Raw genomic sequence first — 72,089 nt, 5'->3', positions numbered from 1 at the left:
GGTGCCTCAGTGCCCTCTGTGGGCCGTTTTTTTTCTCCCCTGTCCCAGTCCACAGAGAGTGGACTAGGAAAGGGGAGAAAAAAACGGCCCACAGAGTGCACGAAAGCAGCCTCGCAGTGCGGCCAAACAGCGATTGTCAGCTGTGGCCTCTCCTTCACCCCTACCCTGCCAAGCAATCAGGCTGAGGCTGGGCTGGGGAGGGGTGATTGTTTGCAATAAGCGGCCTCCCTGGGGGCCAGGGGTTTCTCAGGCCTTTGAGCCATTTGCACCTCGGCCCCCTGGCGCCCATGCAGCCCAGAAACGGTGTTAGTCTTAACACCTCGCCCACAGCCCTTCACATTCAGGGCATAGTGGGCGAGGAAGAATGGGTCTTGCTGTGGGGGGCTGGTGATGTTTGGAATTTTTTTGTTTTATTTATTTATTTATGCGATTTTTTATAGCGAGGACTTTACCGAAGGTGTCAGAGCGCTTCACACTAGGAACAGCAATAATACATGAGGAGAAAATTATAAGTGGACAAATTACAAAAGCAAACGTTAAGTTACATGAATCAAAAGTGACAATAGTGAGCAACCAAAATCCAAGAGGAGCAAACGATACATTACAGGAGGAAAAAGTGATATGTGTGCAGGTTACAAAAGCGTACAAAATACAAGTAGAGGTATAATACTGCAATTAATGGCAGACACTCCAGCACAAGAACAAACGTTACGTAGGCAATGGTGGCACTTGTGCAAGTATCTAAAGCAAACAAAAGTGAGAGGAGCAAACAGTGTGTTACAAGAGAAAAGTGACTTGTGCAAGTTACAAAAGGGTACCATAGACAGGTACAAGGGTAATACTACAGTAAATGGTAAACACTCAAACTGCCAGAAAACACTGGGAAGGCACTTCCCATGCACCAGCTTCACCTCAGCCTCCCCCTGGCTACCTGGCTACCTTGGATGACCCAGAAAGCTGTGTTTTGTGCTCCCCTGCCAGGACATTTTCCCAAGGCGTGGAGGGTTGATTAATTTACTAATTGCAGGGGCCTTACCTCTGTTCATGTGCTCCTGAGCTGAAGGTCTGGGGAGGGCTGAGTAGGTTAGTAATAGCAGGGGCTTTGCTGCTTTTCAGGTGCTCCTGGGCTGGAATAATTTTGTGACAAAAAGGGGCCTTGCTATTTTTTTTAGTTGCTCAGCATGTAGGCCATTGTCACCTTGGCCCTGTGTCGTATGCAAGAACAGTATCCTCCCACTTTCATTCCTTGGGCCTTATTTATGAAGGACTTGCGCCGCCGGTGCGTCACTTTTATAATGGGAAAAAGAGACGCACCGATGGCGCAAGGCCTTCATAAATAAGGCCCCTTGTCTGCGCAAATGGTGTTTCATGAAAGGGCACGCCCCTTGAATGTGGGCCACGCCCCTTAAATATGGGCCACGCCTCTTGAATGTGGGCCACTTTTTTCGTCAGTGCCCGGGCCGAATTGTGATCCCAATCCGACCCTGCTGATGGCGGAGGGGTGTTGAAGTAGCCCGGGACTGACAAGTCGGCCCCGCAGGGGACCAGTACTCAAGGCCCTTGTTTCGAGACAGAAAAGACTCTGTCAATTAGCAGAACACCTCTTCATTTAATTATTTGTAAAGCGCGGGCACGTCATTGCTGACGTCAGTGCGCTTAAATATCTGGTAAGGTCGGTTTCGTGTTGCCCTTTTGTGTTTCTAGGACCGGGAGGATCAAGTGGTTTGCCTAGAATCACAGGGTGTGAATAGACGCTGGGATCCAAACCTAGTTCACCAATCTCAAAGTCGACAGCTGAGGCAGTGTTAGGCCACAACTTCTCGGTACTTCAGAAGCAGACGAGTAGTGCACAACCTAACTCTAACATGGGTTACAGGTGGAAAGTGTTTCACTTTTTACACAGACTGCAGCGCTGAGCGTGTGTCATGCGTGTCCTGTATATATGACATGTGTGTAGTTAGATTGTCATTGTCACAATCAGAGCCAGGGCTGCGATGGTCACAGTGTATAAATAGCTAATGTCTTAGATCTGCGCTTTCTTCTGAAAACGACTTGGGCCCCTCACCATTTGCTGAGTCAGAGCGTGTGTACTGTCACATGTTTGCAGAAAGAGGAAAACTTTGCAGTTTTTCACCTACAAGTCCTGTCCATCTACGAACCCTTGAGGTCACTCTCGGTGTCTGAAGCCTGTAGCCGGAAGTGTCATATGGAGACTGCAAATGTCCCAACCAATGCACTGTGGGCCTCCTTAGGTCAGCGCTGCAAGCCTTCCTGCTGCACTGCCTTAGGGCAGAAGAAAAGGACAGGAATGCACCCTATCCATCAGCTACGGTGCATTCCTGTCCTCTTTCTCTATGCTTGAGCTCAATTGGCTGCCACGCACCAACACAGGCACCCTTGCACCAACCATGGGCACAGGCACCCTTGCACCAACCATGGTCACAGGCACCCTTGCACCAACCATGGTCACAGGCACCCTTGCACCAACCATGGTCACAGGCACCCTTACACCAACCATGGTCACAGGGACCCTTGCACCAACCATGGTCACAGGCACCCTTGCACCAACCATGGTCACAGGCACCCTTACACCAACCATGGTCACAGGGACCCTTGCACCAACCATGGTCACAGGCGCCCTTGCACCAACCATGGTCACAGGCACCCTTGCACCAACCATGGTCACAGGTGCCCTTGCACCAACCATGGTCGCATGCACACTTGCACCAACCATGGTCACAGGCACCCTTGCACCAACCATGGTCACAGGCGCCCTTGCACCAACCATGGTCACATGCACCCTTGCACCAACCATGGTCACAGGCGCCCTTGCACCAACCATGGTCACAGGCGCCCTTGCACCAACCATGGTCACAGGCGCCCTTGCACCAACCATGGTCACAGGCACCCAGGCACACTTGCACCAACCATGGTCACAGGCACCCTTGCACCAACCATGGTCACAGGCGCCCTTGCACCAACCATGGTCACATGCACCCTTTCACCAACCATGGTCACAGGCGCCCTTGCACCAACCATGGTCACAGGCACCCTTGCACCAACCATGGTCACAGGCACCCTTGCACCAACCATGGTCACAGGCACCGTTGCACCAACCATGGTCACAGGCACCCTTGTACCAACCATGGTCACAGGCATCCTTGCACCAACCATGGTCACAGGCACCGTTGCACCAACCATGGTCACAGGCGCCTTTGTGGTCTTTAGTCAGTCTCGTGGGTAGCTGATCGAGGCAGTGGGAAGAGGGTTTAGCGGAGGCGATTAGATTGCTTATCACTTCTTCCTGGATGGGCCGGAAGGATGACCAACAGGTAGACGTGATCACTGGGGTATTGCAATTTGTTGCTGGAGTCGGGATTTCCGTGGGGGACTAGGGCTTAGTGCTGAGCGATCGATCAATTTTGGTGATTTTTTCATTGAAAAAGCTTGTACAGTTGTCGCAGTGGGTTTTGGATGCCACCAAGTTGGCTGTCACTAGGTTGGATGTTTGGCTCTTAATGATATTAAAGAGTTCTTTGGGGCGGTTTTTTGCATTGTCAAAGGTGGAACAGAAGAAGGTTGTCTTTTTGCTCTTGATGTGTATATAGTAGTTTCTGTGTGCTGCCTTGAGTTGATCCCGGTGGAGGGAGGAGGGGTTATTCCTCCAGGCTCTTTCTAGGGTTCTGAGGTGTCTTCTTTCCTCATTTATGTCCGTGGTGAACCAGGACCTGGAGGGGATGCTTCTAGGTTTTTTAAGTTTCAAGGGTGCCAGCTGGTCCAAGGTGAGTGCCAAGTTGGAATGGTAGAGCGAGGTGAGTTCTGTGGTTGAGAGGTGCTCCGCCGTGTGTGGGAGAAGCGTGCTTAGTCCTTCTTCTAGCTTTTCTCAGGGGACTTGGGATGTGTTCCTGACCCATTTAGGAGAGGCTTGAATAGATGGTTGGGATAGGGCCGGTTAGTTGATATGAAAAAGTATGATGTGGTGGTCAGACCAGTCCACTAGGATGATGTGGTCAATGGTGATTTAATTTTTGTCCGCAAAGATTGCATCCAGGATCGCTCCTCTGGTGTGTTTCTTCTGAGCAGTGTTGGATCATATTGTTGTCTTGCAGGAGGTTGTTGAGAGATTGGCTGAGCAGGTTTTTTGTTTCGTTCCATCTTAGGTTGAGGTCGCCCAGAATTATGCTGTTGTCGCTGTTGAGTGCGGATTGGGTGATCAGGTCCGACAGCTGAGCTCCAAATTAGTTGGAGTTGCCTGGAGGGTGGTATAGGAGGTGGCATTGTAGTGAACTGTTTGTGGGCGATTTGATGTTGACCGATAGGCATTCGAAAGAGTTATACAGGCAGGAGGGACTTTCTAAGATGGAGATGTCACCTTTGTGAATAATTGCTATGCCGCCACCTTTTTGCTCGGGCCTGTCTTTGTGGATAATTGATAAACCAGACGGCACTAGCAGGTCCATATTGGGGTAGGACAGGGGGCTCAGCCAGGTCTCTATGATGAAAGCTAGGTCCAGGTTGTGGGAGAGGATGGCTTCTGCTATTTCCGTTGCATTTTTGACGGCAGAACGTCTGTTGATACGCATACAGTTAATGGAAGGTTTATCATTTTCGGATTGTCAGGCTGGGCTCTGGGTATGGAGGAAAGATACTTTGGGGGTCTGGTGGCTCTTCGGTGGGGAGGGTCCCTACCCATTCCAGTAATTACTTGGAACAAGGAGATGGGAGTAGAGTTTGGCGACGGAGCCTGAGCTAGCTGGTTGATGGGCTGTTCGTATGATGAGGCGAGTGCAGTCGCTTCCTGGGGGGAGAGGATGGGATTTGTTCTTCTGGGTCTGTCATCTCGGGACTCAGTCCAGGGTTTGGTGAGTGATGGCCGAGAACCTGGGGGTGTCAGGGTCCAATTGGGGGGAGGAGATTCATTGCTTCTGGGAAGCGTTGGGATGGGGGTGTTGCGGAGTGAGGGGTCGGCAGCTGGATTTTCCCTAGGGATCATAAGGTTTCCTTCAGGCGGTGAATCAGGGTTGCGAGCTGCGTTTCCAGAAGATCAAGGCGTTGCGTCAGCTTGCGTGGGGGGAGGGGAGGGGAGGATGGGCAGAGCTGAGCCCTGTGGGCGAGGGGCTGTAGGTCGTGTCAGTTCTGGAGGGGTTAGGAGGAGGAGGGGGTGTTAACTCTGGCTTAGAGTTCAACTGTGGAAAGACTGGAGGGGGAGGGGGGTTATGGCCTAGTTGGGGATGGGAGTAGTGTTCCCCTCTGGAGGGGTGGCTGTGTACTTGAGGAGTGGGGGTTAGCGGGGGGCTGTGAATCGTATTTGCTTGGGAGTCTGGTTTCTCTATGGGCGGGTGACTGTGTTCTGGGAGTGATTTGGGTGCTGGGGGAAGGGGGGCTGAGGGTCAGTCTAGTTTCTCTATGGGCGGGTGACTGTTCTCGGAGTGCTTCGGGTGCTGGGGGAAGGTGGACTGAAGGTCAGTTGAGGATGGCAGGGGGCTGAGTTCTGGGAGGCTGGTTGAGATGGGTGGTAAAGGGGGGTTGAGTGATAGAGGGGGCTATGGATGAGGGTGACGCAGGGTTGGCGGAATTATGAAACTCGGGGGGATGAGGTCGCTGCGCTAGCGAAAGCGGGGTCAGATGGCTTGGTGATTGTAAGGAGCTGCTTGGGGGGGGTCTTTGAAAGGTGTGAGTAGTGAGATGTTAACTACAAATATTTCGGGGCTTCTCTTTGCCCCGAAAACAGTGGCGATAGCCTCTTTTCATTGCGCATTTGCATTCAGTATTTATAAATTGAAACTTTCCATTTCTTCCTTTTCAAATCCATGATTCTTTCTGTTATTCAATGTTCACTTAATGTTAACTTTCTCCTCTCGAGATGTCAATCACATCACTATGCAAGATCAGTGCCATTTTCCATAGTTTCTCATATTCCTGTCGGCCTTCCGAACCTTTCCTCCAAGAATACGCACAAGAAGCACCATTCATAAAAAGCAGTTTATTTGTGATCCAATGCATTTCGGACCTCACAGGGTCCTTCGTCAGGGAAAACTGTAATGACAACATCAAGAACATCCTATTAGACTTATATCCCAACTCGCTCATGTTTACAAAACTTATTTTTAAAGAAACATTTGTTGCGCATGTTTAGCTGCACTAATTTGCTCGGTGATAAACAACCCTCTCTTTGCTGTAACCTTCCACTTCACCATAACCAACTCTTTCCACCCTTCTATTCCTTCTGTTCCGCGTTAAGCAAATCTTAAATATCACATTCTTTCCTAACATACACTCATGTTGCCATCTTTAGTGTGGGGAAGAGAGTCGAAGAACTCTAGGTTCTCGTCTTTAGCCTGAATTAGGATGGTGCCGTTCTCAAAAATGGTAATGGAAATATCTCCTGTCAGGGACTGTTGTTTCAGGGGGGAGATTGTTAGGTTACGGTTGTGGTCGGTGGTGGTGGTTTTGGAAATGGGGAGATGTGAGTTGAAGATAGTGACCCAAAGGTCGGGCCTGTTGGTATGGAAAATGAAGTCCTTTTTCCTCTGCCCTCTAGATGAGCAATGGTAGGTGTCAACAACTAGTGTTTCGGAATGTTGCCTAATTAAATTCTGTTTAAAGCATTTTTTCGCTTTGAAGGAGAGACTGTGGGGGACATTTATAGCGAAGGTGTTCTGTCCATGTGGTGTCAGGTAGTTGAGTGAAGGGAGGGGATAAGTGTCCAATTGCATGGGGCATCTTAGCTTTCTGATCAAACCGACGATGGGAAATCAATCTAGTGATCCCACGTCTCACTCTAACTCCTCGCCTTCGCCTTCAGACTTCTTGAGCTCATGAGCGATTGCGATAATGGAGTGCGCTGAACACAGCAACCGTAGCTAAGTTACGAGCCCACAGGTTTCCCATGATTGCCCAACCGCCATAACGAGATCGAACAAAAGAATAGGGTTTGCATAAAACGTATCGGACGAAAAGAAGTCTGAAGGCGAAGGCGAGGAGTTAGAGTGAGACGTGGGATCACTAGATTGATTTCCCATTGTCGGTTTGATCAGAAAGCTTGTTCAGATAAGCTATTGGGTCCTGAAGAGAACTCTACAGCTACTAAGCGTTCAAAACGCATAGACCAGTCTTTTCTAGCCATAAGAAAGTCCAACAAAGCTTTGAATTGTGTTTAAAAAGAATAAAAGATGATTTAGGTTTCTATGGCATTTTTCCAAATCAAAAAGATTGAATTGTTAATAGAAAGTGACAGCTGTGAATGTAGTGGATGTATGTTTGAATGTGTGTAAAGGTTGAATGAGACATTGAATGGGGGAAATATGTAAATGTAAATGTTTTACTGAGATATTTGTGTTACAATCATGATGTGAAAAATGTAAATGTTTTGTAAATTTGAAAATGTTTTCGTCTTGACAAAAAGCTAATTAAAAAGAAAAAGATTTATTCATGACAGAACTAGAAGTCTATAGCACATGCTGTTTGGTCTTTTAAATATGGTTTCACTAATTAGGCTATAATTAAAAGAACAGTATTGGCATTTGCTTAGTTTAATCTACGCCTATTGTTTCAGCATCCCTCTCCCAGCTCTAACGCCCGACAACGCCGCCAGTTGCAACGTTGGTGACCGTTACTTCTCCCACCTGGTTCTTTTGTCCCCCGACGTCACTGAGTATCGGGACACCGGTGTGCGGACTGGTAGACAGAGTTTGGGCAACAGTCAGGGAGCGTCTGAGATGGACACTGATACAATCTGATGTGGGGAAAGTAGAGACAGAGGTAGTAGCCAATCAGGCTGCCCAGTGGGCTTGTAACCCTGTTATAACGTTTTAAATACTTGTAACCCTGTTTACAGTGTGGAAGATGTGTGGAGTGTGATGAAGGACTATGAGCCTTTTGTACAGCAGCGTGCCCTTAAGCACATGTCTGCTACTTTGATCGGACTTTGTGAGCAGTGAATCAAGAATGCAGCACCAAGGATTATCAATGAAATGAAGGATCATGTGTACTTTGCTGATATGGCTCCCGGTCAAGTTTTTGGTAATGTTGCAATGTTAGTTGGTTATTGAAGTAGGTTGCTTGAGAAGAGCCCAAGGACAGTATTTCAGTTTCCGATGACGGAGGTCCACCCCATATATCACCCTGAAATACCAGAGCTGTGGGTTCAGCATGATGTTGTTACTAGACCATGGGTAGAGGCCCATTTCCAAAAACAGTGGGTTTATACTCCATGGAACAGAAGTGAAGTTCTGTCTCTTAAGACTCAGTCACCTGATCCTATGAAAAATCTTACTGCTTATTATAAGGAGCTGACAGAGGCAGCCTCTTCAAGAGTAATGACACTTGCTGATATTGAAATGTTTTTTGGTCTGCTAGTTACGGTTGATATTTTGAGACAGGTGCAACCACAAGACCATGTTGCAGAATTAGGGGGTACCTGGGACCAAATAAAGGCATGGGATCAGGATAGGAAGCCTGGCAATAAGCCTAGGGCAGACTTACTCTCTTTGCCAGTCTGTATTATCACGTATAAGCATACTCCTATTCCACCAAGAAAGGTTGATTGGGACAAATTGTCGGCTTGTCAACAGAAGAAGGATGAGAGTGTGTCAGAGTTTTTCACTCGGTTTGTAGGTGTATTCCTGGATTACAGTTGACGGAGTTGTCCGGTTGTTTGTTAATAGGTTTGTATCAAATTTACTCCCGGAGATCATGACTCGGTTGCAGGCGTCTGAAAGCGATTGGTCCATAGGGACAATGAGGATAAGGAGAAGACGGAGAAAAAATCATAAGGATTCGAAGACAAAGTTGTTGTTACAGCAGGTTTCCCTGGGGCACGGTTGAGGACGTGGTGGTTCGGACCAGCAGCTTTAGCGTACTATCTGGAATACTATGCCAGTGGGGCCAAATCAGTGTGCGTTTTGCAAGGGGGAGGGACATTGGTGTAGAGAGTGTCCAGTGTTGTTGCAGAAAGTCGTGGCCCCTAGAGGACAAGGTTATCATGGACAGGGTGGGAAGCTGGCAGACAGGACAGAGCTCAGCATGCCACGGCCTCACAGGATGGCCCAGATAGTAACTATTTAGATGACGCTTGGGGCGGACAGTATTATCATGATGACTATGACATGGATGAGGTGACAGGAATGTCTCACAGCTAGGACTGCCAGGGACAGTTCAGATACTTGTAGATCAGCGTGGTCCTTACATTACTGCGGATTTGCATAGCTCCACTAAGGAGTTTTTGCTGGATACAGGTGTAACAAATAGCTCTATTTCTCGTTCTTTGGTCCCTGGGGTAGCTCTGTCTGGCCATAATAACATTTTGGTCCGATTTTCTGGTGTACCGGTTGTAAGCCCCATTTCTAAACACCTCGCATTGACTATAGGTCCTTTTACTGTAGATTCGCCATTTTTGTTGATGTGTAAATGTGGAGAAAATTTGATGGATTTGGATTTGTTGAAGAAGTTGCATGCTACAATTTATTGCTCTCCAGAAGGTGTTTACATAACTACGGGCCTAAACATAGTATGTGCTAGACAGTGTTTGTTTAAGGATGCACCCCTTCCAGCTGAATTTAAGGACATGCCCCCCACTGTGTGGGTGACAGGTGACACAGACGTGGGATTGTTAAAAGTACCACCTGTTTCGATTTGAGTTAAAGACTATGCCAGTTTGCCCTGCATCCCTCAGTATAAAATACAGCAGGTAGGAGTGCGAGCTCTATTGCAGATTATACAGGATTTGTTTAAAAAAGATGTGGTTGAGGAGACTAATGATAATGTTTGCAATACTGCTCTTTTTACAATGATTCCTTCTACAGCTAAATTCTTTTCTGTCATTGGTTTAAAAAATGCATTCTTCAGTACTCCGATCCATCCAGACAGCGGGTAATTGTTCAGTTTTACACTAGCTGGCAGAAGCTTTAGATTCTCTCGAGCTCCTCAGGGCTATCCTGAGAGCCCTAGTAGCTATACTCAATCTTTAAAAGCCCAATTGGACTCCCTTGCGCTTCCTGCAGGTAACGTATTACTCCAATATGTAGACGATATTCTTATAGCTTCCGACACTGATCAAGGTTGCAAGGATAGTACGGTTAAATTGTTGTTGCATTTTGCACACAACGGACATCAAGTGTCCCTTTTCAAATTTCAGTATTGTTGACACTAGGTCATCTATTTAGGTCAACTACTATCGAAGGAGGGTAGGCGATTGACCCCTGAGCGCATCAGTACCATTGTTAAAATGTCTATTCCTCAAACTCAGAAAGATGTGCATGGTTTTATTGGCATTACTTCCTACTGCAATGATTGTTTGGTCTGTTCTCTTGGGCCAGCCAATCAGTGATAGTCATGTGCATGTTACCCACCAGGCTGCATTACACAGCCTGGTGAGGAACATGCACAGGCTCCCTGTCACCATCTGAGCACTGAACCATGGTGCTCAGATCAATCACAGCACTGCATTGCAGTGTTGTGATTGGCTAAGAGGAGGGAACTTGTGTTCTTACTGCTTCCACTGAAGCTGAGGAGAAGTTGGCATGGGAAGGGACCGAAGCAGAGGGGAGACTGTGGCCGGCAAACGGTAAGTGTTTTTAAAAAACATTTTGGGCCACCCCGCAACCCCTATTCCCTGCTAACCACCACTGCCTCATATGGATAAAAACAAGCATTGTCAAAGCCTATAGCTCTGGCAATGGGAGTCACCCTATTGGCTTTGTCAGTGCTTGTTTTGCTTTATCATGGATTTTACACACTTTTATAGATGGGGAAACTGCTCTCCGTCATCCATGTGCTCAAAAAAGTAAGTATTACCACAGTAGTTTTAGGCACTTAAGGAATCTGCTTGGTTTATAGTTAAGCTCATTGTGCAACGACAGAATACCACCCCTCATAGTGAATTTAGCCAGTGGCAGAAGTGGGCTGAACCATTGTCCCATGTGTGAGAAGTTGGCCTGGCATATGAAGTCCACTATTCTAGTGGGAACCTTGCACCAGTCCAAAGTACGTTGTAGGTTTAAAGACAACGTATGTGGAAAGCTATCCTAGTGGTAGCTGTGGAGAGCAGCCTTCAGGCTAAGTCTTGAAGCAGCTTGTTTTACCAGTCTATAATCTCTTGAATGACCAAATGAAAGAGCACCACACCAGGTATATATCAAATATATATGTATTTATTCCAAACACAACCCCTCTAGCCTCTGGGTGAGGTTAGGGGCAAAAATACAATACAAGAACTTAAATAGCACACAGTAAATAGCACAGTATACGTTTTGCCCTAGGGGCCTCACAAACCATATACTAAGAAAGTGGTACAGGTACCGCTGTGAACATAGAGACAAGACCTAGGACCTGTAGAACCGCTGGGGCAGCCAGGAACCACCCAAGGTAGGGCCGCAGGAGACCCACAGGGGACGCGTGCAGTGTCTAAACACAGCCGCAAATCACCATTGCCTTCTTTGGCGAAAGTTAAAGTTACAAAGTTAAAGATTAGGGATACTTAGGAATGGACTACAAGGGAACCCCTTCAGTACTGGACACTTCGAGAGTCACGACCCACGGGAGCACCGAAGTATTCGTGTTACCTCACCAGGGAAGCCGGGTGCATAGGTGTCTTTTTGTGTCGGGTTTCGACGTTGTTTCCTATGGAGAACTGCAAAGAAGTGCTGCAGGCGACCAGGAGAAAAGTGTCCGGATGTATCCAAGGGTGGATCGGAGATCTGGAGAACCTGAAAGCAGAGAGGATAGAGTATGGGTCAGTAGCCAGTGCCCAGGATGGCGACAAGAAGATGCCAGCCGATGTTGGGTGCTTTCAAGTGAAGTAGGTGAAGCTTGACTCTTCAACCACGAAGACCAGGAGGCCTCCATGACAACCAGGAGCTGGAATTGAACTGTACCACAAAGGATATTGAGTGCTGCAGGGTCGGTATCCGGATTAGACCCAACAAGCTCTGGCAACAGCAACCCACGCAAGATGCAAAGATTGGCTTGGGTGCAGACCAGCAAGGTCTGAGGGATTCACTCTTTGGAGGGGAGTCAGGGAATGTTTGGAGCAAGCAGGAAAGCCCAAGAAATAGAAGAGTTACCTTCATGGGGACCCACCAGTCGACGGACCTTGCATCGCAAAGGTACCTCAAGCAGAAATGTTAGAAGCGGGCCCACGGAACACTTGTGGAGTGTAGGCTCATGATCTTCGATGCAAAAGATGCTCAGGGATTGGTCTACAAGTATCCCAATGCACAACTTTGGAAATGCTTGGAAAGTTGATGAACTAGCAAATGTGCTAGATGTCCAGGAGTTCCGGTACCATGTCTCTCGGGATGGCTACAGGTCTCAGCTTAGCTGGGGACTCGTGTCAGCCTCGGAGATGTCTGAACGTCCATGTCCTGTGTCGCGAATTCTGCAGGGTCTGGCAAGAGCCTCGAAAATGCAGACCGGCAAGATGCTTCTTTGGTGCCTGTTTGAACAAGGGAGTCACTCCTTGACCCCAAGGGAGATTTCCACCGTCTTCCAGTCGATATGGAATGTCGAAGGTCCAAGATTTCTTCTTCAGAGTTTTGTAATCTAAAGTCCTAGGGACTGGGTTCCTATACTTATACTAAGTTTAGGGGTTGGACTAACTCTAGGGTCCCACCTATGGGAGGACCTGGGGAGGGGGGGTTTACACCCCTTGCCCTTTGTCCAGTTTCGCGCCAGAGCTGGGGCTGAATGCCCCAGCATCCGATTTGAACGGGGAAATACATGGGACACCTTGTGTGCCCCAGCCAGTGTCTGAAAAGCATTCACTGAATGCAACCCACCCTGCCCGAATACACTAAAGCCTGTCTGGGGACGTGCTGGCACCTCCCTGGAAGAGAAACCTATTGTCCAGGCCTCCCCTGCCGGAGTTTCATCCAGCAGCAGGAGGTCAGACTAGTGTCTGTGGCAGTAGCATCCATTTTGTGATGCTAGGGTTCTTTTAAACTTTTACCGGGAAAGTAAGTGTGTACATGCCTTCTCCCTCTAGAAGGGTGGAATGCTACCCCCGCCACCAGAACTGGTGGGGGGCTAGTAATTCAAAGTGTTTGACACCAAACACGACATGTTTTGATGAAGCCAAACCAAAGTTAGCATGAGCCGAGAGGATTATAATGCACTTAAGAGTAGGGCCATATTTAAGACCAGCTATAAGGAAGGTATTCTGAAAGCTGCAGAGGGGCTCTGCTCATGCTAGGGCACCCTCTCACACAAAATAAAGCACTCTGCCTGCAGGATTGTTAAGGCCTGCCATAGGAGTGACTTATAGGTTTATATATGTCTGTTTTAAAAGGTAGATATAGGTATACTATATATCAGTAAGGGGTGCTTACACCACCATACCCAGGCTGCAAGTGCAGACCTGTGGTGCAATTTTGGAAGGCTTCCCAGGGGTGGCATAATACATGCTTCAGCCCCTGGTAGGCCTCTGGGGTACCTATGCCCTTGGTACCTAATGTACCATATACTGGGGACTCACAGGGGTAACCCAGTAACCAATCTGGTGTGTACCTAATGTACAGGATATCAATTTACAGGGAGAACAGGATGGGGTCCTAATTAGCAGGGCCACAGCCAGACTTTAGTCAATAAACACAGCAAAAAGTGGGGGTAACCATAGTAAGCATATCCTACTCTCCTACGCCCCCCCCCAAACGCAGGGACATTAAAGTAACCTTGACCAGTTGAGTATTCATGTTCTAAGTTGAAATATCTGGAGAGTCCATCTGCCTTGGCATGTTGATGGTTACTCCCAGGTCAATGTTCCACTGTATAGTCCATCCGCTGTAGGGAAATGGACCACCTGAGAAGTTTGGGGTTTTCACCCTTCATCTGTTTTAGCCATAAGAGGGGCTTATGGTCTGAACAGTGAAGTGAGTACCAAACAAGTATGGCCTCAGCTTCTTCAGAGTCCAAACCACAGCAAAGGCCTCCCTCTCAATAGCTGAATAATGAGGTGTGGTGTATGCACTACCTACTCTAGTTGGTTTCCTACAAAACCTCTCTTGAGTTGTGGTGAGGGTGTGCTAGGCCCTTACCACATACAACTCCAAGTTCGGTAGAACTTACTGTATTATAAGCTTGGATTATATGTACCTACTGGTACCTTTAGTGGTTTTTCAAATGATATCCACAAGATTATCTGGTAAAACAATGCAAGCTGGAATCCCACAGGCTGCACACCAATGTGAGAGGTTGGCCTGGCACATGATGCCCATTATTCTAGTGGGCACCTTGCACCAGTCCAAACAACCTTGGTTGATGGTAGGGTTAAAGACAACTTATATAGAAAGCTATCCTAGTGGTAGCTGTGGAGAGCATCCTTCAGGTTAAATCTTGAAGGAATGTAAAGCTGCTTGTTTTACCAGTCTATAATCTCTTGAATGACCAAATGAAAGAGCACCACACCATGTATATATCAAATATATATGTTTTTATTCTAAACACAACCCCTCTAGTCTCGGGATGAGGCTAGAGGCAAAAGTACAATACAAGAACTTAAATAGCACACAGTAAATAGCACGGTATACGTTTTGCCCTAGGGGCCTCACAAACCGTATAATAAGAAAGTGGTATAAGTACCACTGTGAACATAGAGACAAGGCCTAGGTTCTGTAGAACCGCTGGGGCAACCAGGAACCACCAATGGTAGGGACACAGGAGACCCACGGGGACGCGTGCAGTGTCTAAACACAGCCGCAAATCACCATTGCCTTCCATGGCGAAAGTTAAAGTTACAAAGTTAAAGATTAGGGACACTTAGGAATGGACTACGAGGGAACCCCTTCAGTACTGGACACTTCGAGAGACAAGACCCACGGGAGCACTGAAGAACTTGTGTTACCTCACCCAGGCAAGCCGGGTGCATAGGTGTCTTTTCGTGTCGGGTCTGGTCGTCGTTTCCTATGGAGAGCTGCAAAGAAGTGCTGCAGGCGACCAGGATAAAAGTGTCTGGATGGATATGCGGGTGGATCGGAGATCTGAAGAACCTGAAAGCAGAGGGGACAGAGTCTGGGTCACTAGCCAGTGACCAGGATGGAGACAAGAAGATGCCAACCGATGTTGGGTGCTTTCAAGGGAAGTAGGTAAAGCTTGACTCTTCAGCCACGAGGACCAGGAGGCGCGACAACAACCAGAAGCTGGATTCGAGCTGTCCCACAAAGGATGTCTTGTGCCGCAGCATCGGTATCTGGATTGGACAAAACAAGCCTTGGCAACAGCAACGCACGCAAGATGCAAAGATTTGCTTCGGTGCAGATCAGCAAAGTCTGAGGGACTCACCCTTTGGAAGGGAGTCAGGGCACGTCTGGAGCAACCAGGAAAGCCCAAGAAGTAGAAGAGCTACCTTTGTGGGGACCCACCAGTCAACGGACCAGTGATCGTGAAGGCGCCTCGAACAGAAATGTTAGAAGCGAGCCCACGGAACACTCGTGGAGTGTAGGCTCGTGATGTTCGCTGCAAAAGATGCTCAGGGCTTGTACTATAAGTAGCCCAATGCACAACTTCGGAAAATCTAGGGAAGTCAATGCGCTAGCAAATGTGTTGGATGTCCAGGAATTCCGGTTCCATGTCTCTCGTGATGGCTACAGGTCTCAGCTTCGCTGGGGACTCGTGTCAGCCTCGGAGATGTCTGAAGGTCCGTGTCCAGTGTCACAGATTCTTCAGGGTCCGGCAGGAGCCTCAAAAATGCAGACCAGCAAGATGTTTCTTTGGTGCCTGTTTGAACAGGGGAGTCATTCCTTGAACCCAAGGGAGATTTCTTCCGTCTTCCAGTCGATATGTAATGTCGAAGGTCCAAGATTTCTTCTTCAGAATTTTGTCCAGGGAATTCTAAAGTCCTAGGGACTGGGTTCCTATACTTATACTAAGTTTGGGGGTTGGACTAACTCTAAGGTCCTGTTAGAAATGGGGATCTCTGGTTGGCTAAGGCTTGCGCCAAAGCCAGGCAGAGACCACCACTCTAGTCAGGGAAAGGGAGTTACACGTCAAAGATAACTCCTGCTCACCTCCTTGGTAGCTTGGCACAAGCAGTTAGGCTTATCTCGCTGGCGATGTGTACAGCATTTGCACAACTCACACAGTAACAACATACTAGGCACACCACAAAAGGAACTCCACACAAGATTATATATAAAAACAGCCTTTGTATTGTAATAAAACACATTAGATAGTAAACACACCATATACATTGTGCCAACTGGAATGGGTAATATTTACAAGGAATTATTTACACATGACAGGGCAACTTGGGCCACTGTCAGATTCAGCACTTCGTAAAAATAGTAAAAGCAAGAATATATCATGAACTTAGAACACAGCCAGTAATCACTGGCAGACACTATACTCAGTGTCAACCTGTAACATAAATCATAATAGGCACACTATCACATAAGGCGAGGACTCTATTCTGCGCCAACCTTATAAGCTAAAATCTGGTAGACCATAATCTCCCAAACATAACTTGCATTAGAAACTAAACTTAATAACATAACCTGTAGTAGGGAATAAATCAAACCTAGACCACAATAGAGAACCAAATAAAACATAAGACAATAGGTAAAACCTTAATAAGCATAAAAGCACACCTATAAGCATAAATCAAGGTGCATAAACCATACTACATAAACATTGCATTTCCTAGCACCTAAATATTCACACTAGGGCCTGGCCCTATAAATCTAGCAGTCGTGAGGGCCAACTGGCCATCTCTAAGGGGCTCAAATGTCCTCTGTCCAAAGTCAGGGCGCGCTGCCAATGCAGTGACAGTTAAAGGGGTGCACTTGGTGCAAACCTGACCGTTACAGCTTCCCACTACTTGCTGGGCAGCTGGTAGTCCTCAATGAAGGGCCTAAATGTAGCAGCTGGCACTAAGTGCTGCGCAGCTGTGCAGGCCAAGGTAGGGCAAAGGAGTCTGTCTCACTCCTTGACTTAACACATGTCCCCTAAAATGCAAAAAGACCTAAAGGGTCCAGCTGCCCACTACTTGCTGGGCAGCTGGGAAGTTAGAAAATGCTGCATGGGCTCACAGTAGCCCTTAGGTCAAAATGTGCAAAGCGTTGGAGTCACTCAGGGCTCAGTAAATAAATAATGTCACCCTGGGAGCCATCTGGCTCTGAAAACAAGTCAAGTCAAGTCAAGAGATTTATATATAGCGCTACATACCCATAGGGTCTCAAGGCGCTTGAAGAAGGGAGGGGAATTACTTGTCGAATATCCAAGTTTTAAGTTGCTTTCTGAATGCTAGGTGGTTATGAGTAAGGCGAAGGTTAGTGGGAAGTGAGTTCCAGGATTTAGCTGCCATGTAGGAGAAAGATCTACCTCCCATGGTGATTTTGTTGATGCGAGGTACAGTAGCAAGGGCTTGGTTGGAGGATCGTAGCTGACGGGAGGGGGTGTAGAAGGACAGTCGTGTGTTGAGGCATTCGGGTCCAAGTTCGTAAAGTGCTTTGTGTGCGTGGGTTAGGAGGCGGAAAGTAATCCTCTTATTTACGGGGAGCCAGTGGAGGTTTTTCAGGTGACCAGAGATGTGTTCTCTACGCGGGATGTCTAGTATGAGCCTGGCTGAAGCGTTCTGGATGCGTTGGAGTTTTTTCTGGAGTTTTGCGGTGGTACCAGCGTATAGGGTGTTTCCGTAGTCCAGGCGGCTCGTGACCAGTGCGTGGGTGACCGTTTTTCTAGTTTCGGTGGGGATCCAACGAAATGTTTTTTGAGCATGCGGAGAATGTTGAAGCAAGATGAAGAAACGGCGTTGACTTGCCTGGTCATCGAGAGTGAGGAGTCCAGGATGACGCCCAGGTTCCGTGCGTGGTCCGTCGGGATGGGTGCTTTTCCAAGGGCCTCTGGCCACCAAGAGTCGTCCCAGGCGGAGGGGGAGGTGCCTAATATGAGGACTTCTGTTTTGTCTGAGTTCAGTTTCAGACGGCTGTGCTTCATCCACTCGGCTACTTCTTTCATTCCTTCGTGTAAGTTGGTTTTGGCGGTGTTAGGGTCTTCGGTGAGTGAGAGGATCAGTTGAGTGTCGTCAGCGTAGGAGATGATGTTGAGATTGTGTTGGCGAGCGATGGCCGCAAGGGGGCTCATGTATACGTTGAAGAGGGTGGGGCTGAGTGACGATCCTTGTGGCACGCCGCAGATGACTTCAGAGGCCACTGACTTGAATGGTGGGAGGCGGACTCTCTGGGTTCTTCCGGTGAGGAACGAGGTGATCCATTCCAGTGCTTTTCCTTGGATTCCGACGTTACTGAGGCGATGTAGAAGGGTGCTATGACAGACTGTGTCGAAGGCAGCGGAGAGGTCGAGGAGGATGAGGGCGACTGTGTCTCCATTGTCCAGTAGAGTACGAATGTCGTCTGTTGCTGCGATAAGTGCGGTCTCAGTGCTGTGTTTGGCTCGGAAGCCGGACTGTGAGGGGTCGAGGGATTTGTTGGTTTCGAGGAAGGCGGCGAGCTGGTTGTTGACAGCTTTCTCAATGACTTTGGCCGGGAAAGGAAGAAGCGAGATGGGGCGGTAGTTTTTGAGTTCGGTGGGGTCAGCTGTGGGTTTTTTCAGAAGGGCGCTGAGTTCTGCGTGTTTCCAGCTTTCCGGGAAGGTGGCGGTGTTGAGGGAGCAGTTGATGACATCTCGGAGGTGTGGTGCTATGATGGAGTCTGCTTTGTTGAAGATGTGGTGAGGGCATGGGTCAGTTGGGGATCCTGAGTGGATGGAGTTCATCAGGCGGATGGTGTCCAAGTGGAGATTGGGTTCCAGTCGTTAAGGATGTTCAAGGGGGGTGAAGGTCCTGTAGAAGGTTGGGTGGGTTGGTCACCGAGTCGGTTGTCGAAGCTGTTGTGGATGTCTGCGATTTTGTTGTGGAAGAAGGAAGCTAGGGAGTCGCAGAGGGCTTGGGAGGGGGTGATGTCGTTGGAGTTGGCTGATGGGTTGGTGAATTCTTTGACGATGTTGAATAATTCCTTGCTGTTGTGGGCGTTGTTATCTAGTCGGTCTTTGAATGCGGCTTTCTTGGCAGACCGGATTAGTTTGTGGTGTATGCGGGTGGTGTTTTTGAAGGCGTCCCTTGTGCTGGTGTTTGGGTCTTTTTTCCAGGCCTTCTCGAGGGAGCGACAGAGTTTCTTCGATTTCTTAAGATCATCGTTGAACCTGGAGGCGTTTTTGCTGCCAAGTTTGCTTTGACGTTTTTTCAACGGTGCTAGGATGTCGGCGCTGTTGGATAGCCATTGGGTGAGGTAAATGGCTGCTTGGTCGGGGTTTGAGGAGTGGGCGGGGGGGTTAGAAGAAGCGATGAGGAGATCTGGTCGATGGTGATTTTGTTCCAGTTTCTTCGCAAGGTGGGTTGAGGATGGTTGTGGATTGTGGTCTTATTGTAGGTAAAGTGGACGCAGCTGTGGTCCGTCCAATGAAGAGCTGTGGCGTGACTGAATGAGACATGTTTGCTGGAGGAGAAGATGGGGTCGAGTGTGTGACCTGCAATGTGGGTGGGGGTGTGACGAGTTGTTTGAGTCCGAGATTGTCAAGATTGTCCAGAAGGGTGGTGGTGCTGCTGTCGTTGCTCTTTTCCAGGTGAAAATTGAGGTCTCCCAATAGAATGTAGTCCTCGGAGGGGAGGGCGTGTGGGGTGATAAAGTCAATGATGTCGTCACTGAATTGTGCACGGGGTCCTGGAGACCGGTAGAGGAGGGTGCCTCTGAGTGTGGTCTTGGGGTTGGTGTAGATCTGGAAGTGGAGGTGTTCGGTGCTTTGGGGGCATGTTGGAGCCACGGAGGCTCTGGAATCAGACATGCCCCCAGTTGGAGCCATCTGGGCTCTGAGAAATAATAGGAAGTTTTGGAGCCATCTAGGCTCCAAGAAATAATAGGAAGTATGGGGGCCAAAAGCATGGAAACCCCACGGGGCTCTGTGGAACAAATGAGGCCCCAAGCCCCTCCCGGGGACTTTAAACAAATCAGGGCCAAAGCAGAACTTGCCCCCGAGCACGGGGGCCCACGGGGGCTCCCAGGAGGTGGATTAACAATGTTGGAGCGGCCACTGCGAGACTGGCAGCTCTGACTCTGCCTCCTCCCCCCCCCAAACTCAGTCGAGCTGCACTCACCAGCTCTGGAGCTGCGCCTTCCACGCGGTGCTCTCTCTCCACCAGTGCTGTCTTCTCAGTGGCGGAAGGCAGGCTCTGGGGCCATGCGACTCGGATCTCCTCTCAGCGCGACAGGGAGCATCTTCGGTCTCCCTCTCTACAAGGGAGACCAGCCAGGTGCAGGACTGCTTCCCCGGCAGGGTGAAGCGGAAACAGAGTTCACCAGGCCCCGCCCATGTCCCAGGGACGGCGCCTGTCTTCCGGGTTGCACTGGAGCGGTCCGGAGCGAAAAAGGCTGAAAGTGCGGGGTGGGCTCCCGCAACGGTCACTAAAGTATTATGGGGCAATGAGGGGTAGGCTCCCATGGGTTGAATATAACTGTAGAAGCGGACTGGGCACCCGCGTTAGACTCAAATAAGCGGTGTGGGCACCCACATTAATTATAAAGTAAAAACAAAGATGCAGGGTGCACACCTGCGCACTGGGGATAATTAATTTTTACACAAGCGGACACAATGCAGGGTGGGCACCTGCAATGGAATATTAAAATAGGCGGGCATAATTGAGATAAAGCGCCCAGGCGCTAAACGTACAGACACCCAGACCCAAAGGGAACAATAGCTCAAAAATAGTCCTAGTGCATAGCTGGGACAGGAAGAAGGGTCTCAAGGAGTCCTTCAGGCCTCCAGGGGCAGGGCAGAGCCCAGGGAGATAAGAACATCTTCATGGGGTCACAGCCCCTCCTTTTATACAGCTAAATCGTTTGTTCTCAAAGGTGCAGGCAAGGGGATAACCAGACACAACTGGTTCTGGAGCACTTTGTTTTGCTCAGATCCCCTCTCTATTCACAAGACAGGCCAGGGACATCAGACACACCACAGGGGGCGGAGCCAACATTGTAGAGGGAAGGCACAGCCCTATTCAGGTCCCAGGTGCAACTCCTCCCTCCCATCTACATGCAGATCTCCCTATTCACCACCGGGAAGACTCATCCTGGCTCCTGGAGCCAACCACACCAGCCAGCCCCTGTCACTCACAAGCCAGACAGGCAATTCACATCTCACAGCACACAGAAATGGCAACTTCTAAAAGTGGCACTTCTCCACTAGACACAATAAATCTACGCACACCATCGCGCAACATTTATTTTCACGAGTTCGCACATACCAAACTTCACCCTGCACTCCCCACATATCAGGAACTACAATCAGACCCTCTAGGATATCGCGATTTCGCGATTTCGCGGTTTGCTGCGAAATCGGCACTTTTGTAAAAATGCTGGGATTTTTGCAAAAGTGCCCGCGAAATCCGCACTTTTGTAGAAATAGCGGTATTTTTACAAAAGCTAATCCATGCCACTATATCCTGGGGGTCTGATTGCAAGCGACCTCAGACAAATTACCAATGTTGTGAAACAATTTCGCTCTGGAGTCATTGCAAGTCAGGAGAGGACCTGAAAGACCGGAAACAAGAACCAAATAAGTGGCATTTGGTGAAGTTCTGTAGTAAACATAATTAGAAGGGCATAGTAAATCAAGAGTACAGTAAAACAGTTGCAAAAGTCCCAATTACGCAATATTTACAAAACACAGTCACAGTGATTGAGGGGCATTAAAGTCTTATATGTCTTACCAAGTCTTATATGTGACCAAGTGTCTGCAAAAGTGTATCACCCCTAGTTTCAGATGGTGGCGCTGTTTTTAATTTTGAGATTAGCACAACAGCAGTGTTTATTTACACAATATAGATTGAAAATTAATAATCCCAACCGCTCATGCCACTATTATAGCTTTGTGTGACCTAAAATAGTCTGAATTGTCACACTTATTAGGGGAAATGGCCCCTTGGGCGCCTTGGACCGGGTAGATCTGTGGTAGAAAATAAATGCCACTCAATTGCCAGAGGAGGTCCTTTATTACCTAGCTAGGTACACGCCCAGATTGATGGAGGCTTTGGTAAATACGACACCAAAATGCCCTCAGGAGTGTTTGTTTTTATCTAATGTGCACTGCAGCCTTTCTTCTTCAGGTCCAAACTCGCACAGTCACTACAGCCCTTTAGGGAAGATAGCTGTGCGTGCCCAAGTACCACCCTATACTCCTGGCCACATCACTGCATACAATTTTGCAGGTGGGGTGCCCACAATGCAAGCTGCACTGTCACTGAATACTTATTTTATTTACATATATTTAAATAGTGTGCACCGGATGCCTGAATTGCTTCTAGTGGCAGAGAGAAAAGAGAAGGATGCAAGAAAGTGTGGAACATGTTCTTGAAGAGATGTGTTTCCAGCAGTTTCTTGAAAGCGAGCAGGTTGTTTGCGTTGCACAGGTGTGGGGATTGGTAGGGGAGGGCAGCTACTTAGAAGAGACTTCTGGATTTGCCATTGAACTTGGGAATGCATAGGGAGTTCTGCACGTTGGAGTTTAGGGGTTAGGAGAGGGTGCATTCACAGTACACATATAGCTGCAGAGAACCGAAAGTGCACCGTGCATCACGACGAGGCATAAGTAGGGCTGTGAGCCAAAGGGTGTGCATCACGGTGGACTCGGGTGAACTCTGCATTTGACATCTCGCTCGATCATGCCATCACCTACTCCAGGTCTGGTTCGACAACAATCAGAGCACGCACTTCAAGAGACCAATGGTGCGGACTGTCCAACGACGTCACGCCCCTGGAATACTTCACCACTTCATTTCCCCACGACCAGCACCAGGATTTGACACGTTGAGAATTCCCAAACCATATCCATATACACTTGAATATCTGTACATGCTTTTTGAGGGAAACAAAGTGTCTACATGTAATTAAACCAAATATACATAGCTTCATGTTGTTAAATAACTAAAAAAGCTAAGATATCTGTGTTTGTTGTAGGAAAAATGGCCAAATAAAATGCTGCAAAGTTACCGCTAAATTTCCATATTTGTGTCGCTAAATTTCCATTTTTGTGCCGCTAAATTTGCGAATCCATGTCGCTATATTCTGGGGGGTCTGTACAAAGGATACACATATCCCCCATGCATTTCTATAGGAGGGCAGGACACGCACTCAGAGTGGGGCACGCTCTTTACACTGGGCCACAGTGCTAAGATGCGCAGAGGCCTAAAATCACTACCACCATGCCAGGGGCTAAAGGCAAAAAGTCTAGTGTTGAACATTCCAAAAAGGCCCAAGTCCAACAGGTCCCACCTATGGGAGGACCTGGGGAGGGGGTGGTTACACCCCTTCCCCTTTGTCCAGTTTCGCCCCAGAGCTGGGGTTGAGTGCCTCAGCAACTGGTTTGAACTGGGAAATGAATGAGACACCTTGTGTGCCCCAGACAGTGTCTGAAAAGCATTCACTGAATGCGACCCACCCTGCCCCAATACACTAAAGCCTGTCTGTGGAGGTTAGGACGAGAAACCTATTGTCCAGGTCTCCCCTGCCAGAGTTTTGTCCAGCAGCAGGAGGTCAGACCTGTGTCTGTGCCGCAGCATCCATTTTGTGATGCTGGGGATCTTTTAAACTATTACCGGGAAAGTAAGTGTTTACATGTCTTCTCCCTCTAGAAGGGTGGAATGCTACCCCCGTCGCCAGAACTGGCAGGGGGAGGGGGTACTATTCCAAAGTGTTTGACACCAAACACGACATGTTTTGATAAAGCCAAACCAAAGTTAGCATTAACCGCAAGGATTATAATGCACTTAAGAGTATATGGTATGGCCAGACCAGCTATAATGAAGGGATTCCGAAAGCTGCAGAGGGGCTCAGCTCATGCTAGGGCACCCTCTCACACAAAACAAAGCACTCTGCCTTCAGGATTGTCAAGGCCTACCATAGGAGTAACGTATAGGTTTATATGTATATTTGTTTTTAAAGGTAGATATAGGTATACTATATCTCAGTAAGGGGTGCTTACACCACCTTACCCAGGCTGCAAGTGCAGACTTGTGGTGCCATTTTGGAAGGCTTCCCAGGGGTGGCCTAATACATGCTTCAGCCCCTGGTAGACCTCTGGGGTACCTATGCCCTTGGTACCTAAGGTACCATATACTAGGGACTCACAAGGGTAACCCAGTAACCAATCTGGTGTGTACCTAATGTACAAGATATTAATTTAGAGAGAGAACAACTAGGCTGGGGTCCTGATTAGCAGGGCCACAGCCAGACTAAAGTCGATAAACCAGTGAAGCACAGCAAAAAGTGGGGGTAAGCAAAGTAAGCAGATCCTACTCTCCTACACCATGCTTTATGTGTTAGTGGGCAGAAGAAAAACAAGATTGACACAATGTGAGAAGTTGGACATATATATGATGTTTACAATTCTGGAACCACCTTGTATCAGTCCAAACAATCCCTTATGGTGTCTGGTTGTAAGTCAACCTTATTAGACAAGCTATCCTAGTGGTAGCATGGACTAAGCAGCCTTCAAGGCTAAGCTCAAGAGGTCGTGTTAAGCGAGCTGTTTTACCAATCACAATCCTGTAATATCAAATGAAAGGACACCACACAAGTATATATTATAAAAATATATGTGTTTATTTCTAAAATAATCCCCAGTACTCTTTATGAGCAAAGGAGCACAAGCGTTAAATCAAAAGCACAGTATAACATATGAAAGTTGCACAATTATGGATGAGGGCGGGTGGCCACTCAAACCATATATTAAGAAAGTGGTATAAGAGATACCAATTGAACAGTGGTTAGGCCTAGGGCCTAGGGAATCGCTGGGAGCAGTCGGGACAAGCAATGCTGAAGTCGGGAAAAGCCGCGGGATTCGGGTGCAGCGCTTAAAGCACACACATGCTCCAATGCAAAGTCAATGGTGCGTAAAAGTTACACAAATAGAGTTTAAGGATACTTCCGCTGAACCTAGAAGAACAAAACTTTAGACACAGACCCTAGAGGTGTGTACCAGTGTGGGAACACCGGCATTGCTGAGTTACCTCACCCACAGGAAGCGGGTGCATAGGGTCGAAGTGGCGTCGGGTTTCGTCACGCAGGTTGTTGGTGCTTGAAGCTGAAGATGTGAAGGAGAAGTGTCCGGTGTGATCCAAGGGTGGATCAGAGTCTTAAAGTACCTGAAAGCAGAAGGGAGAGAGTCTGGGTCACTCAGCAGTGACCAGGGTGGAACCAGGACGGAACCAGGCAATGTCGGGCGCAATCAGGTGGTTGTCAAGGAGCTTCTCTCCACTGCCACGTGGGCTCTGGGGCATCTGCAACGTTCAGGAGCGGGTCACAAGCTGTCCCATGCAGGCTCTCACCGTCTGCGCTGTTGGCTTCAAGATCGGAGCAAACAACACTTGGCAAGCGCAATCCACGCAGGACTGGAATATTGCTTCTCACTCGGACCAGGAGGGTCAGAGCGGGTGCTCCTTTTCAGAGGAGCTGGTGCAAGTCTGGAGCAACTAGAATCGCAAGTCGTATTTAGGTTTTCGCCAGCACAGGGGCCCGAAGCCATCTGGCAAGTGACCGGGCCAACGCGTCGAGCCAAAGAAAGCAGAAGGGCCCCACGCAGCACTCGCCGAGTGTAGAGGGGTGAGCTTCGGTGCAAGAGTGGCTCAGGGTTGGGGCTTCTCAAACCCTGGTGTACAGTTTCGAGGGTCACTCGTGGGCTGCACAGTCAGCGTGTCGTGGTCTTTTCAAGATGGCGTGCCCCACGCTTCCGGTCGCCTCCACTGGTCTCAGCTCTGCAGGGACTGTGGATCGGGCTGTAAAAAGGCAGGCAAGCTTGATCTCGTTGATCTCTGTCTCTCGAGTTCCGGCGGGAACAGCAACAAAGCAGATGTCGAGCTGCTGGATGGTGCCTGTTTGCACAGGGTGGTCACTCCTTGGCCACAGGGGAGATTCTTCAGTCTTCTACGTTGAGTAGGATGTCGAAGGGTCCAGAGTTTCGTTTCAAATGTTTCATCATGATAATCTGAGTGCGTTGGCACTGCTCCCATTCTTATACCAATCTAGAAGGTTGGATTACCTGCTAGGTCCCCTCCTATGGGTGGGACCCAGGAAGGGGGTGGATCCAGCCGCGCTGGGACTGGGGCTGGTCTGCCCCAGAACCGGTTTGGCCGGATTATGCAAGGTGAAGCCTTGTGCTCCCCAGGCAGTGTCTGGTTTCTTTCAAACCTCCCTGCTACAATCCACTATCTCCTGTCTGGGGTGGTGTAACACCTCCCTGTGACAGGAAAGCCTTTGTCCAGGCCTCCTCTGCTGAGTTTCGGTCAGCAGCAGGAGGTCAGACTTGTGTCTGTGGCAGAAGCATCCATTTTGTGGACCTGAGGCTCTTTTAAAAATCAACCGCGTTTCAGTAAAGTAACATGTCTTCTCCCTCTAGAGGGGTGGAATGCTATCCCCGTCAACAGAACTGTCGAGGGGATAGTATTCCAAATCGTATGACACCTTACACGACATGTTTTGATAAAGCCAAACCAAAGTTGCTATATAACCGCGAGGATTATAATGCACTTAATAGTATATGGTTTGGCATTATCCCGGAACAGCTTAGGGAGTTGTTCCCGACAGCTGCAGACAGGCTCAGCTCATGCCAGAGCTCCATCTCACATTAAACCACGCACTCTGCCTCCAGGATTGATGAGGCCTTCCATAGGAGTGGCTCACAGGTTTATATGCGTCCAGATATAGGTTTAGATATAGGTATACTATATCTAAGCAAGGGGTGATTACACTAACTTGCCCCAGCTGAGTGATCAGCCAGTTGTGTCTATTTAAGAACCAGCCAGGGGTGGCGAAAGCTATGCTTCAGCCCCTGGTAGGCCTTGGTGGCACCTATGCCCTGAGCACCTATAGTGCATGGTACAGGGGCTGACAAGGAGTCCATTTTCCAATTGGGTTATGTACCTATAGTACATGTATGTGAATTTAGAGAGAGAACAGCAGGCTGGGGGTCTGATTAGCAGGCCCACAGCCTCAGTAAGTCAAAAATCAGTGAAGCAAAAAGCAAAAATTGGGGTGACCATAGGATAGCAGACCCTACTCTCCTACACAACCCCCCCACCCCCCCAAACGCAGGGACATTAAACTTAACCTTGACCAGATAAGTCTTCATGTTCTAAGTGGAAGTACCTGGAGAGACCATCTGCATTGCCATGGTCAGTCCCTGTGCGGGGCTCCACTGTAAAGTCCATCCCCTGTAGGGAAATGGACCACCTGAGCAGTTTGGGATTTTCACCCTTCATCTGATTTAGCCACAAGAGGGGCTTATGGTCTGTCTGAATTTTGAAGTGAGTTCCAAACAAGTATGGCCTCAACTTCTTCAGGGCCCAAACCACAGCAAAGGCCTCCCTCTCAATAGCTGACCAACGTTTCTCCCTGGGGGTCAGCCTTCTGCTAATAAAAGCAATGGGCTGGTCTTGACCATCTTGATTAAGTTGTGAAAGCACAGCTCCCACCCCCGACTCAGAAGCATCTGTCTGTACAATGAACTGTTTGGAGTAGTCAGGACTCTTCAGGATAGGTGCAGAGCACATGGCCTTCTTCAGGTCAACAAATACCTTTTGACAGCTAACTGTCCACTGAACCTTTTTGGGCATCTTCTTGGATGTCAAGTCATTCAATGGTGTCACAATGGACCCATAGTTCTTTACAAATTTTCTGTAATACCCAGTCAGGCCCAAGAAGGCTCTGACTTGTGTCTGGGTAGTTGGAGGAGCCCAGTCCTGTATGGTCTGGATCTTGCTCTCCAATGGTTGAACCTGACCCCCACCTACTAGGTGGCCCAGGTACTCAACCTTGCTCTGCCCTATCTGGCACTTGGTAGCCTTGATAGTCAGGCCTGCCTTTTGCAGGGCCTCCAGAACCTTCTTCAGGTGGATCAGGTGATCCTCCCAGGTGGAGCTAAAGACAGCATTATCATCTAGATATGCTGCACAAAAGTCATCCAACCCAGCAAGGACTTGATTCACCAACCTTTGGAAGGTGGCAGGTGCATTCTTCAAACCAAAGGGCATTACCACAAATTGATAATGTCCACTAGGGGTAGAGAATGCTGTCTTGGCTTTTGACTCTTCAGCTAGTCTGATCTGCCAGTAGCCAGCTGTCAAATCAAATGTGCTCAGAAACTTGGCAGAAGCCAATTTATCAATGAGCTCATCTGCTCTTGGAATGGGATGTGCATCTGTCCTAGTGACAGCATTGAGACCTCTGTAGTCCACACAAAACCTCATTTCTCTCTTTCCATCTTTGGTATGAGGTTTTGGCACGAGGACCACTGGGCTAGCCCATGGGCTCTCGGATGGCTCAATCACTCCAAGCTCCAACATCTTTTGCACCTCAGCCTTTATACAATCCCTGCCATGGTCAGGTTGCCTGTAGATCTTATTCTTCACAGGCAGACTGTCACCAGTGTCCACCTCATGGGTGCACCAGTTAGTTTGACTGGGTGTGAATGAAAACATGTGTCTGTGGGCCTGCAACACCTGTCTGCAGTCCACCTGTTGCTGCTCAGTGAGGCTGCCTGCCAAGGCTACTCCATCAACTGAACCATCATCAGGGTTCTGGGAAAGCAGGTCTGGGAGAGGCTTCCTCCTGATCCCCATCTGTGGCCATGAGCAAGCTCATTTCCTCCCTATCCACAAATGCTTTCAAACGATTCACATGGAGCACCCTGTGGGGGCTCCTAGGGGTTCCAAAGTCAACCACATAGGTGACTTCTCCCTTTTTTCAATGATAGTGTAGGGTCCAGTCCATTTGTCCTGGAGTGCTGCTGGGGCCACTGGCTCTAACGCCCACACCTTCTGCCCTGGCTGGAACTCAACCAGAACAGCCTGTTGGTCATGCCAAGCTTTCTGTAATTCTTGACTGGCCTCCAGGTTTTTGGATGCTCTTTCCATGTACTCAGCCATCCTGGAGCGGAGACCAAGTACATAGTCCACAACATCTAGCTTAGACCTTTTGAGAGGTAACTCCCATCCTTCCTTCACCAAACATAGTGGACCCCTCACAGGGTGGCCAAACAAAAGTTCAAAAGGGCTGTAGCCAACCCCCTTCTGTGGGACCTCTCTGTAAGCAAAGAGCAAGCAGGGTAAAAGGGTGTCCCATTTCCGCCTAAGCTTCTCTGGTAATCCTTTTATCATTCCCTTGAGGGTCTTGTTGAATCTCTCCACAAGCCCATTGCACTGTGGGTGATAGGGTGTGGTAAACTTGTAGTTTACTCTACACTCCTTCCACATTGCCTTTAAGTATCCAGACATGAAGTTGGTACCTCTGTCTGAAAGAACCTCCTTTGGAAAGCCCACTCTTGAGAAAACTGCAATGAGGGCTTTTGCCACAACAGGTGCTGTTGTGGTCCTCAGGGGAATTGCCTCTGGGTACCTGGTGGCATGATCCACTACCACCAGTATACATCTGTGCCCAGATGCTGTTTGAGGATCCATGGGACCCACAATATCTATGCCAACTCTTTCAAAGGGTACCCCCACCACAGGTAGTGGTATCAGGGGGGGCTTTGCTGTGCCACCTGACTTACCACTGGCTTGGCAAGTGACACAGGAGCGACAAAACTCCTTGACATTTTCTGACACATGAGGCCAGTGAAAGTGAGGGACAAGCCTGTCCCAAGTCTTGTTCTGGCCTAAGTGTCCTGCAAGGGGAATATCATGGGCCAAGGTAAGAAGGAAGCCCCTAAACTTCAAAGGTATAACCAACCTCCTGGTGGTACCTGGCTTGGGGTCTCTAGCCTCTGAGTAAAGGAGTCCATCACCCCAATATACTTTATGGGCACCTTCAGCATTCCCAGCAGCCTCAGCAGAAGGGCCCCACGCAGCACTCGCCGAGTGTAGAGGGGTGAGCTTCAGTGCAAGAGTGGCTCAGGGTTGGGGCTTCTGAAACCCCGGTGTACAGCTTCGAGGGTCACTCGTGGGCTGCAAACTCAGCGTCTCGTGGTCTTTTCAAGATGGCGTGCCCCACGCTTCCGGTCGCCTCCACGGGTCTCAGCTCTGCAGGGACCTTGGATCGGGCTGTAAGAAGTCAGGCAAGCTTAATCTCGTCGATCTCTGTCGCTCGAGTTCCGGCAGGAACTGCAACAAAGCAGATGTTGAGGTGCTGGATGGTGCCTGTTTGCACAGGGTGGTCACTCCTTGACCACAAGGGAGATTTTTCAGTCTTCTACGTTGAGTAGGATGTCGAAGGGTCCAGAGTTTCATTTCAAATGTTTCATTAGGATAATCTGAGTGTGTTGGCACTGCTCCCATTCTTATACCAATCTAGGGGGCTGGATTACCTGCTAGGTCCCCTCCTATGGGTGGGACCCAGGAAGGGGGTGGATACATCCCTTTCCTTTGATCCAGGCCGCGCTGGGACTGGGGCTGGTCTACCCCAGAACCGGTTTGGCCGGATTATGCAAGGGGAAGCCTTGTGCTCCCCAGGCAGTGTCTGGTTTCTTTCAAACCTCCTTGCTACAATCAACTATCTCCTGTCTGGGGTGGTGTAACACCTCCCTGCGACAGGAAAGCCTTTGTCCGGGCCTCCTCTGCTGAGTTTTGGTCAGCAGCAGGAGGTCAGACTTGTGTCTGTGGCAGAAGCATCCATTTTGTGGATCTGAGGCTCTTTTAAAAATCAACCGCGTTTCAGTAAAGTAACATGTCTTCTCCCTCTAGAGGGGTGGAATGCTATCCCCGTCGGCAGAACTGTCGAGGGGATAGTATTCCAAATCGTATGACACCTTACACGACATGTTTTGATAAAGCCAAACCAAAGTTGCTATATAACCGCGAGGATTATAATGCACTTAATAGTATATGTTTTGGCATTATCCCTGAACAGCTTAAGGAGTTGTTCCCGACAGCTGCTGACAGGCTCAGCTCATGCCAGAGCTCCATCTCACATTAAACCACGCACTCTGCCTCCAGGATTGATGAGGCCTTCCATAGGAGTGGCTCACAGGTTTATATGTGTCCAGAAATAGGTTTAGATATAGGTATACTATATCTAAGCAAGGGGTGATTACACCAACTTTCCCCAGCTGAGTGATCAGCCAGTTGTGTCAATTTAAGAACCAGCCAGGGGTGGCAAAAGCTATGCTTCAGCCCTTGGTAGGCCTTGGTGGCACCTATGCCCTAAGCACCTATAGTGCATGGTACAGGGGCTGACAAGGAGTCCATTTTCCAATTGGGTTATGTACCTATAGTACATGTATGTGAATTTAGAGAGAGAACAGCAGGTTGGGGGTCTGATTAGCAGGCCCACAGCCTCAGTAAGTCGAAAACCAGTGAAGCAATAAGCAAAAATTGGGGTGACCATAGGATAGCAGACCCTACTCTCCTACACACAACAAACCAATGAATAAATGGGGCTGACTGAAAGTTCATATACGTAATTAGAACATTGGATTGTTGAGAGCACTTTTGTATTATAATGCTATATATGCTGTGTTGAAATATATCCATTTATTCTATTAATGTTTTTTCATTGTTCCTGTGTTTCCCCTGCTCTAGCGGTAAGATTGGTTCCTCCTAGAACATTATGGGGCAGGTTTACAAGCCCCATGCGCTACTTTTGCGTCACTTTTGACATGGGAAAAGTGATGCAAAAGTGGCGCAAGGGACTTGTAAATCTGCCCCTATGCTCGGGAGGATTCCAATGTGAGCGCCTGTTTATTGTGAGTGACGCAGACTAGCTAGAGGAAGTAAATAAAGTGTCATTCTCATCAGAAGTTTGATGTTTATTTAATTGCCTGCATTACAACAACTTTTAGAAGACAAGTGCAAGGATTCGGTGCCTCCCGCGTTCAGCTTCGGCCGGGCTGCTGTCATTGTTGCTGGTCGGGTACGCAGAGGACAAGAACTGTTTGCAGAGTCTGGTCTCAGCGAGTTGAGTCTAATCGCAGTGAGGCGTAGTGTGTGTTTATGCAACGCTGCTATAGCACCGTGAGCGGACCCCTGGCACTGTGCGCAGACCACTGGCACTGTGAGCAGACCCCTGGCACTGTGAGCAGACCCCTGGCGCTGTGAGCAGACCCCTGGCACTGTGAGCATACCCCTGGCACTGTGAGCAGACCCATGGCACTGTGAGCAGACCCCTGGCACTGTGAGCAGACTCCTGGCACTGTGAGCAGACCCCTGACACTGTGAGCAGACCCCAGGCACTGTGAGCAGATCCCTGGCACTGTGAGCAGACCCCTGGCACTGTGAGAAGACTCCAGGCACTGTGAGCAGACCCCTGGCGCTGTGAGCAGACCCCTGGCACTGTGAGCAGACCCCAGGCACTGTGAGCAGACCCCTGGCACTGTGCGCAGACCACTGGCACTGTGAGCAGACTCCTGGCACTGTGAGCAGACCCCTGACACTGTGAGCAGACCCCAGGCACGGTGAGCAGATCCCTGGCACTGTGAGCAGACCCCTGGCACTGTGAGAAGACCCCAGGCACTGTGAGTAGACCCCTGACACTGTGTGCAGACCCCTGGCACTGTCAGCAGTTCCCTGGCCATGTGAGCAGATGCCTGGCACTGCGAGCAGACCCCTGGTACTATATGCTGACCCCTAGCCCTGTGAGAAGACACCTGGCGCTGTCAGCAGACCCCCTGTTGATGCGATAAGACTCCGTGCCCTGTGAGCAGACACCTGGCGCTGTCAGCAGACCCTTAGCACCGCGAGCAGACCCTGGCGATGTGAGCAGACCCCTGGCACTGTGAGAAGACTCCTGGCGCTGTGAGCAGACCCCTGGCACTGTGAGCAGACACCTGGCGCTGTCAGCAGACCCTTAGCACCGTGAGCAGACCCTGGCGAAGTGAGCAGACCCCTGGCACTGTGAGAAGACACCTGGCACTTTGAAAAGACTCCTGGCGCTGTGAGCAGACCCCTGACACTGTGAGCAGACCCCAGGCACTGTGAGCAGACCCCTGGCACTGTGAGAAGACCCCAGGCACTGTGAGCATACCCCTGACACTGTGAGCAGACCCCTGGCACTGTGAGCAGTTCCCTGGCCATGTGAGCAGACCCACAGGACTGTGAGCGACTCCTGGCCGTGTGAGCAGACCCCTGGCGCTGTGAGCAGACCCCTGGCACTGTGAGCAGACCCCTGGCCATGTGAGCAGACCCATAGCACTGTGAGCAGACCCCTGGCACCGTGAGCAGACCCCTGGCACCGTGAGCAGACCCCTGGTAATGCGAGGAGACCCACAGCACTGTGAGCGGCTCCTGGCCGTGTGAGCAGACCCCAGGAACTGTGAGCAGACCCCTGGCACTGTAAGCAGACCCCTGGTACTATGTGTTGACCCCATGCCCTGTGAGCAGACCCCTGGCACTGTGAGCAGACCACTGGCACTGTGAGAAGACACCTGGCACTGTGAGTAGCATCCTTAAGTCTCGCACAGCTGAGCCGCCCCGGGGACAGGCTAGCGCCTTGATCATCATATTAACAACACTCAGCATTATGTAATTGGGAAAACTTTGGCATATTTGAGCAAAACTTAGATTTGTATTGGGAGAAGCCTGGAGTATATTAGAGATGCATTCATAATAGAATTTTAAGGGGCTATTAACTGTCAGAGGGAAAGTGATGAGCATTCAAACTTGGTGTCATTTCGAAAGGATTTTCGATGTCTTTTTCCAGAGGACATATTTTATCGGATACATGCTGCTTCGCCCTTGGCACAGACTAATTTACCTGCTATGTGTCTCGGGTCTTTTAATTCTAACTGGGGCCAACCAAGTAACCCTAGCGCCTGGATTTAGAGACTCCAACACATACACTTCATTGGGGTGAGAGTGTGCCTCACCCAACACACCTGTGAAGTAGGAGCTAGATTTAGGTGTCAGACGTTGAGTCAGAAACAAAGATCAGTGTTTCCTCCATAATCATATTTTTATTGTTGCTTTAATTGAATTGCTTTATTGTTTTATTGTATAAACAAATTACACAAATGCAATGTTTTCCCTTATGTGTAATTTTCCACCATCTACAAGTATGCATGCACAAATGCCTTTGTGTAGACGGAATTCACAATTCACGAAGGTTTTCAGAGACTTGAAGCCTGTCTAAATCTCAACACTTTGTTATGCAAGGCCCGAGCCTGCGGGCGCTGACTTATACAGGGGCAGATTTATGAAAGGCTTGCGCCACGTTTACGCCGCCGTTGCGTGACGCTACGGCACGGAAATGTGGCGCATCCTTGCGCCCTATTTACAACGTGACGCATCTAGGAGATGCGTCACGTTGTACAGCACTGCGCCATGAGGAGGCGTTCCTGCGCAGGGGGGGCGTTCCTGCGCAGGAACGCCTCCTGAAAGTGGCTGAGTGAAATCTATGAGATTTCACTCAGTCACTTTCAGGGCAATGCTGCGTCCAAACCCTGCGCCTGCTTGAAGCAGGCGTAAGGCTTGAGGCAGCATTGAAAGAATAGGCCGCCCCCAGAGCATTGCTGGAGCTGCGTCGCGCTTGCGACGCAACTCTAGCAATGCGCCACATTTCCGGCACAGATGCGTCACGCATCTGTGCCGTTTTTGCCCCATGGTGCGCCGCATCATAAATGCAGCGCACCATGGGTGGCGTAGCTGTGGCGCACTGTGGCGCATGTTAACTGGCGCATCCCTCGAGATGCGCCAGTTAACATAAATCTGCCCCAAAGTGTTTTGTGAATCGGGCATCGAAGTTCACATTCAGAGGGATCTGTGCCATATGTTTGCCCTGTAGTGAGCTCTGACTGATGGGGGAGCACGTTCATGATTGAGTGAGGGTCGTGCACAGTTCTCATGTAGAGATTCAGGCGGAGGCGCTGTCTGTTCTGTGCTTCTGTTTATTAAAGGCGCCCAGATGGTGCCCGCACTGCACTCTGATGCCAATAAAGGGAACCCAGAGTGTTCACAAATAAGAGCTCAGGACCGAATGAGAGTGAGCGGGCAGAACCAATCCAACCACAGCTGAGCTACAGCGCCAAGGTACGATTCAGTGAGCTACGTGTGTGAAATGAATCCTCAGGGGGGGTTGCGATCTGTCATGTGATGAACCAGAATCAAACACTGCCCTTAGTGGGATTGGGCTCCACCACTCCTCACTACTCAAACTATAGCGCCCAGTCGGTAAGGTGCTATGGAGAGGATTTTTTGAGGATGTAAAATGGCTTTATTTAGCTTGCGAATTGGATGCAAGATTGAACTGACGGTCGGATTTAGAAAAAAAAGGTAAATAACATACGTTTAGACTTGAGTTTATTCATATACAAAATACAAAACATAAATAAATACATTGATAAATAAAATACGGATGTTTTGAAAACTTTACCAATAGGATGATGTACACATTGAAACAATATCAAGAATGCGATAAAGAATATATTAAATAAAGAGTTTTAGTACAGGTGTGCAATATCAAACACAAGAGATGGGGTGAACCCTCTCGAGCCGGGCGAGGTCTCTGCCATCTAGGACTTTGCAGTGATCTATGACTTTGGAATACTCGTCCAAGATGGTAAAGGTTTGTTGCATTTTTATGAAAGGCACCAGCCTTTTCAGGTTCCACTGCATCCCAGGATGACTGTGTTCTGTGTTGTACAACCCTGTCATAGGGTAGGGAGTCCTTTCTCCTTGGTTCGACTAGAGTCACGGGCACCCTTCCTGCGCCACTAGGTGGCGCTCTCCCCACACAAGTCCATCACAACTTCTCATCCTCCATGCTGAATCCTCCATTGACGTAAGACTGCTGGGAAGGGTCCTCGGAGCTCTTGGGCAGCGTGTGCTCTGTGATGGAACTGGACGAGTATGGCGGCTCAAAGGGGACCTCGGTGAGGGCGCTGGAGACAAGATCGGAGCTGTGCTTCATCTGGATCTGCTTGAACAGCTGGAGCACCTGTAAAGAGAGACACCGGCGCCATTACTGCAGGAGCAATGCCATGACTTCACCACCAGGGGGTCTGGACAAAGTACGACTGCAGGCCTCCCCCTTAGAGAGAGCTGGAATGGAATCTTCCACTCTTCCGACAGTGCGTTCAGGCTGTACTAGGAGCTGTGACTGGACGTGAGGGCTGCAGTAATTCAATGTCTGTTCTTCTAAGAAACTGGTGCATATCTGCCAAGGTTTCAGATTGCTATGTGTGACATTTTCATAATGTCAGAGTAATTATGAGTGACATTTTAACGACTTTTTGAATGCTATGAGTAACACTTTCTCACGAGCTCACCTCGGCCATCTATGCTCTAGTCACCTCTCTGAATTTACTGCCTTCTTGGATATGCTCAACTAGACCCTACTTCAAACACATACTCTTGGCATGACAGGACTCCTCTCCTGACATGTTTATGCCCCACAATTTCTTCTCTGGGGCTTCCACATTTTACTCTATCAGCAGCATTGTGTGTGGCATCAGACTGGAGTGAGAAATGTCCTTAAATATGGCCCCTGAGAACTCCAATCTTCAGGTTTGCTTCTTCCCTAGATATTCAAACATCCTTCTTGTGATGGCACTCCTGTAACTCCACATGCAACCCCTGCCCCTGGACATCCAACATCCTAGGCTCCACACACACTCTCTCGCTCTCTCTCTGTCTCTCTCTCTCTCTCTCTCTCTCTCTCTTTTTCTCTCTCTCTCTCTCTGTCCTTTCCACTCTCTTTTCCCAATGTCCAAGAGCACGTGATCAGTTGCCTTCCTTGTATTTGTCACTGGATGACACTACACACTCATGCTCACAAAGGGACAAACAAACACAGAACCACACACAGAGACTCACAGATGCCCAGCACACACACAGATACACACACGCTCTACTTACGTGGGATTTGGGCACCGTTCCTATCCGGAAGAACCCGATGGTCCCACTGTCGATCTTGGTGCAGTTGACGATGGTGGAGGCGATGTTCTCTGGAGAAGGCCCATTGCAGAGGACTCCGTCCACCTGAGGAGCAAAGCCACACGTGAGATCACCACCCACAGACTCCCATCACACAGGCAGCTGTGGGGCTGACATGGATACTAAAACTATAATAATCCTCTATTTGTAAAGCGCACAGCTACCCGTAGGTTTCCCAGTGCTGGAAGCCGTCAGGAAGATTAAGCAAGCTATTGTCCAGAGTCAACATCCTACTCTGGGATCCCCCACACATGCAGCACACACCTTCCCCAGTGTCCGCCGTCAGTCACCCTGACCGCTGCGCCACACCTCTTCCACAACAATGGCATCATTTTCTTCATTTCAGGGTCTGGTTGGACCTCCTTCTCACCAAAGACATGGTGGGCACCTCAAAAGGGAGCTCTCTACTCTACTGAATAATTCTCTTGTATCATCATCCAGTCATTACTCTCTGGAGTGTTTAAGAATAACACAAGCATTATTAAATGTGAGGTCACCATCTCCCCCATCGACCAGGATTCCTCCACTGCAGAGGCCTCACTTTCACTGCAGTATGAGTGACATCGCACAACACCTTCACTTATATCCACCTTCTTTCCTTCCTACAAATATTGGTCACAACTGCCTGGAGGCTTTGCATGGACAACAATCCACTCTGATCCTCTCTGGATACAGCCTGCATCTTCAACATCCTACTCTGGGATCCCCCACACATGCTGCGCACACCCTCAACATCCTACTCTGGGATCCCCCACACATGCTGAGCACACCTTCAACATCCTACTCTGGGATCCCCCACGCATGCTGCGCACACCTTCAACATCCTACTCTGGGATCCACACATGCTGTGCACACCTTCAACATCCCACTCTGGGATCCCCCACGCATGCTGCGCACACCTTCAACATCCTACTCTGGGATCCACACATGCTGCGCACACCTTCAACATCCTACTCTGGGATCCCCCACACATGCTGTGCACACCTTCAACATCCTACTCTGGGATCCCCCACGCATGCTGCGCACACCTTCAACATCCTACTCTGGGATACCCCACACATGCTGCGCACACCTTCAACATCCTACTCTGGGATACCCCACACATTCTGTGCACACCTTCAACATCCTACTCTGGGATCCCCCACGCATGCTGCGCACACCTTCAACATCCTACTCTGGGATACCCCACACATGCTGCGCACACCTTCTACATCCTACTCTGGGATCCCCCACGCATGCTGCGCACACCCTCAACATCCTACTCTGGGATCCCCCACGCATGCTGCGCACACCTTCAACATCCTACTCTGGGATCCCCCACGCATGCTGCGCACACCTTCAACATCCCACTCTGGGATGTTCCCTAGATATAAAAGAGGGACCATCACATCATTTTGAAATTCTTTACAGTCGGTAAACTAAGTTGTCACCGGTCACCTAGTCCCATGGAGCAATTTTAAGTTCTTTTAACCGAATCACATTTGTAAACTTTATCCAGACTTTATCCAGTGTATATTTAGCAAAAAAACTACCAAATATTAGTTACTAAATCAGAACTATCTAGAAAAAGCTCCTTTCATCAGGATAATTGACAGTGCACGTGGGCTATCCCTGATAAATGTTGTCTGTTCAATGCAGGCCACGCAGAAGACTCCTTGGTCTATCAGGACTCTGGGCTCTGAACAGTGTCCTCAGATACACCTCTTGTGCTTGTAATGGTACTTACCTTGTCCCCCATCTTGGCGTACACTTGGTTGTGGTGAGTGGTATCGGCTTCTCCGCTCGGATTGGCTGATGAGACCACAATGGGCCCAACCTGGTGAGACACATAGAAACAGAGTAGGAGATTCAACTCACTTTCATTGGGCAATAAGCAGTGTCCCCCTCACCCTCCCCAGATATAGAGAGATGTGTTTACATATCTTCCACGTGTGCTGGTGAAACCCACCCATGCTCGAGCAGGACTGGCAGCTCAGTCCCACTCATGCCCCGCAAAGGGTGCAGCAGACTGGCAGCCATGCTCATCACTGGTGGCAGAACAGTGCCAGCCATGCCCGGGCAGTGCTGGCATCCCGCTACCACCGGACAACTCACCAGGTCAATCAGGGATGTGGTCACAGAACAATCCGGGATCCTGATGGCGATGCTCTCTGCGGTGCCAATGTACTTAGCGGAGTCCTCCAGTCCGAAGCACTGCAGCCACTCGCCTGTGGGTTCAAGAAGACAGAAAGGTGTGAGCAGGGCTTATTTTGGGCAGGTGTCTGCCATTGAAAGGCACCTGCACTCATGTTTGGGGACTGCAGTTTTTTTATTTCATCATCACACTTGGACCCTAGAGCAAGAGGACAAAGGCAGAAAAGAGAGAAATAAGGAGGAGGTGAAAGAAAGGAAAACAGCGACAATGAAAGCGGGGATGAAGAAAGTTCAAGATGAGATAAAGAGACAAGAAGTGCAGGGCTGTGGGAAGAAGAGGCATGAGGAGGAACAAGGTCAGACAGCCTTGGTATTTGCTAAACCCCACCATTCAGGAAAGCAATGGCCCCTCCACTTATAAACTAACCACTGATGTGAGCCCTGCATGATGAGGAAAAACACAGAAAAACACTGGTAAAGTGAGGGGGTACCCTTGGAAATACCCCAATCCCATGCAGTCACTGTGAGTGACTACGCACCACTCGAACGTGGCCCTCTCCTGCGTGCTCACAAGAGCATACCCTCTCCTCCCAAGCCGCAGGAGGATCCTATGGTGTGCACTAAACTCACAACGTGCCCTGCTGCTGTTCAGCTCATCCCTGGAAGCCAATATTCAACAAGCCTCTGGCTCTGAGCCTCTATATTACCAGCCTTCAAACTACACAGGTGCTCGCACTATAGGTAGGAAGGGTCAGATGATGAACTAACATCTCCTTATAGGCAAAAAGCGTGCAAAGGACAATATTCACCCTGTAGACGGGGCTCTGATAATGGAGAGGATCCCTATTGGGATATGTCAGGCAGTGTAAAGATGTCACCTCATAGGTGTGGGTCAGATGATGAAGAGAAACTTTCATCTATACAAGATACAGACAGTAAAGTGTGCACTTCCCACAGGCGGGGTCTGATGATGGAAAGGTTCACTCCCTGTAGAGAAAGATACAGGTCAGTGAGCGGGCAGTGCTCATCCTTTGAGTGGGGGTAGATAATAGAGAGGCTCAGACCCTGTAGAGAAGGATACAGGTCAGCGTGCGGGCAGTGCTCTTCCTATGGGTGAGGGCAGATAATGGAGAGAGTCAGACCCTGTAGAGAGGGATACAGGTCAGTGAGCGGGCAGTGCTCATCCTATGAGTGGGGGCAGATAATGGAGAGGGTCAGACCCTGTAGAGAAGGATACAGGTCAGTGAGTGGACAGTGCTCATCCTATGGGTGGGGGCAGATAATGGAGAGGCTCAGACCCTGTAGAGAAAGATACAGGTCAGTGAGCGGACAGTGCTCATCCTATGGGTGGAGGCAGATAATGGAGAGGGTCAGACCCTGTAGAGAAGGATACAGGTCAGCGAGCGGGCAGTGCTCATCCTCTGCAGTTAAGGACCAGAATATTTACAGGAGCGCCCAAGATCCAAATAATCACTAAAGATCCTCCTTAGACTCACAGAGCAGGCAGTATGTTGGTGCTTGTCCTATATACATGGATCAGGCAATGTAGGGGCCTTCTCCCTATAGACATGTGAAGGATAAAGCACAGGTGTTGGCAGGACAGGCGACTCTAATGTAACGGGTCAGATCACACTCGGAATTTGTGGTGAATGTTTGCAACAGGAGCGGTAAAGAAACAGTACATGAGGGAACATGGAAACAATCCTACATGGAAGCTGAAGAGCATGTATGGTCTGTGTGTACACATGAAGCATTGAAGCCTGGGGTGGGTGGGACCGGGTCGTTCGTAGTCTGCAGTCACCATTAATGTGTGTGGTAGGTTTGTATCCAGATGATGGGTGTTACTTTTCTCATCTTTCCCCCTTGTTTGTGGTCATGAACTGGGATCTGCTGGTCTTCATGTGCTCTCAGATAGAGATCCCCTGCTCACCTCTTGGTATGACCAGGCTCATCTGCGAAGGCCAGGCCGCATGCATGAAGTCCCAGAGCAGAGGGCTGAACAGGTGTCTAGCCGGCTCCAGCTGCTTCAAGGTCGAGATCCAGATGGACATGGGGGCGTCCTTGGGCTTCAGCTTTGTCCTGGAAGGAAACAAGACAGAGGTCAACTGAGTGAAGGGAAGAGATCCGTCTCACTGGGATTGGAGGATCCAGAGTTGAGATTCTGGCCAATCTTAGACCACCAGCAGGGACATGATGATGGAAAAAGGAACATTAGGATGAGATCTACTCTCCATCTTAAGACTGAACGATTTATACAGTCCTATAGAGCAAGACACTGGTCCTTTTCACTTGTCACAAAATGAATCCTGGTTTTTAGGGGTTGTCCAGATGCCCCAAAAGGTGCAGAAAGAGGGATAGTACTGCTGGTCTGTTCTCAGTTTTATAAGCATGTTTAGTTTCTTCTTTACAGAAGTGTCTAAGGTTACTTGTTTGTTGTTGCTTCTTTTCCAGGGGTTCTCTGCTCTTGGTATATTGTTGTTTCTTTATCGGGTTTCCTCAATGTAATTGGTGTTTGGCTATTTCATTCTGTGGTTCTCATTGTTATAAGAATTCATCAATCTAAAATATTCACTATTGATTGAAAATAAGGGCTGTGAAGATAACACTCACCTGTACACCTTCTCCACGGCCGCTGGCCGGTTACAGGCTCCCACCACCGCATACACCGTGTCTGTGGGGACACCACAGATTCCTCCATCCTTCATGATTTCTGCAACAGAAGAGCAAGAACCCCATGATTATAGGTAAGGCTCCCTGTTTTCCGTGTTTACGATTTTTGCAGATAAATGCAGACAGAAAACATTTATTTTTTGCATGTATTTATTTTTAAATGTGGATAAAAATTGAAATTGGGGTGCTTTTGAGTAATTCGAAACCCTGTTTGCTATGACTGCCAGGTCAATAGATGTGTGGATTGATAGATAAGAGGGTTAAAAAAAAAGGCATTTTAGTAAAAGGCTTTAACAGCAGTAGATATGCAAAAGGTTGATACTGAAATTCACATATTTTCATATAATGCACTGATTTATCTTCTGAAGTGTTCACAGCACTGAACCCTGGCAGACATTCAACCATAAGTGCATATTTATTGGTTAAATGAATGTGGAAATATACTAATTTCAGCTTGATTTTTCCACAAAACCCCGAAAAAATATGGATATAACAAAGAAGTACAAACTATAATATGACTTATGTTATTAAGGATTCAAAATGTGACTTGGAGGTAAAATAGAAGTCTTATTTTTGCCAAGGAGAAATTTTTCTACTGGTAAAATCATGTTTTCACTAAGTCTTTCCGGACAAAGTTTAGCAGTAAACAATGTACAACTTTGTTAAACTAAGAATAGAAACATTTAAAAATTGCAGACATAACTGTAATCAAATTAGTAGAGTTTTAAATTTCTCAACATTAAAAAAAAAGGATTTACCACCAGAATCTCCTTACCTGCGATCTGCTTGACGGATGTGGCCCTCCTGGCAGGAAGGTGGGGGCACTTGGAGGCTCCACCCCCATGCCCCTGGAGCTGCAGAAGTGGGCGGCCCATGGGCAGCTGGGGTTCTTCAAAGGTGTTACTGACCAGCCCAGCCAGGAAGCAGTAGAAGCTGACCAGGCCAAAGATGATGGTGACGGCAATGTCATACCCAACTGGGAGGGCTGCAACGGCGTCCAATAGAAAACTGATGAGGATGAGTTCAAAGGTGAGGCAATACAGGAACCAGGCTTTGCTTAGGAACAGCGTGCAGAAAATAATGAACCCATTCAAGAGCATGAAGCAGATGATGCCCACAGCCACGTGGAAGCCCCTCGTGGAGCCGTAGAGGCCACCGTACCTGGTGAGACCCCAGATGATCCACATAACTCCATAAAGAATAAAGGTGCTGCTCTCAAGGGTCTTACCACGCGAGAAGGCCACAGAGCCACAGACACATTTCAGAAGCCCTCCAGCTACCACCACCCACGGTAGGATGACAGTGGCACGTGCGTCTGTTGGGTCCACAGACATAGTGATTGCAAAGGCGGCCAAAATGCTGCCTGCGTGGCCAAGCACCTCTCCATCCGCATACTTAGAATAGCCGAGGTAAGGAACATGCAGGTCTTTTTCTTGGCGTAACTTGAAAATGCTAATCGGTGTGAACAGGCTCTTAACAATCCCCTCCCCTGTTGGAATCTTGGTGGCCGCTTTCATGTTGTAAAGTTTAATGAGGGTCATAAGTGCTGAAGCCACGTAGATAGCCACATTCACTCCTTGTGATCCACCATGGAAGAAACCAGTGGGACGTGAAGCCAAAGCGATGCAGTAGGTCACATAAAACAACGGATACAGCCCATCCACCAGGCTCCTACCAGCCATGAATACAGCCAAGACCATGAACAGGAGCAGAAAGACCACCAGTAGTGGGACAGGGAAAATGGGTTCAGTGGCCTGCCAGAACTGGTAGAGCAAGGAATACCCTTCAGCGAACCGTAGGATGGAGGTGAAGCCAAAGAAGGTGGCCGCCAGGGTATCCAAGCATCGATAGGACAGGATGCAGACCCCAATCTGGAAGACCCCCGCCATCCAAAGCCAAGGCACCTGCCCCACAAAGAGACTGGTGGTCACTCCCAGGACCCTGCACCCAAAGACGCTGGCGGACACCATATTCAAGATCAGCCCAATGATGACCAGGTCGTTGCTGCTGGCGGCCATGGGTGAGCCTTGGGGGATGGTTTTAGTCGTAGCCAGATCTGTGCCAGGGAGGGTGACCAACTTCCCAGTAAGTATATAGAGGAGCCTCCCTCCACCAAAGTACACCCCAACGAGACAGACGAGGAGGTGGTTAGAAGCCACCGCCGAGGCACCAAAGCTACTGTCATAGTATGTGGCGGTTTCATGGGCAGCGGAGAGCGAGATGGCCAACGCCATCATGGCGAGGGCAGCCTCCTTCTGAAGGACGGCCACCAGACTGATGATGAGCAGCCCCAGAGTGAAGGCTGCAAGACCAGGGACCATGGCATTACGAAGATCAAGGGACCCGCTGAGGACCCCCTGCCCGTCCATGATATGGATCACTCCCTTAGAGCACCATAGCGCTGAGACCGTCAGGCAGAAGGACGCAAACAAGGGGACAGGACCACGGCTCCTGCGGACTCCTGCGGGAGAGAAGAAGGGAGAAGTAAATATAGGAAGGAAGAAAATTAGAGACACAAGTAGGTGACAAGGTAGAGATTGGAAAGAGAGTGAAAGATTTGAAAGGAAGAAGTTAATATGGGAAAGTTAGGTTTAAAGAGAAAGAAAGCTGAAAGGGGAGAACATTAGAGGATTGAAAGGGATTGAGTGAGAGGAGACAGAGCAAGAGAGATGGGAGCCATACATTTAAATAAAAAAAAGGGAACTAGACAACGAAACAAGAGACATTAAAAGAAAAGAATGATAAAAGTATTGGAAGTAAGAAAAAACAAAGAGAACAATGATGGCCCGAGGGAGAAAGCAGAGGTGGAAACAAGATCGAGAAATGGAACAAGAAAAAGGTTCAGATCAGCATCAATGTAACTTCCTGCCTTCCCTGGCCGATAGTTCTCACCAGTTCTGCAAACTCTCAGCCAGAGCCGGGGTCAGGCTTTATTGATTCCTGGACCGCACTTTATTTACCCACCATTGACCCACAGAACCGGCACCAGGCTTTTCGACAGGTTTACTTTCCTATCATTATACGAAAGAAGGGGTCTCTTCTCACTCATAACCCCGAGGCCCTCCCACAGGGTGGGCGAGGGAAGACTTCCTCTCTGGGCATCTCCGCCTAGCATTAGTTTCAAGCACTACACTTCCACATTGAGATGTCATAAGCGCATTGAAGCAATCATGGTGTATTTAAGGCACTGTGTGGCACATTCTCAGCCGTGTGCCTCCCTCTCTACTTCCCCTGAACCCCACGCATGTGATCTCACCTGTATATCCCAGCAGAGCTGCCAATATGACCAGCAGGACCCCCAGGGGTGTACTGGGGATGAGGGGCGTGGCTCTGGAGGAGCTGTATGACGTCACTGCCAGCAGGAGGGAGCCTGGAAGAACAGCAAAGACAGCCATGATGCAAAGATAAATAAAACACACGCCTGCCAGGGTCCCACTTTAGGAGGGAGTCTGGAAACACAGAGACAGACATGAAAAGATAACTTACACTCACACCAGCCTCTCTTCCATCTTGGGAGGAGCCCGGATACACAGCAAAGACATCCGTAACACAAACACACACCTTTCCTTTCAGATCTCCGCAGCACGCGCCTTAACCCAGAAAACATCTGTTCACTTTATTATTCCAATATTCAATAATGATTGGTTACAGGTGAGGTACTGGGTTAAAGCGCCTACACGGCTGTATTCAGACATGAGCTGAGCTATAGGGGACCCAAGACTTCCTGAGAGGCTTCTGCTCCGAAGGCCGGTGGAGCTGAAACAGTCAGTCGCACTGAGTTGTGAAGATAGCATGTCACTGACTCTCGCCAGCTCTACCGGCTCCTGGCCCTAACCCATCCTAAACCATTCTCTTAAGCCTCAGAAAACAACTCAACACTAATATGATTCCCCTACACCTCATCTAAACAGAGCCCTGGACTCTCCATTCACCAATCGCTTGCCTGCCTCAATCGGATCCTAGCGCTATATAAAGTCATCAAACATGACGAAAGTGGCAGTATGGGTCCTACCTGCAGAGATGGACAAGATCCCAATGGAATAGTGAAGGGGCTCTGGGGCCTTCCCTGGCTCCGGCATCCTGCGGCTGGAGTCAATCTGGATTGAGTCTGGGCTGAATCCGCAGTGAGTCTGGAGTGTGGGCTGAATCCGCAGTGAGTCTGGAGTGTGGGTGAATCTGGAGCCCGTCAGGCTGGGGTAGCTGGAGTGCGCCCGGGTCAGTCACCGCTGGTGTCTCACTTCACACCCGCAGCTCTTTATCTGCAGTGTCCCCGAGGGGCGTGTCTAGTCGCTGTCACTCAAGGGACAGTGGGATTTTCCCGAAAGGGCAGCGCCTTGCAACCTCCACCCCCCCCCCTTTCATTCTCCCCCCCCCCTCCCCCCTCAGCTGCGTGGTACGAAACATGGAGGGGGGTTTCACACCCGCGAGTTGCTTCTACGGGCACCCTTAGCAGCAGGGGTCACAACTCACATACAGGACAGTGTCCAGGACGGGCAGGAATACATATGCAGAGACAGGGCAGAGACGGGGAAGGGAGGGAGAAGGTGCTCAGATTTCCACAGAAAATACATCGGTTTAAAGGGGAATGAAATGCATCCCTCCCTAGAGAATATAAAATAAAACGGATTTAATTTCTGTGTTTATTCATTGCAATGTAGTGCCAACTAGGCCTCTCGAGGCACCATAGCGCCTGTACCGAGGAACAGGGAATAGACTACACACAAAGCGTGTACAATTAGAAACATATAAAGATTAGACTAACAGAAACGTAAATAATGTAATAATTACACAACAGGTACAGTGAGTGGCCGATCTAAGAAAGAGAGATAGGACTTACCTGGACAGAGCCTTCCGTGTATGGGGTTCTGGGGTGTCCGATTAAAGGGTCCCTTTACTTCTGCTTGAAAAAGAGAGACACCCCTCAAAACAAGGGGCAGTGTTTAAGCAACCAGTCAATCTAAGGGATTCCCCTTGCTAGATTATTTAAACAATAAATACACTCACATTCAGTCACCACAATGGAACAAATGTAGTGCCACAGTAATTTTTAAAACACACATAGATCTTTTAATTATATATTCATTAGTCATTAAAAATGCATCAATCCGAATTATTGCAGAGCACAATCAATGTAATAAAAACAAGCACTGGCGTTGCCAATAGGTCTCGCAGTAGGAAAGTTGGAGCTATTGGTTTTGTAAATGACAAAGCCCTTTATGTTTTTAAAATGAAAAGAAAAATAAAAGGCATTGTTATTTGCAATTGTAATAGCTCCAACTTTCCTACTGCGAGACCTATTGGCAACGCCAGTGCTTGTTTCTCTTCCCCCCCCCCCCCCCCCCACGCAAATCTCTATGATTGCCCCAATCACCATCTGAAGCTTTCCCACTTGCACCCTAACTCGCAAGCAATTGCCTGTGGGTCAGAAGGAACATTGGAGAGAAGATTTCCCGTATGCTCCCTCACCACAAAATGAAAGCCTGGAGGCGAGGGGGGGAAGTGAAATAACCCTGTGCTCCCTTCCTACCGGGCATTCCTACATCCCTCTTGCCAAGAGCTCTTGGGGTCAGTGGGGTAGCCAGCCTTTCAATGGCCCTAGTGCAAGGAATGAAATGGGTCCCTTGGCTGCTGACTGAATTATAAAATAATCCAATAGTCAGGTTTGAGCATACCCCTCAGGCATCTGGGTCCTAGTGCCACTGCACCTGTTGTACCCATGAATGGCTATGCCTCTGCCCGAAGTGTTCCTCTGCACCATTACCTTCTCCAGCGACTGCCAATAGAGATAAGGTTATTTGCTGTGTGTTCTCTAGGCTTAAGAACTCCCAGTGAGTGCATGTGTTTCCAGTTATCTCCCTTATGCGCTTCTTTTCCCTCTCCTGCTCCGTGTCGGTCTCTTATCCGTCTACTTTCCCCCCTCACACTGCTCTCTCTTGTTTCTTCTTGCTTAAGCACTGCATAGTGCATATTTATTCCAGGTGACTTTCTTGTGTGCTTCCCCAGACCATTGCCCCTCTGTGTTGTTTGACCCTTCCCACTCTGTGTTGTTCTAAGCGCTCAGCACTCCAGTTTTGAGGGTTCTAAGTGCTGTAAATCGTGGTTATCATCCCCCCCCCGTTTCAATAGGACTGAAATTATGAACCCTAGAAGGATGAAAAGGCAGAGGTGAACCTTTTCAGGATTTGAACTTGTGATTGGCAGCTCCAACAGACATCCATCCGCATCGAGCACTTAACTCACTGAGCCAACTAGCTGGCTTTGTTCTCCCAGATCGAATGTTTGGGTGGGGGGGCATTGTGGGGGTGGGGATACACTTCTGGGCTGCTTTATGAAAACTCACTATTGAGACAGTTTTTCCTGTCCATGGGAGTATTGTGCAACAGGGTAATTAGCTGTGTAATTAAGCGTTGCTATTTATAGCTTCGGGAAGAATTACCAATTTCCCAGGATCACATATGCAGACACCCAGCTGATGTCATTAGGCACTTCGTATATGTTAGTTTATAAACAGCAATGGTGACCTGCTTCGCGGTCCCAGACTTGCCAGTCTGGGGTACACCGAAACATTGTGGTTCTGGGGGTGACTGAGGAGATGAAAGGGACCATGGCTGGCACAGGCAGCAAGATCCATGGGATACAAAGCAGGAAACAGAAAGAAAACAGAAAGGAAGAAATTGAAAGGAAATAAAGAAAAATCCGACAGAAAGAATAAGAAAAGCACGTGATAGACAAGACAGAGGGAAGGCAGAGAAGGGGAGGGGGGAGGAGAAATGCGACAGGCGAGGGAGTGCAGAGGGTGCAGAGGCTGGGTGTGAAGCAGCAGGGGCCTGGAGGAAGCTGGATTGGGGAGGGGGAGGAGAAATGAACAGATGTCCGTGAGGTGTGGGAGGAGTGCCTGATGCGCGTGGGACAGAAGATAAAAGCTCAATGTTAAAAGTGAATGTCCCGTACACTCGTGAAACAACAGTTACTACAAGCCGACGAGGAGAAGGAAGGAATTAAGACTGATATCGTAACTAGGAGACGTGGCAGCTCTTCGGTAAACCTGTGAAGGCCAAAACATTGATTAGATAAATGTAGAGTTCTGACGTGGGATTGTGGACTGTGACATTCTTACTGATCAATCAGTTTAATGGTAACATTTGCGCCACCGGATCGGTGCGACATTTTCGGTGACTGAGGAAGCGCTGGAGTTTGAATATTGGTTGATTAATGCAAATGCTCTTTCTCCAATGGTTGAATAATGCAGACGTCATTGTAAAATCAAAATCAGACTGTGCCATTAGCATGTTACCTCATCAAGACCCACTCGTTAAAAGTGCAATTCAGCCACTTGCTACAAAATGTGATCCCCGGAACTTCACAGGGTCTTTCTGTGATTTTACATGAACATTAGTGTAGTGTAGGAAGAAGATGAAAAGCGAGATCCATGGGATACAAAGCAGGAAACAGAAAGAAAACAAAAAGGAAGAAATTGAAAGGAAATGAATAAAAATCTGACAGAAAGAATAAGAAAAGCACGTGATAGACAAGACGGAGGGAAGGTAGAGAAGGGGAGGGGGGAGGAGAAATGCGACAGGCGTGGGAGTGCAGAGGGTGCAGAGGCTGGGTGTGAAGCAGCAGGGGCCTGGGGGAAGCTGGCTGGGGAGGGGGAGGAGAAATGAACAGATGTCCGTGAGGTGTGGGAGGAGTGCCTGATGCGCGTGCTTGTTTGTTCACGTGATTCACGTGAACTTCAAGAAAACCGCGGCTGTAAGCCCTTGGTTTGACGAGGATTTTGCCGACTTGAATTCTCGCTCCCTCAATGCGCTTGCGCGCATTGTAGGTCACGAGACCTAACAAGCAATGGTAATTCAACGGTTTCGCCTGTGTGAAGAATAATGAGCTGTTTTTATCAATCACTGTTCGGGGCAAAGGAAAGAGCTTCCTGTCAAGTCTCATGGGAGTGGAGAGGATGTGGCATAGCGACCAGAGCGGCTGAATCAAGAGCTGTAGATCCTGGTTCAAGTCTCCGCGGCGCGGCGTTCTGTGATTCTGTGAGGTCACTTCATCTCTCCGGGTGATAAATTGTGTTATGTAAATCTGCTGCAAGACAAAAAAGCAGAACGAGGCAAAACTTTATGAAAAATAGTTCTACCAAAGCTGCTATTAACAGTATTTCGGCTACGGGAAACTAACAAGAGAAGCAGATGAGTTACAAACATTGGTAAATGCAGGAAAATATGCTATAGCCAATAGAAATGGCGGAAAAGTAAGTGGTAAGCAAAGAAACCAATGAAAAGCCTGGATTTAAACCCCTCTTAAGTTTATATGAAAAACAATAGATTTCACAAGCACAGTCCTGCCGAAAACTAATAACATAGGGGAGAGGAAGTAGCCTAACGACTAGGGCGCTGGACCTCAAATCTGGGGAACTGGGTCACGTCTCAGCAAGGATGCGCAACATCCTGTAACCCTGGGAAAATCAGTTCATCTTCCTGTGCCTACTAAAAATTAATGTGTCCTCATTTAAAGCAACTGGTGCTCGTGTAAAGCGCTCAGATACCTTACACCTTCGGGTCAAGTTCGCGCTATATAAAACTCTGGAAAAAAAAAGAAACAAAGAACACAACATTAGGAAAAAGGGGGAGAATAAAAAAAAATTCCAATTGATTTCTCAATTACGAAGGCAACGCACAAGAACATTAAATGCTGCAAATGTCATAGGCCGTTTATGCATACGCAGCATAAAAGCGTCCCATCATATCTAGTGTATACTAACTGCAACGGACGACGCTATAACAAGACCAGTTTTGCCTTCACTATCTCTGTACTGTGTATCTAAAAAAATTCCTAATAAAATCATTTGAAATAAAAAAAAGAAGGTACACTCCTACTTATTGTGATATACTCATTGACATATTGAAATCGTCCATGGACTGTGGGTCGTCTTTGTGTGTTCCGTCGATGTGAGTTATTGACATGGTGATGGTGCTTTACCTGCAGGGGCCGGGTAAGTGACTGGCACAGGAAGATGCATTTCACACTCTGGGGCATCACTGCATTACCAACATGAATGTCAGTTTTGAGTAGCAGACTCCAGGCTTTGTGAGCAGACCCCTGGCACTGTGAGCAGACCCCCTGGCACTATGAGCAGACCCCCTGGCACTATGAGCAGACCACATGGCACTATGAGCAGACCCCTGGCACTACGAGAAGACCCATGGCACTGTGAGCAGACCCCTTGCACTATGAGCAGACCCTCTGGCACTGTGAGCATAGCCCTGGCACTATGAGCAGACCCCTGGCACTGTGAGCAGACCCCTGGTGCTGTGACAGACCCCTGGCGCTGTGACAGACCCCTGGCGCTGTGAGCAGACACCTGGCACTGTGAGCAGACCCCTGGCGCTGTGAGCAGCCCCCTGGCACTTTGAGCAGACACCTGGCAATGCGAGCAGCCCCCTGGCGCTCTGAGCAGACACCTGGCGCTGTGAGCAGACACCTGGCACTGTGAGCAGATGGCTGGCGCTGTGAGCAGCATCCTTATGTCTCGCACAGCTGAGGAGCCCCGGGGACAGGCTAGCGCCTTGATCATCATATTAACAACACTCAGCGTTATGTAATTGGGAAAACTTTGGCATATTTGAGCAAAACTTACATTTGTATTGGAAGAAGCCTGGCATATGATGGCAGAGACCTGGTATATTAGAGATTCATTTATAATAGAATTTCAAGGGGCTATTAACTGTCAGAGGAGCAGTGGTAAATATTCAAACTTGGTGTCATTTAGAAAGGATTTTCTCTAGGTCTTTTTCCAGAGGACATATTTTTTCAGGTACATGCTGCTTCTCCCATGGCACAGACTACTTTGCCTGTTATGTGTCTGGGGTTCAGATCTGGTGTTCGATTGTAACTAGAATTGCAGTTTCATTTGTACATACATATATGCTCAGGTTTAGAAGCGCACAGAGGAGGAGCTATATATCTGAGCGCGCGCACACGCCCTCTTGACATCACCGTCACCATTGTCTAAGTCCATCCGTCATCCTAGGAAGCCAGGGGAGGGCTCGCGGACACTTCGACGCAGTCTGGGATGTCTCCAGGGGTTTCCCACAGGCCCCTCCCCCACCTTTGTTCTTTTCTCCAGTTTATGGACTGCAGGAATTTCTAAGAGGTCTTCCTGGTCTTTCCCAGAGGGAGATGCCGGGCCCAGCCCCGCCCCTTTTAGTGATGTCACTCCACATAGGGCTTTTTTAGGGGAGATCACTTCCCCCTTAAGTGTATTTAACCCCTGGCTGGAGAGAGACACAACACCTGCCAGCACTAGAGGCCCAACCCGCCCCTTCCTGTCAGCACCCGAGAGAGAGCGAAGGACTGTCCCAGGACAGGGACAGAAAAGACCCTTCCAGGTGGACAGAGAACATCTATCTCCAAAGACAGCGACTGATTGAGACCTCTCTTGGAACTAAGACTGACTGCAGAGACAGAGGAGACCTCCCCAGAGACTGACTGACGCGACAGAGACAACCCCACTAAGGACAGAGCAGACACCAGGGCACAGGATGCTTCAAGGCGCCTTCCAGGTGAGCCCCTGCTACAGATATGGGGGTCGCAGCTGTAACGGCTGTATTTGTATATTTTGCAATAGTTTGGGACGCATCGTCTGTTTCCATTGGTTGAACGCCCGTCTCTAGATCTCGAAATTCAATTTGTTTTTATAGAGATTTATTTTAAAATAGAGCAGAGAGGGCATTTACTTATTAGAAGATGTACTTGGTCATAATACTCCTTTCACACGTTTATTCGTCTTTTATTTCACGTCAGCATTCTCGAAATGTTAAAATACTTTTCCTACTCACACTTTTTAACTCTTTTCCGTTTTTAAATATTCGTTGATTAATAAAAGGGTCGCCCCTTTTCTTCTGACCTCATCGTGTGTTTTTCAATCGTCTGCTCTGAGTGCATTAGTCATGTGTTTCTGTTCTGTTCATGCTATGGATGTGCATGTCTACCGTGACATAACAGGAGCATCTTAGGTAATTAAGATCTGTAGTAAGAGGAGTTTGGGACTGGATTGTGAGTGCTTCTTTCACAATGTGTAATAATGCACGTCACACAACGTTTTCAATTAGCCAGAGTCTTTAGAGGCAGCTCAGAAGTCTGTGCCAATAGAAATATGGGGTCCCAGATGACATGGTTGTGCCATTTGGTAAACCCTGTTGGTACACTGTGCCCTAGGGAACATTGCCGATTTCACGCCCATGACAGGAACACGATGAACAGTTTCATACTGTGCCAACTGATGTCATACCCACACTGTTCCCGTGCCAGCATCTCACCAGAGTCCCTGCACCAGAACAGAGACCACCTCAAGTCCAGACATGGTGTGCCAAGGTGCTGGCATCATCTCCCAGCGTGCTGGCGTCATAGGCCAGAAGACGGGCATCCTCTGTCAAAGTGCTGCGACCAGATATATGCCAACGGAAGGCGCTGGCATAACATCCAAGTATGGTTCCTATAGTGCCGGGTACTTTCATTATTTGTCAGTGTGCTGACTTCATTTGCCAGGGTGCTGCCATAATTTATCGGAGTGCTGACATCACATGTGTGTAGAGATGCTGGCATCATATGCCAGGGTGGTGCCTAGAAAATCCCAGGTGCTGTTAAATGCGCTAGAGGCGCTGTTTACATGGACCAGGTTTGATCCTTGAGACAGAGTGGCTATGGTGCCAGCCTGCAGCTAATGTGCAAGTCAAGGGCTGTTTATAAACCAGGCTTTACCTGCTGATATGCCAGGCAGTGACGTCTTATGTGTCATGCTGGGGAGAGGGCATGTTCCCTCCTAGGATTGCTTATCTGCAAAGCTGGGACTGCCCATGGGCCAGGCTGAAGATTCTCATTTTCCAGTCTTGGACTGCAGCTTGACAGACTGGAGCCTTTAACAGGGACCCCCCTCAAACCTCTCCTCTGGTATTTCTCCTGCTCTGTCCTCTTTCCCTTCTCACCCTCGTTGCCCTCTGCTCTGCTCTTCTAGCCCTTTTCTCTCCTTTCCATGTTCTGATTCACTCCAACAACTCAGCTAATGTCACTCTCTTTCTTCTTCCAGAAGCCACAGGGCATCCCGAGGGTGTCGAGGCGGGTGCACACAGCGTCAGTGGAAGGTAAGTGTCTCTACACTCACAGCCCCTGGTATGGGGTCTCTGTAGTTTGTGCCCAGTAACTAGTTATGAAGTCACTCCCCCTTAGTCTGCGACCTCTTTCTATGTCCTGGGTCAAGTTACTGGTTCTGGTGATATTCCTCTTGGTCTGAGACCTCTCTCTGGATCACTGAAATTATATCGACCTCAAAAATATCGAGTTGCCATAATATTGTTGATAAAATATTGATGGACAAAATATCGACTGGCTATCTTTAAACAGGTAAGTACTAAAATATCGACTCTAAAATATCGAGTTACTAAAATATAGACTGTAAAAATATCGTTTTTTTAAAATGTCTTTAAATTAAGTTAAAACTAATGTAGTAATAAATATATTTATTATAAACTTACTTAAAATTAATAAATTAATGTTATATTAATAAATATTTATTGTAAATTAAAAAAATATATAAAAAAATAATACATATATATTTATATAATTTTATTTATTAAATAAACATATATAATATTTTTACCGTAGCATAGCAAAATAGTTAAAATTTATTGTAACAACTGTAGTGAATTCTACAATAGCTAAAGCGTTGGATAACGTAGGGGTAACATTTACTATTCCCACTCCAGTGGGTGCAACAGTAGGGAAAGCGTTGGATAGCGTAGGGGTAAAATTTACTATTCCCACTCCAGTGGGTGCAACAGTAGGGAAAGCGCTGGATAGCGTAGGGGTAAAAATTACTATTCCCACTCCAGTGGGTGCAACAGTAGGGAAAGCGTTGGATGGGGTAGGGGTACAAATTACTATTCCCACTCCAGTGGGTGCAACAGTAGGGAAAGCGTTGGATAGCGTAGGGGTTACAATTACTATTCCCACTCCAGTGGGTGCTACAGTAGGGAAAGCGTTGGATAGCGTAGGGGTTAAAATTACTATTCCCACTCCAGTGGGTGCAACAGTAGGGAAAGCGTTGGATAGCGTTGGGGTTAAAATTACTATTCCCACTCCAGTGGGTGCAACAGTAGGGAAAGCGTTGGATAGCGTTGGGGTTAAAATTACTATTCCCACTCCAGTGGGTGCAACAGTAGGGAAAGTATCATCAAGGGTAAGCAGCTAAACATTGGGACCACTGATCTCCTACACAGCTGTCCTTCAGGAACACTACTCCTGCTCATGGAGAACCCTGGCCTGCTCCTTTCTTTCTCCTACTAGACCCCTCCAGGTATGGGATGTACCATCTGTGTTCAGTGTTGAGTTACCCATCCTCTCACAACCTACCTTCTTCCCCTGCTAGGTGACTAGGAGCACTGTTAATTCAACACTTTATGCTCTCTCCAACAGGACATGTTCTCTTTGTCTGCGATCAGCTCTGTGTATGGAAGGAAAATAATGAGACTCCCTCCCACGCTGGCTGCATATGTCAATGGAGTGGCGGTAAGGAATTTGACAGCTGCTTATCAATGTATCCATCAATCCTAGGCTAGGAGTGATGAGTTCATGAGAATTTTACTCCTATACATTCTCCTCCAGTGTTCAATCTTGTCTGTTTCCACTTCTGTAGAGAGTCTGTATTGGGCATTGGTGCAGTCACTCAACAACATTTTAGAATATGGTTCCTCCTTGTCTGTAAATTGTTTCCATAGGTTAATGACACTATCGTTCTGGTTACCATCACTTCCTGGTTTCCTTCTTTAGGGACCTCCTAACCCTCCTCTCCTCTTCTACAGACTCACTCCATGGACTTCGATGACACTTGGCACCCTGCCACTCACCCCTCGGGCGCTGTGCTGCCGGCTCTAATGGCTGCTTCCCAGATGCTCCCGGCGGGCTCACGACCCAGTGGCTTAGACTTCCTGTTGGCATTCAACGTAGGCATCGAGGTGCAAGGAAGACTCATGCATTTCTCCAATGAAGCCAGCAATATCCCCAAGAGGTATGTGTGATGACCACAAAGGACATAAATATCCCATGACCAACACAGAATGCCCTCAGGGGCTGCAGTATCTCAAGACCATGGTTGTGATGCTCAAAGAGGGTAGAAATAGCTCATGTGTTATGAGTGAGGTCCCTAGAGGGGGTAATGTTATGATCTGTGCCTGATGTGCACAGAGGGAAGAAATATCCCAAAGAAGAGCCTGTGATGCAAACAGTTTCATGTATGTGGATAGCACACAATGTAAACATGGTAAAGATTCTTTTTCTGTTCACTGTAACTGGATTATATATTTATATTAAGTGCTTAATTAGATCTTAGCATATTGACAATGCCTTCTCACACTTCATGATGGCTTTAATGGTACATATCTGACATGCTCTTAGCATATTCCTTTAGTTCACACTTATTATTAGTACTACCCATGCAACTATCTTGCCATTAACCTTATGCCATGTTTGACACTGTTCTTTGTATCTCCTATCAGATTCCACCCACCATCTGTTGTTGGCACCATGGGCAGTGCTGCTGCCAGAGCGAAACTTCTTTCATTGAATACAGACAAATGTGCGCATGCTCTGGTGATCGCAACCTCTCTGGTAGGGGCACCTATTGCCAATGCAGCGACTCTTGCCAAGCCTCTCCATATTGCCAACGCCACCCGCCTTGGCATGGAAGCAGCACTTTTAGCTGCCCGAGGGATGGAAGCCAACCCACTAATCTTGGATGATGTGCCCGGCTGCTCAGGGTTCAGTGCTTTCTATGGTGACTACCAGCCCTCGCCTCTGGCAGTGCCAGATCAAGATTACAGCTTCCTGTTGGAGAAATAAGACATCGCCTTCAAGAGATTCCCAGCTCAGCTGGGCATGCACTGGGTCGTAGATGCTGCCATCTCAGACAGAAACCGAGTCATCAATGTAATGGGCTTCTTCAACCTCGCTGCCATCCGCTCTATTCTTCTGAGGGTCCCAGTCTCCAAGTACATCAACAGCCCCTTCCCAGAGTCTGAGTACCAGGCCCGACACTCCTTCCAGTTCAATGCCGGCACTGCCCTCCTGGATGGCAAGGTGGGCATCTCTTCCTTCAGCGAGGACAGCCTCAGGAGACCTGACCTCATCAAGCTGCTGAAGAAGGTGGTGGTGGAACACCCAGAGGACAATGCAGCTAACTTCGACAAGATGTATGGAGAAGTAGCGCTGCTCCTGGACAGCAGAGAGATCATGACGGGCAGATGTGACACCTTCTATGGACACTGGAGGAAGCCCCTCAGCCAAGAATCACTCCATGAGAAATTCCGCTCCAACGCTAGCCATGTGCTCCACCAAGACCAGGCGGAAGCCATTATTGAAGTTGTGGAGGAGATCGAGAGCGTGGCAGACAGCTCACACCTGGCATTCTCTCTGCGGTAGAGGTGTATCCAGCTCACACCTGGAATTCTCTCTGCATTAAAGGTGCAGACAGCTCACACCTGACATCCTCCCTGTACTAAAAGTGCTCAATCAAAATACATCCCTCTCACAAATGTTGAATGACCCACCTGGTGCACTCATCTTTAATATACGTTGTTTTATATAAAATTGAAAATCGCCTCAAGGAGAGGAACATTATCTAAACATTGTATAAAACAATGAGTGACAGTCATGTACTCTCCTCTCATGAAAAGTGCTGTCATGTCTCACAGAACAAAAAGGTCCCCTTTGACCCCTACAAATAAGAAGCATCTGGCTGGCCAGAAACTATAGGATTGAGATTCCTTTGTAAGGACTGTAAAATGTTATTTTTTATTTATTGGTATTTAATATTTGTTTATTGTTAAAAATTAGCCCTGATCTCACTGAAATATCATGTCTGCTTCACAATGAATGATTCGCCCCGGGAGCCAAAGAAAGGAACAGCAGGATCTTCAAATTTTATACCAGTATTGAATTCTCTGTGTCCCGCTGTATCATGTGTACTTTTCCAAAAACACCAGAGAAATTAAGTCAATGCAAGGACTTTCTATGCTAGTCTCTCATGTTTTGTTAGTGAAACATATTTTGTGCTTTGTTATTTATTTATTTTTTAATAAACTTGCTGTATTTATTGTGCAATGGTTGTATAGTTTTTTAAATAAAAATAAGCTGACATTTTAGATACTGACTCACAAGTGAGCAACTGCTTGGTTCAGGGAGAATGGAGCCTCCCACACCAACTCTCATTTTCAGCTGTTCCTCAGCATGCTGGCCCCCTTGCTAGAGTTTAACAACCTGTACCAAAAAAATCTTCCCTGTTGTAAGAAGCTTCCCTCACATGCACAACTACTCAAATAACAGCTGAATATACACACCTGAACAAGTATTTAAGATTGATTAGGTCATGGCTCATACTTCAAATGTTAACATTCTTCAGCTGTTGTCATCCAGTTCTCACCACTGTGGTCGTTCTCCGTTCTCACAATCTGCCACATACGCTGGAAAGCAGAGCATACTGGAAAGTAATCAATCATGTGGGAAATACCAACAAATCATAGATTTACCAGCCGCTTCTGTGACCCACTCCACTCAGTCAAATGCACTGACCATATTTAGAAACAACATATGGCAAACCTACTTTGTAGAGCATTTCAATATTAGTTTATTAATGAAGATCAGTAAAAGTGACAATCCCACATCCTTCAGGATGCCATATATTCCCAAATAAACAGCTGATTGATTCTTGCAAGCGTTAGCCACGCTAGCTGGGATTACAGGTTCAGCAAGACTCTATTTATTTATTCCACTTGCTAGGTGGAGGAGTGTGGCTCACTGGTTAGAGCAGGCAGACCCTGAAGCAGAGGTCAGACCCGGGACCAGGGTTCAATTCCCGATTCGGCAGGGTCTTGAGTTCAAATGTCCATGGACTCGATAATTCTCGCTTCGGTGCCTGACCTAATCATGGGTTCACACTCTGCAACTCTGGGCATTAAGCTTGCTTAATCTCCACAACGGCCCCCCCGCGGCGGGATGCCTGGCTTTCACCTTGGGGATGCCCTGTAGGGGCTATCTCACAGGGAAAAGCCAGGACAGGTTCCCAAGGCAAGCACGGAGATACCCCTTCGGGGGTCGAATCTGGTGCTATATAAGAATATATTAATAATAATAATAGGCGCACAAATCCTCCCCAAAGGGATCTCTAGGCACATTTGCAGTGTGTGAGCAGACTCTAAATGAGAGCCTACTGAGTGAATAGCCATGTTTTCAAGAGTTTTTTTAATGCTTGTATGGATAAAGGTAGCCAATTCCAGTGATGCGGTGCCAGGAATGAAAAGGAGCAGCTTCCGAACCTAGTCGTTCTAATAAATTTGGGGCATAGAAGAAATAGATAATTCGATCTAAGCTGACGTGCTGGGATATATGTCTGCTGTTTCTTCCTAAGGTAAAGTGGACCCTTCCCAAGCAGGGTCTACACATCAGGCAGAGAAGTTTGAAGAGGGCACACTTTTTAATCTAGAGCCAGTGAAGGGAGTGGAGAGAGGGTTCCGAGGAGAAAAGGGGGGGGGGGGGTTCAGGATCAGGTGAGCAGCCGAGTCCTCCACCACCTGGAACCTGGGCCTGGAGCCTTCATTACTACCCACCAGAATGGCATTGCCGTAGTCCAGGTGGCTCATTATCAGTGCTTGTACCAGAGTCTTCCTGCCATGGAGAGGAGTCCATTGAAAGACATTTTTAAGGGTTCGCATGAGGCCAAAACAGGTTCCAGTGACAGTTTTGACATGCTCACTCATGGTGAGCTTGTCGTCCATCAATATTCCTAGGTTCCTTGCATATTTGTTCCTGGTAGGTGGAGGTCCCAGCTCCGATGGCCACGAGTCCACTGACCAGGCTGCATGTGCCTTCCCGCACAGAAGGATCTCCGTTTTGGTCACGTTCACTTGAAGACAGTTGTTGGACATCCATGTGGCTACTGTCAGTAGGCATTGTTTAAATCTCACTTTGGTCAGAATAGGGTCGTGGTCCATAGTGATGATCAGTTCTGTGTCATCGGCAAAGGAAATGGTTTAAAAACCATAGGATCTCACGAGTCATGCCAGGGGGGCCATATATCCATGAAATAGAGTGGGGCTCAAGATTGAACCCTGTGGTGCCCCCTTATCTAGAGTTGAGGATGCCGATGTGTGCTCGCCCAACTGGACCAAGTTAGTATGTTCTGACAGGAAGTTAATCAACCTTTCAAGGGCTTTACCTCTGATACCAACCTCCCAAAGTCAATGTGCTAAGATCTGATGGGAGATGGTATTGAATGCTGTTGAAAGGTGTAGAAGTACCAAAATGGCCGAAGATCTCTGGTTTAGTGCCAGTTTAATAGTGTCAGTAACTTCCACTAGTGCAGCCTCCGTGCTATGTGAGGCACGAAAGCCTGATTGCGAGGGGTCCAGCAGATGGTTAGATTCCAGGTCGATACTAGTTGGGCATTCATTGAGGACTCTAGAATTTTGGAGACAAATAGAAGAAGGAAGATAGGTCTGTAGTTTGCCAAATTCTGTGGGTCAGTTGTAACTTTTTTAAGAAGAGGCCTAATATACGCTGTCTTCCCTTTGCGAGGTATACTAGCCTGCTGTCGGGAGAGGTAACATAGGTCTGTAATGAGACTACACAGAATAGGGGATAAACTGGTAATTACATGGGGAGATGCCCGGTCTCAGGGGACCCAGATTTGATGGCATTTATTAGGGCCTGAGTTTGATCCTCTGTCATCAGACTAAATGTTTCCAAAATGCAGGGGTGTGGTACTTTTTGAGGTTCCTCTGTTATGGAGGCTACTGAGTTTGTAAACGTGCTGTCAATGCTGTTAATTTTGTGTTTGAAGTGGGCCGGGAGGGTGTCGCTGTGAGCTTGATACCAGTATTGTGTGAATTCCACTATTGGGGTTTGTGAATCCTTTAAGGATTATAAACAACTGCTTGGGAGAGTTTTTTGCAGAGTTAATTCTCTGTGCTATGTGAGTTCTTCTGGCCAAATTACAGTGTTTGAGATATGTTCTCAGGCCGTCTTCATAGGCAAGTTTGCCCTCATTGGTTTTATCCTTTCCCCGTATGCATTCTAGACTCCCTACTGTGGGTTTCTCCTTCCGTAACGATTCAGAATACCAGGGAGCGGGGATTTTTCTCCTCGTGGTGTAGGTTTTCTTAGCGGCGCAATTGAGTCTAAGGCATTTATGAGTGAGGCTTCAAAGACAGTCAGGGACATGTTAATGTCTTAGTGGTCAGTGATGGATGGAGGACTAAAAACCGGAAGAAGTGCACCTTCTGCCAATAACGTATGAGCTTGGATCCTTGTATCCATGTCTGCGAGCATCCTTATGGGACTTGATGTCTAAGTAAAAGTTATTAGAGAAGTGGTCGGTCCATATCTGCTCAGTGTGAGTGCCTACTGCTAAGTTCATGGCATCAATGAAGATTAGATCTAATGTGAGCCCTCCTCTATGGGTTGGGCTGGATACTGATTGGTGGAGACCGAGCGACTCTGCTAATTGCTGCATAGTGTCAGTATCCATTTGGATGTCTATGTGATAGTTGAAGTCATCTAGCAGCAGAAAGTTATCTGCCGCTAAGATACGGGGTGCTGGATGTTCCATCAACCTGATACTGAAGTCCTTTTCCCTTTCCGGTGAGCGATAAACAAGGGATCCCTTCCAGGTTGTGTTATTTTGAGCTTTTAGTTGAAAGATTAGAATATCCACTGTAGGTGACGAACACGAGTCTATTCTTAGAGGGATTTTGGGTGCTATGGCTACCCCTCCCCCTTTTTATGTTGTCTATCACATCTAGTTAGGCTGTAGACTTGTGGAAGTGCTAGGGCTATGGCGGGTAGGAGACTGAGTTAACCATGTTTCCGTGACAAAACGTATATCTGGCCTTGTTGAGTCTAGGAGGTCCCATAGTTCTGAAGCATGTTTAGAAATCAAGCGTGCATTAAAGTATGTGCAATGTAGGTGGGACGGGGTACTAGAGGTGTTATTGCTAATGGCTGGGTGTTTGCTTTTAAGTTGGGCATCTAATGAGCGCCCCAAGTCGTTATGCCTCCCTATGGACAACCTATTGGTCCATGTAAATTTGCAAAGGTCACACTGCCAATGGGTGAGCTTCTCCGCAGGATATCATTTATGTCTGTAGAGTGCTCCCTGAGTGTGATTCCCTAATTTTTTGAGCTCCTCTCTTGAGTAGGCCTTAAAAGCCATACACAGTTATTGTGGCTTAGACCTGATGAGATGGACGTGTGAAGGGGAAGAGAATGAAGGATAGGAAAAAGATACAGCCCTCCTGGTGGATGGTGCTGTCCAGGCATGGACGGGTGCAGACTTGCTTGCCTTTGGCGTTCCAGTGGTGCACAAGCGTCCGCATCGGGCTCCAAATTAAGTCGGAACTGGAAGCCTGGGCGGAGGAAGGTGCATAAAAGACTAGAGAATCAACTACCCAAGGATGGTGGGCGTTGACCTTCCAAATTGCTTTCCGGGCTGTTCTCTCTGCTCAAACGCAGTACAAAAGGGGGTGGTGATGGACGGAGCATCTGAATCAATCAAACACTCACACCCAGTCAAAAGATCTGGGTTTAATCCATCACCGTTCTTTAGCCCACTCTGCCACCCCAGTTCAGACATGTCTATATGCAAATCAGTCTGACCCTGTGCCTCATGGGAACAGTCCAGCCCGAACTGCCAAGTCATGTCTTCCCTGGACCGAAAACAAGCTTCAGAGGACCGGTTTCTGGCATTCCAGCCGTCTTCAGCCCGGCTTGCTTGAATCCAGTGGCAAAGTGAGCAAGGGACTCACGTCTGAGCATACCCTGCCACACTTATGGTGGCCAAAAATGGTACAAAAGGGGGTGGTGATAGACGGAGCATCTGAATCAATCAAACACTCACATGGATGGAGCATCTGAATCAATCAAACACTCACCATCACCATCACCACCCCCTTTTGTACTGCTCTCTGCTCAAACGGCACCTAGAGCCACGGCGGACCACAGAGGAAGGGGAAGGACAGGCGAAGCAAGTAAGGATGGGTTAGGGAGAACAGTAAAGTATTTGACAGTTAGCAGTTCACAAGAAGCACAGTACACAATATTTAAAAACATAAAATAGGTATTCCCAATTAAAAAAGGTAATGCCAATTACAGGCCAGTTAAAAAATTAAAACAGAGGGGGTACTCACAGTACTCACCACTGGATCACTGAAATTATATCGACCTCAAAAATATCGAGTTGCCATAATATCGTTGATAAAATATCGATGGACAAAATATCAACTGGCTATCTTTAAACAGGTAAGTACTAAAATATCGACTCTAAAATATCGAGTTACTAAAATATAGACTGTAAAAATATTGTTTTTTTAAAATGTCTTTAAATTAAGTTAAAACTAATGTAGTAATAAATATATTTATTATAAACACTTAAAATTAATAAATTAATGTTATATTAATAAATATTTATTGTAAATTAAAAAAATATATATAAAAAATAATACATATATATTTATATAATTTTTTTATTAAATAAACATATATAATAATTTTACCGTAGCATAGCAAAATAGTTAAAATTTATTGTAACAACTGTAGTGAATTCTACAATAGCTAAAGCGTTGGATAGCGTAGGGGTAAAATTTACTATTCCCACTCCAGTGGGTGCAACAGTAGGGAAAGCGTTGGATAGCGTAGGGGTAAAATTTACTATTCCCACTCCAGTGGGTGCAACAGTAGGGAAAGCGCTGGATAGCGTAGGGGTAAAAATAACTATTCCCACTCCAGTGGGTGCTGCAGTAGGGAAAGCGTTGGATAGCGTAGGGGTTAAAATTACTATTCCCACTCCAGTGGGTGCTACAGTAGGGAAAGCGTTGGATAGCGTAGGGGTTAAAATTACTATTCCCACTCCAGTGGGTGCACCAGTAGGGAAAGCGCTGGATAGCGTAGGGGTAAAGATTACTATTCCCACTCCAGTGGGTGCAACAGTAGGGAAAGCGTTGGATAGCGTAGGGGTTACAATTACTATTCCCACTCCAGTGGGTGCTACAGTAGGGAAAGCGTTGGATAGCGTAGGGGTTAAAATTACTATTCCCACTCCAGTGGGTGCAACAGTAGGGAAAGCGTTGGATAGCGTAGGGGTTAAAATTACTATTCCCACTCCAGTGGGTGCAACAGTAGGGAAAGCGCTGGATAGCGTAGGGGTAAAGATTACTATTTCCACTCCAGTGAGTAAAACAGTATAAAAAGGCAAAACTTCATAATTAATTATAATTTATAGAAAGATTAGTACCAAGTAAATTTAATTTCCTATACCAATAACTTTTATTTACCAATTAATTTTATTTTCATGGACAAATATTAATTAATTAAACAAATTAATTAATTAACTTAATTAATTAATTATTGATTCACTTCCCACCCTACTCCCCTATAAACCCACAACCCGCTACTGAAACTAATTTACTATAAATTAATTATTTATCAATTAATCAATTATTATTAATTACCAATTATTTTTTGTTTAATTACCTATTATTAATTATTTGACAATTAATATTATTTACATAATTAATTAATTATATTTAAATTACTTCCCACCCTATTCCCTTATAAACCTACTACCCGCTACTGGAACTAATTTACTATAAATTAATTATTTATCAATTAATCAATTATTATTAATTACCAATTATTTTTTATTTATTTACCAATTATTAATTATTTTACAATTAATATTAATAATTAGATAATTAATTAATTATATTTAAATTACTTCCCACCCTATTCCCCTATAAACCCACTACCCGCTACAGATTTATATTACACAATTATTAAAAATTAGTAAAAACCTACCTCATTTTCCATTTTCTTTTGTCTATATTCTATCTAGTCGATATTATGTCTAGTCTATATTTTTGATTCAATATTTTGTCTATTAATGTCGATATAACTCGATATTTTTGTAGTCTATATTATGTCTGGTCGATATTTTGTCTAGTCTATATTTTTTCCTCGATATTATGTCCAGTCTATATTTTGGATTCGATATTATGTCTCTTTACCCTCAACACTATCCAAGTGCACGGTTTGTGGTCTAATGACACCAACAGCTCCCTGTATTATGCCAAAGTCCATAGATGTCTTTGCAAAGGCGAATGACATGGTTTCTTCTCCTTCAAATAATTTGCTCATATAATTTACGGCTTCAAGGCGCTTGATGCATTTTACAAATAAATCACACCCTGATATTGCTTTTCATCCATAGACGCTTGATTAAACGCTCTAGTGATTTTAGTGCTGTTTAATTAATATTAATGGTCAGAGACCCCTCACTAGAAATAGCCTGGTTCGATGTCAGAGAACATAATAAACTCTGTTTCATTCAAATTGGAACATCTTATAATTAGTCCCCTGTTCACTTTCTCAATGTACGTAAAGACATAGGTAATTTTTGGTAATAAAAACATAAATTCAAGAACAAGAGCTTCATGTCTTGCTATTTGTATGTTATTGTTATATTTTTTAGATTCTGCAGCGCTCTAATGGTGGCCTTGTAATATTGTGTAACCATCAAGCTGAGACTGGAGCATTCTCTGCATTCTGTAGTCAGCTATTTACGCAACCAGCCTTTCCCTGGTCAGTCCAGTGGTCATAGCTATCTGGTGGCAGAGATTGCCAGAATGTGCAGCTGGAAAGGGCTGAATGAGAAATTGAGAACAGTCCTTAGACGAGGCTCAGTTATATGATCAGCTTATGTCACCTATAGAGGTGTATCACCCGTCCAGGAGTATTTATTCTAGTTAAACCCCCCAAATGTCTCCAAACCCTTATAGCTGATTATTCAGCTTAAATGTCACTCGTTCGTGTGTGGCCATTCTTTTCATTGTGTTGGACCATTCTTCAATATCTGATAGTAAGGGCTATTTACGGTGCCTTAGAATGCAAACCATTGTGAAGGCTAATGCTGCATCTAGCCATCTTTTCTTGTGGTTAATAATTTTGATGACATCCTGAGTGCTGTGTGACAGGGCAGGTTGAGCTGTTGACTCATCTAGCGAAGGTGTCACCATACTGATTCCCAGTATGATTGCAGTGATGGGCAAAGCCATAGGATGTGTATCTTACCTCCCTTGGGGAGGTGCCGCGCCAGAATTCTGCAGTACAAGTGAGTTTTGCGCAGCTGTGTTTATATATATATTCACTGAAAAAACCATAGGTTTTACATACATTATAGTTAGGAATTAGCATTTAAAAAACCTTAGAAATTCACTGATAAAACCATAGGTTTCAGGGACGTTATAGATAGTTGGACATTTCGCTCATACAAAACAATAGAAAGTCCCCTGTTATAGGTAGTTGAGCTAACTATAACTCGCACCCCCGCGATGCACTTCTGATGACGTCACATACTCCATCATTCATGACATGGTCAGTGACATCGCTGATGACATTTCAAGTGACATCACTGATGACATCATCCAGTGAATATGTGTTTCTATAAAATGTAAATATGTTTTATATATATGTGCCAAGGTGTATTGAACAATGAATGGGTGTATAAGAATCAGGATGCATGATTAAGTAGGTGTGCGACTGTGAGAAGTTGGCCTGATATATGATGCTCACTAGTTCTAGTGATCACCTTGTATCAGTCCAAACAACCCTTATGGTGATTGATTGTAAGTCAACCTTATAGACCAGCTATCCTAATGGTAGCATGGACAAAGCAGTCTTAGGCTAAACTCTTTTGGCATGTGAAGCCAGCTCTTTTACCACATATAACCCCTTGAATACCAAGTGAAAGGACACCACACAGGTTGTTATGAAAATAAACAATATATTTATAAATAACAAACACCTCTGAACTCTTTATGAGATCAGAGGGCTAAGCACATGACAGGACTCTTAGGAAAAATACGTTTAAGTTGCACAATTACAATGGTGCCCTAGGGGCACGAGAAACCATATACTAAACAAGTGGTATAAGGAAATCGATAGAAGGAATGGAGCTGTCCAAAGGCTGTAGGATCACTGGGACTACACTACCCTAACCTTAGGTAAGTAATAGGAGGCCCACGGGACGCGTGTGCAGAGTGTGAACTCACACGCGAGATGCGTAACAAAGTCAATGGACAGTACAAATTACGAAAAGGTAAGTATTAGACAGTTCCGACTAGCTAGGACTAAAACGACTGGAAATCTGGACACTAGGAGAGTCAATCTACCCTTGAGGACCGAAATGCTCTTGTTACCTCACCCACGGGCTGCGGGTGCATAGGTGTCAAAGTGCGTCGGGTTTCCGCATTGAAGTCTATGAAGCCTTGAAGAAAGATGCTGCAGGCGACCAGGAGGAAGCTGTCCGGAGTGATCCGAGGGTGGATCAAGGAAGATGAAGACCTGAAAGCAGAGGGGACAATGTTCACAGTCACTAGCCAGTGACTGGTGTGGAACCAGGAAGGAACCAGAGGCTGTCGTCGCGATCAGGTGAAGAGTGGACGCTTGACTCTGCAGCCACGTGGACCAGGAGGTGTCTTCGACAACCAGGATGGAGGCACGAGCTGTCCCACGCAGGCTCTCGCTGTCGGCGGTGTTGGTTCCGGATTCGGCACCAACAGGCCTTGGCAAAGGCAACCCACGCGGTGAGTGGAAAAGGCATCTGGTGCGGACCAGGAGGGTCTGGGGTGCTCCTCCTTTGCAGGGAAGCAAGGGCCAGTCTGAAGCAACCAGACCAGTGGTGTAGATTTCAAGGATCGTTGTCTAGGAGGCCACTAGCCAGCCGGCAAGTGACCACACAACGCGTTGAGCTGCAATCAAGCAAAAGGGCCCCACGCAGATCTCGTGGATGCTGGAGGGCTGATCTTCTGTGCAGGAGCTGCTCGGGGCTGGGGCTTATCAATCACCAAAGCACTTTATCCAGGATGCCTCTGTAATCGTGCTGGAAGCGAAGTGCAGTTTCTCCAAGATGGCTGGTCCCACGTGTCTCGTCGCACCCATGGATCTCAGCTGTGCTGCAGATGTAGGTAGAGGTCGGAGAGGTCTGGGAGTCTGGGTCTCGTCGGACTCTGAAGTCTGGATCCACTCAGGAAGATGACAAAGTGAACCGCTGGAACGCTTGATGGTGCCTGCTTGTGCAGGGTGGTCACTCCTTGGCCACAAGGGAGATTTCTTCAGTCTTCTGTGGAGCAGAACATCGAAGTCCAGAGTTTCATCTTGTAGAGTTTCAAATCAGGATAATCTAAATTGGATTGGGACCAGCTCCTACCTTTATTCGCCTAAAGGGGGCTGTACTATGACTAGGACCCTCCTATGGGTGGGACCAGGATGGGGGGTGGTTACACACCCCCTATCCTTTGTCCGGGCTGGAGTGCCCCAGCAACTGGTTTAAACCGGTGTATGCACAGGGACACCTTGTGTGCCCCAGGCATGTCTCATTCCTTTCAGGCCTGTCCTACCTAATACACAAAATCCTGTCTGGGGTGGTGCTAGCACCTCCCAAGGCAGGAAACCCTTTGTCCAGGCCTCCCTCGCTGGAAGGACTCCCAGCAACAGGAGGTCAGACTTGTGTCTGTGGTGGCAGCATCCATTTTGTGATGCTGAGGCTCGAGTTAACTTTAACCGGGGTTCACAGTTACATACATGTTGTGTCCCTCTAGAAGGGTGGAATGCTAACCCCGTCGCCAGAAATGGCGAGGGGGTAGTATTCCAATTCGTATGACACCTTACTCGATATGTTTTGATAATGCTATGCCAAAGTTAACAATAACTCACTTAAGAGTATATGGTATAGCGTTATCATGGAAACAGCTAAAGGACTTGGTTCCGAAAGCTGCAGACAGGCTCATCTCATGCCAGAGCACTATCTCACATAATTCCAAGCACTCTGCCTCCAGGATTGTTAAGGCCTGCCATAGGAGTGACTTATAGGAGTATATGTGTCCATTTTAGGTTTAGATATAGGTATACTATATCTAAAGCAAAGGGTGATTACACCACCTTGCCCCAGCTGATTGTTCAGCCAGTTGTGTCAGATTTGGATGGCCAGCCAGGGGTGGCATAATACATACTGCAGCCCCTGGTAGGCATTGGGTTCACTTATGCCCTGGGTACCTATGGTACACTGTACAAGGACTTACAAGAGTGACCCAATACCATATGGTAAATGCACCTAAAGTGCATCGATGTCAATTTAGAGAGAGAACAGCTTAGGCTGTGGGTCTGATTAGCAGGCCCACAGCCAGGGAAAGTCGTAAACCAGTGAAGCAAAAAAAAACAAAAATCTGGGGTGACCATAGGATTGCAGACCCTACTCTCCTACAGCGACTGAGTGTATAAGTGAGTGATTAATTATGTCTTCCTTAATACATGTGTTACCAAGTGATACAGACATTCACACAGTTTAGGTTGTCAGTTGGTGTGTAAGCGGTTGCATTGTTTGGTTAGCAGCTAAATGAGGATCTATATCAGCTATTGATTGCTTGTCTGAGTGTCTGTATGGGTGGGTGAGGGGCATGACTCTGTGCCTAGATATATGAGTGGATAATTCACTGGGTATATGTGTTTAAGTCTGTATCTGTGAAGGGCTCTATGGCTGGGTGAGTGTGTGTATTGGTGAGTGAATGGATGCCTCGGCAGTACATGTGTGAGTAACTGCATATGTAAAAGGCAGTATATTTCAGTGTTGGAGTATATAAATGAGTATATGCAAGACTGAGTTATTGTGATAGTGCCTGTATGGATCAGTGTGGGCTTGTATTAGTTATTGTATTAGAGTGTAAGTATGTGTTATTATATATTTAAATGAGTGAGGTAGTATGTGTATAACTGTACAGCTGAGTAAATGAAAGTGTGATTGATTATTTCCATGACTGACAAGATGTGTGATTAACTCTTTCAATGAGAGGCAGTGTCTGAGAGTCTTTATAGATATGTGACTGGATATGATAATGGTGTATTGATGGCTGACTGTATTAATGAGTAACCGTAAGGGTGAATGAGTGGATGTGTGCGTAGACCCACAAATTAGTGAATGGATATGTACTAACTGGTATTGGTGTGTTAATGGTTTCGAAAATGATAGTCTGTATTTTAGAGTTGGTGTATCAAGTGTTATATTAGGGTCTGATGAGGTGCATCAGATTTTCTCGTGGATGATGTCATCAGTGATGTCATCAGTGATGTCATCAGTGATGTAACTGACCATGTCATCAGCAGAGCATTGCGCTGGCGCGAGTTATAGTTAGCTCAACTAACTATAACAGGGGAATTTCTATTGTTTTGTATGAGTGAAATGTCCAACTAACTATCACGTCCCTGAAAACTATGTTTTTTTCAGTGAATTTCTAAGGTTTTTTAAATGCTAATTCCTAACTATAACGTCTGTAAAACCTATGCTTTTTTTCAGTGAATTTAAAAGGTTTTTTAAATGCTAATTTCTAACTATAATGTTCATTAAACATATCTTTTTTTCTGTGTTTTTTAATTAGCATCCTATTCTCAACCTGATGAAAACTGCAAATCTCACCACTCTTTCATCGATACCTTCCGCCAAAAAAATTGCCACAAACCAGAGCCACAACTAACGCTAATGCTATGCAAAGTAGGCGTTCCTGTGCAAAAAAAACAAAAATACCACTTCCCCATACTTTCAACAACCAGCCAAATCTGCAATGCGATCTGAAAACAGGCGATAGGCCGACTTACCAGTAACAAATTAACATCAACCTTTAACTGATGTAAGGAGTTCAACTATCTACTGCCTGAATTACACCCAACTCACAGCCACATCTAAAGACCAACATGTGCTAGAGGTACTAATCATGCAGCTCCGACACTCAACAAGGCCACAACACGCAGCGCCACCACCATCAGAACCCCCCCCCCCCCCCGGACCACCCCCCGCTACTAACACCGAGGCAGTGAAAAACAGGACAACGGACCTTCCAAAATAACGTGTCCCATCAGCCGCACAATAGCTGAATGTTGGGAGATGTGGCAACCAAGTATGTGTCAAGGAGGCAAGTCACTCATCGATAATAATGCACACAATGCCAAGTGTAGCGGTGATGTGCTGCACAGACCTCACTATACAAAGCACAAACCTCCCCATGTGGAGATATACTATGGATACTTGTAGTGTAGTGCACAGTGGACGCAACCATGTTACCTCAGACGGTGGGGAAGATCTCAGTCATGTAGCTGTGTTGGCCCCCCCTGGAAGCGAAAGTGGAATGGGCTGGTTCAACGTATGCCGCTCCAGTGTAGGGGAATGAATAAATAGGCCAAGCCCTGGGTGTGGTTCACTTGTGGGAAGACCAATGAGTCTGCAGAGCGGCTGCCCTCAGCCTGGCACGTGGCTGCTGTCATGACCGCGGGCCCCCTCCACACAGGCCTCCTGCAAACCCAGTTGCACAGCACCGCAGACTTATGTCTATACCGACTGCTGCCTTCCATCTGCACTGCGGACAGCAAGGTTCACATATTGAATTCAGCTTTGATTTATTAATTGCACAGAGGATTGTACTCGAATTCCTCGGATTTTGTCAAGAAGAAGTGACAAATAACATCCCTTGATGTCTATGCTAACTACTGCCATTGATCTACACTGCGGACAGCAGGGTTCACAAATTGAATTCAGCTTTGATTTATTAATTGCACATAGAATTGTACTCTATGTCCTCGGATTTTGTCAAGAAGTGACAAAAAGTATTCCTTGATGTCTATGCTAACTACTGCCTTCGATCTACACTGCGGACAGCAGGGCTCACAATTCAAATGCAATGGTGATTGCAGATGACGCAGTCCAGTTTGCAAGACAGGTTGCTCTCAGTGCGGCCCGCTGGGACCGCGCCTCATCGCAGGATATGCACACGCTGTGTACTTCAGGTGCTACTAACTCACTGCACCATAAGTCATCTCCACGTGGCCTTAACAAGGCAAGACATTGTTCCCAGTACGACCCGTCGGGACCACGTATCATCGCAGGGTGAACACACGCCGAGTACTCCAGGTGTCACTAACTGTGCAGCTCAACTCAACGACATGTGGCTGTGCGCCCGTCCTGACCGCTTCCTGCGCCCTACACTTGGGTTACACGGTTCACAATTCAAGATTAGTAGCGACCCTAATTGTGTAATAGACTATAATGTGTTAAGAAGACCAAATACTCCCAATCTGTGCAGCTCAAGTCAGCGTTACCTGCCTATGGTCCTTTGCTGACCGCTGCCTCTGGCCTACACTGTGGAAGACGGGCGACACATGGTGCCAACTAACCCTTTTCAACACAAGCCGATCCCACGTGTGTAACTGGTTCCAGACTCCTAAATGGCAGCGACCCCAACTTCGAAGCACTTACCACACCACCAGAATTCCTTCAATCAGTGAAGGATATTTGTAATATGGAAAACCAGCGACA

At 47.5% G+C, this 72,089-nt stretch overlaps 1 protein-coding gene and 1 pseudogene across 1 annotated transcript; one reads left to right on the top strand and one right to left on the bottom strand.

Moving 5' to 3' along the window:
• Nucleotides 1-35,639: 35,639 nt before the first annotated feature.
• On the bottom strand, nucleotides 35,640-45,714 carry LOC147689197 (uncharacterized). The gene is made up of 9 exons (XM_086939887.1): nucleotides 45,648-45,714; nucleotides 44,892-45,005; nucleotides 42,411-44,096; nucleotides 41,576-41,675; nucleotides 40,896-41,044; nucleotides 38,927-39,039; nucleotides 38,559-38,648; nucleotides 36,755-36,877; nucleotides 35,640-35,834 (listed from the first exon to the last, which is right to left on the bottom strand). The coding sequence occupies exons 1-9, from the start codon at nucleotides 45,712-45,714 to the stop codon at nucleotides 35,640-35,642; spliced, it is 2,637 nt and encodes an 878-aa protein (XP_086796013.1).
• A 10,849-nt stretch (nucleotides 45,715-56,563) lies between these two features.
• LOC147689196 (cis-aconitate decarboxylase pseudogene) lies at nucleotides 56,564-57,106 on the top strand (annotated as a pseudogene).
• Nucleotides 57,107-72,089: the final 14,983 nt, after the last annotated feature.

Source organism: Lissotriton vulgaris, chromosome 10 (assembly GCF_964263255.1).
Source record: "Lissotriton vulgaris chromosome 10, aLisVul1.2, whole genome shotgun sequence".
NCBI classification, from domain to species: Eukaryota; Metazoa; Chordata; class Amphibia; order Caudata; family Salamandridae; genus Lissotriton; species Lissotriton vulgaris.
Note: the sequence above shows the minus strand (reverse complement) of the source record. Positions and strands in the feature narration are given on the sequence as shown.

What these genes read in the sequence shown, in the direction of transcription:
- LOC147689197 (XM_086939887.1), bottom strand. Translation starts at nt 45,714, where the DNA reads ATGCCGGAGCCAGGGAAGGCCCCAGAGCCCCTTCACTATTCCATTGGG. An exon ending in ATCCGTCAAGCAGATCGCAG is followed by an intron (nt 41,676 to 42,410) that starts GTAAGGAGATTC and finishes CTTCTGTTGCAG; the next exon opens with AAATCATGAAGGATGGAGGA. An exon ending in GCCGTGGAGAAGGTGTACAG is followed by an intron (nt 41,045 to 41,575) that starts GTGAGTGTTATC and finishes GTTTCCTTCCAG; the next exon opens with GACAAAGCTGAAGCCCAAGG.